Here is a 63,469-nt window from a genome sequence, read left to right on the forward strand (position 1 = left end):
GAGTGAACTGCGAGTGCAATGCTTTGCGCTCGCAGTTCACATTTTTTGAAGCCTATTAGAGCCTATTGCTCTAATCAGGTGCTTCAAAAATATACCCCGCCACTGTAATTCAGGCACCCGGTGTACAAAAAGGGGCCAGGCACCTAAATAGGGGGTGGAGGTAGCGGCCATGGATAGATTGCATAAATCTATCCATTATTCATATAGGGGGTGGCTGGAGAAAGGGGGCGGTGCCCATGTCCCCTTAATGGACCGCGTTATTGCACAGATACACTATAGGTGGCCCTTTATGGACTATTTTTATATGAACTTTCTTTTGTTTTGTTTTTTTACACATGTAAAGTGTCATCACTTGAGTGTACCTTTTGTATTTATATGTATGGATTCATTTTAGGTTCACGTTGCAAATTGTGATAACCATATTACACTTACTTTTATATTTCTGTTTTTTACACAATAATTGTCAATTGTGGTGCTTGCTGCTTTGTTCAAACATCAGCACGGTAATCTTCTCTGAATTTTATTTTAAGTATATGCCTACCCATAGGTCCAAGTTTTAAGTTAGAGTTCACTACCGCTGTCAATGTTTTCATTCTAATAAGATAGGCAAAAGAAAACTGTCATTCCTAATTACATAATTTCAGCTTTTGTTGAGACATATTGTACATAGGATTGTGACACTTACTTGCTAAAAGTAGCAGGGTTAGTCATTGTTTAGCTGTGGATGATGTCAGGGAAACATATAATGAAATGTAATTTGGTATATGCCATGTGGTAGGGTGTGAGAGTATCAGACAGGTATTTCCCTACGTAACAAGTCACTTGATCATGCTAATCTTACCCCACCCCATTGGCAGGTCAGCTGAAGTTGCCTTTCAAGTTTTTCTAGTCAGGAAATAACAGGTGTCTGCCTAGCAGGGCTGCTCTCCGCTCTTCCCTTCCTGAATCCAGAGTTCTGAGAGGAATAATCCGGCTGGATGGTTTATTTCTGACTGGCGACAAGCAGAAAATAACACACAAAACATGAGTAAAATCACCAAACTTTTCAAACCCTCCGGAGGGTCTTCTAAAGGCAAGAAAGGGGGCCCCAGTGCCCAGGAGGCTTTATTCAGACTGCGGGAAACAGAGGACATGTTAACTAAGAAACAGGAATATTTGGAAAAGAAGATCGAACAGGAACTGGCCATGGCGAGGAAACACGGAACCAAAAACAAGAGAGGTGAGGACGTCGCCACCCTGCCAGGATCTTATCTTTACTTTAACCCTTCCTGTTGTTTTTATTAAACAGTGTTCTTCAAAACCTATGAACACTAATAGCTAGATTCAGAAAGACTTAGGCTGGCGTATCAGTAGATACGCCAGCCTAAGTCTGAATCTGCGCCGACGCAAATTTAAGCGCATTCTGGTAACCAGATACGCTTAAATTAGGCTCAGATACGAGCGGCGTAAGTGTCTTACACCGTCGTATCCTAAAGTGTAATTTTTAGGCTGACGCTAGGTGGCGCTTCCATTGCGGTCGGCGTAGAATATGTAAATCACTAGATACGCCTATTCACGAACGTACGCCCGGCCGACGCAGTACAGATACGCCGTTTACGTAACGCATTATCAGGCCTAAAGTTATTCCATCAAATAGCTGGAATAGTAATGTTAAGTATGGCCGTCATTCCCGCGTCGAAATTTGTAAATTTTACTTTAGTTTGCGTAAGTCGTCCGTGAATAGGGATTTACATCATTTACGTCCACGTCAAAACCAATAGGACCGTGCGGCGTACTTAGCCGCAATTAGGGTTGCCACCTCATCCCTTTAAACCCGAACACATATGAATTCCACAGGTTCTGAGGCTAATTTATTGCAGGTAAGGCACCAAGTGAGTTTAATTACCACCTTAATCAGCCACAGAACCTGTGTAATTAGTATGTGTTCGGGTTTAAAGGGATGAGGTGGCAACCCTAGCCGCAATGCACACTGGGATATGTATACGGACGGCGCATGCGCCGTTCCAAAAAAACGTCAATCACGTCAGGTCAACCCAAATTAACATAAAACACGCCCCCTCAGCCTAATTTAAATTAGGCGGCCTTACGCCCGCCGCATTTACGCTACGCCGCTGTAACTTTGCAGGCAAGTACTTTGTGAATACAGTACTTGCCTTGCAAACTTACGGCGGCGTAGTGTAAATGCCATACGCTACGACGCCGCAACTATGCGCCCGCCATCCTGAATCCAGCTATATAACTATTTCTACATCCAAACAAAAAAAAGTAGCACACACTTCTTAAATAAGGAATCGTGTTCTAGTCTTTATAGTACATAATTTATCGGTGCTTTGGGCAAAGGTTTGTCCGGTGTTTGCAAAATGACTGTCTGGGATCTTAGGACATCCGCTTCTGCCCTGCTGTAGTGAGTGTGGCTGACGAAGTATATTATTCCTGTGCTTGGGGGGGGGGGTCTCTGGTGAACAGTGGGACTGTGTAGAATAGGCTTTCTCAACCAGGGTTCCCTGGAACCTTGGGGTTCCTTTAGGGATTCCTTAAGCAATGAACAATTTCTGTCTCTCTGATAAGTAACCTCTGATACCAGTCATCTTTATCGCTATCTGTAAGGGGGTATTCTTTCCACTGACCACCAATGTAAGCTGCATTCTTCCCAGTGGCCACCAGCAGGGCCGGCCCTATGATGGGACCGGGTGGTACCATGGGTACCAGGCAGCACTTTTAGGGGGGCAGCATACTGATGCCCGCCAGCCCGTTCCGCCAGCTCCGCTACCCAAATAAAATTGATGTCCTTTTTTTCCCCACAAATAGAGCTTTCTTGTGGTGATATTTGATCACCTCTGCGGTTTTTATTTTTTGTGCTATAAATATATATATTTTTTAAATTTTTGCTATAATAAATATCCCCAAAATTTTGAAAAATAAATAATTTTCTTCAGTTTAGGCCAATATGTATTCTTCTACATATTTTTGGTACCAAAAAAAAAAAAACACAATTAGCGTACATTGATTAGTTTGCGCAAAAGACATTGTGGCCGCCGGTAATTCACAGGTCCCTTTATACTTCTGGATACATGTATAGAGCCATTAGAGGTCCTTTTATACATCTATAAAGCCATGACAGGCCCTCGTTTAAATCCTTTATACATGTATAGAGCCATGACAGGTCCTCTTTATATCAGATATACAAAAACAAATCTCCTGCGCTCTGATATTTACAGGAAGTACTATGAAGTGGTGCAGTTCAATTAAAAGTTATCATCTAGAGTCTTGCAGCCCTCCTCAGAATTGTGGGAATTCATAAAACTATAAAAGAGAAGAAAAAGAGCGCAGGGTGCACCGACCTCGTGTGATACTGATAAAATATATTTATTCAAATATTAAAATCAATGGTTATACTCACAAAATTGGAGTTAAAATCAGGCTTTAAAAATGAGTACAGCAGATATCCAGCATCATCAGTGGAACACGAATAATCGTTTGAACCAATCAGTCAATGTAATAGCTGACGCGTTTCGGGGGCGTACCCCTTTCTTCAGAGCTAACGTGGTCTGCAGGTCCTCTTTATATTCCTTTACATGTAAAGAGTCTCGACAGGTCCTCTATATACATATATAGAGCCATGACAGGTTCTCTTTATACATCTATAGAGCCATGACAGGCCCTCGTTATACTCCTTTATACATGTATAGAGCCATGTCAAGTACTCTTTATAGTCCTATATACATGTATAGAGCCATGACAGGTCCTCTTTATACTCCTTTATACATGTATAGAGCCATGACGGGTCCTCTTTAGTTATCATGATATAAAATAATGAATGTGGGGGCCTTTTGGTTGGCGTGATTTTTTTTTCTGGGGGGAGGGGGGCAGCATTTCATTCTTGGTCCCAGGCAGCACAATGTCTTGGGCCTGCACTGGCCACCAGTGTAATGAGGCTCTTCTTTCATTGACTATCCATAAGACCATGTAAGGGAGCCTTTCTACACTGGCTACTAATGTAAAGGCACACTTCACTAACCACCAATGGATGGTGGCACTACACTGGCTACTAATGTAAAGGCACACTTCACTAACCACCAATGGATGGTGGCACTACACTGGCTACTAATGTAAAGGCACACTTCACTAACCACCAATGGATGGTGGCACTACACTGGCTACTAATGTAAAGGCACACTTCACTAACCACCAATGGATGGTGGCACTACACTGGCTACTAATGTAAAGGCACACTTCACTAACCACCAATGGATGGTGGCACTACACTGGCTACTAATGTAAAGGCACACTTCACTAACCACCAATGGATGGTGGCACTACACTGGCTACTAATGTAAAGGCACACTTCACTAACCACCAATGGATGGTGGCACTACACTGGCTACTAATGTAAAGGCACACTTCACTAACCACCAATGGATGGTGGCACTACACTGGCTACTAATGTAAAGGCACACTTCACTAACCACCAATGGATGGTGGCACTACACTGGCTACTAATGTAAAGGCACACTTCACTAACCACCAATGGATGGTGGCACTACACTGGCTACAAATGTAAAGGCACACTTCACTAACCACCAATGGATGGTGGCACTACACTGGCTACTAATGTAAAGGCACACTTCACTAACCACCAATGGATGGTGGCACTACACTGGCTACTAATGTAAAGGCACACTTCACTAACCACCAATGGATGGTGGCACTACACTGGCTACAAATGTAAAGGCACACTTCACTAACCACCAATGGATGGTGGCACTACACTGGCTACAAATGTAAAGGCACACTTCACTAACCACCAATGGATGGTGGCACTACACTGGCTACAAATGTAAAGGCACACTTCACTAACCACCAATGGATGGTGGCACTACACTGGCTACAAATGTAAAGGCACACTTCACTAACCACCAATGGATGGTGGCACTACACTGGCTACAAATGTAAAGGCACGCTTCACTGGCCTCAAATGTAATGGTCCCTTTACACCGACCCTCATAATCAAGCATTTCTAAACTGGCCTCCAATATTAGAGAAACGTTTTCATAATTTGCATTTATTTTCTGACCATTATTACAATTTGTTTCATTCCATTATCACTGAAAATAATTTTGTCATATATGTTGTTGTTCAACCTGGGTGTAAAATACACACCTCACATTCCTTATTACGCTTTTTCTAACAACCCACATTCCTTATTCTCTTCTTATTCTGTAAATTTGCAACTAACCGTTCAAGCTGATGCACTATGAGCTACACAGTACATGGAGTAATTATTAGCACTGAAAGTTAATTTAAGGGTTAAAAAGGTAGAGAAAGGCTGATGTAGAGGCCCTTAGCTTATCGTGCTTAGACTCCACATGACAACAGCAAAGCAGGCCATACATTAAGCAACCCATGGCTGCAAGAAAGAAAATTGCTTAGTTCCCCCCATTAACACAGTCAGTGTTCATGGGGGCAATCTCTCCTGCGGCGCTAATGTTTTCTAACTGTGGAAGGTTTCCCAGCCATCAGAATACAATAATTACTGCCAGCAGCGATCAAGTGAAAAAACCTGACAGGCTGGTTGTACTGAAGTCGATTGGATCAACTTCAGTACAACCAGCCTGCCCATACATGGATTGTTCACTGCTGAATTTCGATACGTCTATGGCCAGCTTAAAGGATCACTAAAGGACATTTTTTTTTTTTTAGCTAAATAGCTTCCTTTACCTTACTGTAGTACTGGTTTCATGTCCTCATTGTTCGTTTTTGCTTTGAAGTTGCTGTGATCTCCACACTTCCTGGTTGTCTGGCTCCTTATAACCACAGTACTGGGAGCTTTTCACGGTGGTCTAAGCTGTCATTACTGTGTGTCTAAAACTCCTCAGAACCAATCAGATTCATTTTAAAAACAAAACACTGCCCTGGATTTGTTTGTTTTTGTTCTGTGTGTCTCTCTAGTTCACAGGAACATGAAACCAGTTTAAAACCGAAAGTGAAACTACAGGCACATTATATGATTGAATTTAATCTATTTTTAATCATTTTTAAAAGGAATCGGTTAACTTTTATGTCTCTATACCCTGTAAACAGTCATTTCAGCAAAAAAATTTTTTTCCTTTAGTGACCCTTTAAGCCTTGTTGTCCATTCGTGATACTGCACCTGTGCTTTATATTTATTTATACTGTATATGCAGCGATTGGTGATTGACATTATCTTCCCGTTTCTTCTGCCTCAATGGTCTTCCATCACCCAGAAACATACTGTTACTTTAATTGGATTAATGTATTCAGAGGCGGAGATTGATGTGAATGGTTGAAGATTCTGAGTTGTGTCAGTAATATATAAATACATTGGCCCAGATTCTCGTAGGGTGGCGTAAATGTAAGCGGGCGTAGCGTATCGTAGTTACGCTACGCCGCCGCAACTTAGAGAGGCAAGTGCTGTATTCACAAAGCACTTGCGTCCAAAGTTGCGTCGGCGTATCGTAAATGTGCCGGCGTAAGCACGCCTAAATCAAATGAGGAACAGGGGGGCGTGTTTTATGTAAACTAATCATGACCCCACGTAAATGGCGCTTTTTTCGAACGGCGCATGCGCGCGCATGCTCAGTATCACGTTGAATTTTCAAATTAAATTACGCCCGCTCAATGCCTAGTCGACGTGAACGTAACTTACGTCCAGCCCCATTCACGGACGACTTACGCAAACGACGTAAAATACGACGCTGTTCGTACATTTCCGACGTCCATACCTAACACGACTTCCCCCTGCTTTATGAGGGGTAACTTTACGCCAGCGTATGTCTTACGTAAACGACATATCTTGATACGCCGGGCGCACGTAGGTTCGTGAATCGGCGTATCTAGCTAATTAGCATATTGGACGCGGAAATATACGGAAGCGCCACCTAGCGGCCAGCGGAAATATGCACCCTAAGATACGACGACGTAGGAGACTTACGCCGCTCGTATGCAGGCAACTGTGAGGCGTTATCTGATTCTATGAATCAGGCGCCGAGTTGCGACGGGCCGCACTCAGAGTTACGACGGCGTATCTGGAGATACGCCGGCGTAACTCCTTTGAGAATACGGGCCATTGTGTATCGAGATATACCCCAGTAAAATATAAAACGTGCTATATTCCTGTTATCTCTTCAATGGAAGCATCATAGTTGCTTAATAACTACGAGTTTGTTACATTGTGTGTAGAGTTGTGCTGTTCTGTGGTTTTGTTGGTGATTGTTAGACCCCTTTCACACTGAGGCATTTTTCAGGCTCTAAAGGGCTAAAAATAGCGACTGTAAAGTGCCTGAAAAAATGCCACCCCAATGTGAAAACCTGAGTGCTTTCACACTGGGGCGTGTGCGCTGGCAGCACATTAAAAAAAAGTCCTGCAAGCAGCATCTTTGGAGCGGTGTATACACTGCTCCTCCACCGCCCCTGCCCATTGAAATTAATGGGCACTGCTGCCGAAGCGCCTGCAAAGCATTTCTGCAGTGCCGCTTTTAACCCTTTCTTCGGCCACTAGTGGGCATTAAAAGCGGCGCTAAAACTACGGTAAAGAGCCGCTAAAAGTAGGGTCGCTTTACTGATAACACGGCCGAGATAGTAATGTGAAAGGGCTCTTAATAGTGAGGAAATATTGTGGTGCCTATTGGAGTTTACCTTCTTGCATCACTTTATATATGTCACTAATTACACAAAAATTGTTGGAGAGAACGCGCCACAACACGGCTAATACAACAATCTGAATATTCCATCTTTAAAGGGGTTGTAAAGCCTCGTGTTTTTTCACCTTAATGCATCCTATGCATTAAGGTGAAAAAACACCTTGCACTGTCCAAGCCCCCGTTTTACTTACCTGAGCCCCGAACTTCCATGGGTGCGATCCCGCGTCGTTCTTCCCACGGCTTCTCAGCTCTTCATTCGATAGATTGATAGCAGCGCAGCCATTGGCTCCCGCTGCTGTCAATCAAATCCAATAACGCGGCCGCCGGGGGGCGGGCAGAGTCATACAATCGGCGGCTATGTACGCCGAGTTTATGACACGGGAGCGCGGCCGCAAGGTAACCCCCTCGGGGAGAGAGCTTTCCACAGGGTGTTAGCTAATGCGGAGAGGAGCCGCTGTGGGACCCCAGAAGAGGAGGATCTGGGCCACTTTGTGCAAAACGAGGTAAGTATGACATGTTTGTTATTTAATTTTTTTTTAAACGTGAACCTATAGTATCACTTAAGTGTATCCAAAGCCAAAACCTCTTTTTATATATTTGTTTTAGTTAATTTTGGATAGAGCAAGGGAAGGTAAAATGCCTACCTCTGTCATTTTTTTTTTTTTTGCTATCTGTCCTGTAGACAAAACAGGAAGTAAGAGTAAACAAATCAGAATGAGGTAATCCCTAAGCAAGCTTAGTACACACTACTATTTTTTTTTTTTTTTTTTTCGTTCAACCCAGCAGGGCTGAAGGAAAAAAAAAACGACAGCTCAGGAGGAGCTGCTCTACTAACTAATGCAATGTTAGTACAGCAATCTCCCCTGCTGTTCTATTGTGCTTTGACAGGGAGCCCCCCCCCCTCACCAAAACACTCTGGTCAGCGCTCTCAGCCATTGGCTGAGAGCACTGATGGTAGGCGTTCGGCAGACCTTTTGTGGTCATGCCTCTTCGATGGGAGCTGGCTGAATGGCTGCAGTACACACGGGTTGAATGTTGGCTGGTTTCTATTGAACCGGCCAATGCTGCCCGACATTCAGCCCGTGTGTACTAGGCTTTAGTTGTCACCAGAGCGACCGTCTGCATTAGACAATGTTTCCTCTACTTCTTTTTAAAGCAGATGTTTTTTTTTTTTTTAGAAGTCAGCTGCTGCTGCTAATTTTTAAAAATATGAACACTTACCTGTCCAGGGCGCCCGCGATGTCGGCACCCGAAGCCGATCTGTACCTTGGCTCTTGGGTGCTACGGCTGCCATCTTCGGTAAGGAAACCAGGAAGGCTTCACGCCTTGTGGCTTCACTTCCTGGTTCCCTACTGTGCATGCGCAAATCGCACTGTGCAATCTGAATGGTCTCTGCTGTCTTCTGGGACCTGTGTGTCTCCCAGAAAACAGCGGGAGGTGGGACGGAGGAGGCGCTGGACGTTGCATGGATATCTATGCCCGGAAGTGGGAGCAAATACCTGTATTAGGATTCCGAAAAGTGGAAGTTCCATTTTTGGGTGGAACTCCGCTTTAAGTGGCAACTCAATATCGGGATTGTCTCTCATTTTCATGCCCAGTGACAGTGGTCATCAGTATAAATAGAGACAATGAATCTTCTCCAACCCCTCATTAGTCAGTCCAAAACTAAAAACAGTTTGACTTTAGACACAATTTAAGTTAGTATTAAAGCGGAGTTCCGGCCACAATTTCACTTTTTATATATAAATACCCCTGTAATACACAAGCTTAATGTATTCTAGTTAAGTTAGTCTGTAAACTAAGGTCCGTTTTGTTAGGTTGTTACAGCATTTAGACACTTTATAAAATAGAAATAGACCGTGGCCATCTTAAGTGTGGGCATCATGAAGCCAGACTGTATGACTTCCTGGATTTCAGCCTTGCAGATCTCGCACATGCTCAGTGCTGCACAAGCAGTGTCAGATCAGGTTTCAGCACCTGTGCTGTCCAAGTCACATGATTCTTTGAGACTGGGGAATGCACAGACTCCTGGAAAGTTACACCCACTACATTCCCAGGAGTCTGTGCGGTGTAGGTTAGGAAGCTTAAGCACCTAGGTGCAGGAAGTGGGAAGATTAACTATTCTGCCTAGCAACAACACTTTGAAGGCATCTAAAAAAAAAATGTTTTCGTAAAGGACTAATGACATTTTTTTAAAAACTACTGATGTAATGTTATATTTATGGGTGGAACTCCACTTTAATTCTGTTGCATTAGCTGCCATATTATGCTTTACTTACACTGTATGAACCGGACACTTTAGTCAGCAGTCACCTGAAGTCTATCATTTGTTGGCCTAACACTTGCTCGAGCCAACGCGTTTTCCAGCTCCTAAATCTGCAGTATGGGAACTAAGGTAATTGACAGATAAGGCACCAGATAGTTGAAGTGCTAGGCATCCCATAGATCAGGGGTCTCCAAACTACGGCCCGCGGGCCACATCCGGCCCGCCAGGCCATTTCTTCCGGCCCGCAGCGTGACTCCTTAGTCCACCTGTTAGTTGTGGAATCTGCGCTGCATATTCGCCCCAGGCAATATGCAGCGCAGGTCCCGCAATCCCTCCCGGCATCTCACTGTGTGTGTTGGCTGCTGGGACCACGGCATCCCAGCAGCCAATAAGGTGTTTAGGGCAGACCCGTTGCCGCCTCCCTGCTCCCGCCTCCCGCCTCGCTGTTAACCAGTAACGAGTGTGCAATACCAGCGGGGCGGGAGTCGGGAGATGCAGCAGGTCTGCACAGCCAGTGACGGAGAGTGGAGACGCGCTGGACACATGCAAGGAGGGGGGCTGATACACTTGAGTGGGGGTGGGTTGAATGGCGCTGATGGGGCACAAACATCTGGGGGCTGATGACTCTGATGGGGACACACGTGGAGGGGGTCTTCAGACCGATTTGGACACACATTTTGGGGGGCTGATGACTCTGCTGGGGACACACGTGGAGGGGGGGTTGTAGACTGATAGGGACACACATTTTGGGGCGCTTATGACTCTGATGGGGACATACATGTGGGGGGGGGGGGCTGATGACTGATGGGGACATAAATGTGGGGGGGGGGGCTGATGACTGATGGGACATAAATATATATATATGGGGGGGGGGGTGATGACTCTGATGGGGACACAAATATCTGTGGGGTCTGATGGGGACACAAATGTGGGGGGCTGATGATTTTGATGGGGACACAAATATCTGTGGGGTTTGATGGGGACACAAATGTGGGGGTGCTGGTGGCTCTTATGGGGACACAAACATGTGAGGAGGGGGGCTGATGGCTCTAATGGTGACACAAATATGCAGGCGGGGGTGGGCTGTGATGGGGACACAAATGTGCAGGGAGACTCGGATAAATGATGGGGGGGGCTCTAATGGGGACACCAATTTGTGGGGATAGCCTAATGAGTGATGGGGACACAGAAGAATGGGGACACAGATGAATGGGGAGACTGATGGGGACACAGATGAATGCGGAGACTGATGGGGACACAGATGAATGGGGAGACTGATGGGGACACAGATGAATGGGGAGACTGATGGGGACACAGATGAATGCGGAGACTGATGGGGACACAGATGAATGGGGAGACTGATGGGGACACAGATGAATGGGGAGACTGATGGGGACACAGATGAATGCGGAGACTGATGGGGACACAGATGAATGGGGACACAGATGAATGGGAAGACTGATGGGGACACAGATGGATGGGGACACAGATGAATGGGGACACAGATGAATGGGGACACAGATGGATGGGGACACAGATGGATGGGGACACAGATAAATGGGGACACAGATGATGGGGTCACAGATGAATGGGGACACAGATGAATGGGGACACAGATGATGGGGACACAGATGAATGGGGACGCAGGTGGATGGGGAAACTGATGGGGACACAGATGAATGGGGACACAGATGGATGGGGACACAGATGGATGGGGAGACTGATGGGGACACAGATGAATGGGGAGACTGATGGGGACACAGATGGATGGGGAGACAGATGGGTGGGGAGACTGATGGGGACACAGATGAATGGGGACACAAATGAATGGGAAGACTGATGGGGACACAGATGAATGGGGACACAGATGAATGGGAAGACTGATGGGGACACAGATGAATGGGGACACAGATGAATAGGAAGACTGATGGGGACACAGATGATGGTGACACAGATGGATGGGGAGACTGATAGGGACACAGATGAATGGGGAGACTGATAGGGACACAGATGAATGGGGAGACTGATGGGGACACAGATGATGGTGACACAGATGGATGGGGAGACTGATGGGGACACAGATGATGGGGACACAGATGATGGGGACACAGGTGGATTGGGACACAGGTGGATGGGGACACTGATGGGGACACAGATGAATGGGGACACTGATGGGGACACAGATGAATGGGGAGACTGATGGGGACACAGATGATGGTGACACAGATGGATGGGGAGACTGATGGGGACACAGATGATGGGGACACAGATGATGGGGACACAGGTGGATTGGGACACAGGTGGATGGGGACACTGATGGGGACACAGATGAATGGGGACACTGATGGGGACACAGATGAATGGGGAGACTGATGGGGACACAGATGATGGTGACACAGATGGATGGGGAGACTGATGGGGACACAGATGATGGTGACACAGATGATGGGGACACAGGTGGATGGGGACACAGATGGATGGGGACACAGATGGGGACACAGATGATGGTGACACAGATGGATGGGGAGACTGATGGGGACACAGATGATGGGGACACAGATGATGGGGACACAGGTGGATGGGGACACAGGTGGATGGGGACACAGATGGGGACACAGATGAATGGGGACACAGATGGATGGGGACACTGATGGGGACACAGATGAATGGGGAGACTGATGGGGACACAGGTGGATGGGGACACAGATGGATGGGGACACAGATGGATGGGGAGACTGATGGATGGGGAGACTGATGGATGGGGAGACTGATGGGGACACAGATGATGGGGACACAGATAAATGGGGACACAGATGAATGGGAAGACTGATGGGGACACAGATGATGGTGACACGGATGTAAAGCCTCATGCACGCTGGAAGTTTAGCCCCGCTGCATGATGCTCCAGCGTTTAGGTGCCAGCAAAGAATATAGGAGCACCATCCAATCCTGCTGTCAGCAGTAAGTCAAATTCTATTCTATTCTTCTTCTGTGGATTTATTTATAAATTATGTTTCCGGCCCGCGAATATGTGTAAAATATAGAATGTGGCCCTCGAAGTAAAAAGTTTGGAGACCCCTGCCATAGATTATGCCATTTCCTTTCCTTCCATTATGTGTGGAAGGAAAGAAAATTGCTTGATTCCTTCCCACAGCGCAATTGTGTTCTGCCAGCAGGGAACGCAGTAAACCCTTCCCTGCCCGCAGAACACAATGGTTAATGTTGGCAGCTTTAGCTTCCGGCAGCGACCGCATAAAATAAATCCAACAGGCTGGTTGTACTGAACTCGGTTGATGGATCAACTTCAGTACAACCAGCCTACCCATAGATGGATAGAATCTCGGCCAGAACTTTTGGCCAGTCTATGGCTGGCTTTGGGTTTAGAGGCATAAATATTTAGCCAAGAAGCAAAGTTTTATATATTGAAGCTTGCATGTGGTTGCTGCAATAATGAGGCCAAATACATTCTCCGTCAGTACAGAAAAATGCTTGTTGATTCTGAGGGAAACCATACCTCCCAACATTTTGAGATGGAATGAGGGACACCTACTAACAAACGTATGTAGGCATACGACACACCCCCTGTCACACCCCCTGTCACACCCCCTTAAAGGAGAATTAACAAAAAAAAAAAAAACGGTTAATTCAATTCACATTCTTTTTTTTTTTTTTTTCTACCATTACTGTTCCTTTATATTGGCTTTTAAAATGTATAAATGCAGCACTGGGAAACACTTTTTGATAGATAAAAAGTGCATTTTATATACAACTATATAGATCAGACCAAAATGAGGGGGAAAGAGGGACATTGCTCCAAATCAGGGACAGTTGGGAGCTATGCGGGAACTTATTTTTTTTTTTTTTTTTTGTAACTTCCTGTGTACGAAACTCATCTTAAACAATTTTATCAGCCTTTTCAGTTTTCTTCTGTGAAATACAAAACACCCCCCCCCCCTACAAATTAGGGACGAGGAAAGGGGGAGTTTGTGGTGCAGATCAGGAGAGCAGCCCAGGGTGACAACCCTTCTCCTCCATAGATACAGGACTGTGAGTGATGTCACCCTGGGACAGGAAGTGTGTTACTGGCAAAAAAATAGAGAGGAGAAAAGCCTAAAAAAAATAAAACTAATACAGCCTCCACATCTAAGGACTGGTAAGCTGTAAAATATTCTATTTTTGGTTTAGATATGCTTTATTGGTCTAAACCATTTCATAATAACATCAGTCTTGCTTAATCTAGTCATGATCAGTTCTCTTTGAGCCACGGAGTGTGGCATACATTTTCTAAGCAAACCGCAGCCTTCGGGATTCAGGTCTATTCTTAGGACTCAGGAAAGGCGCGCCTTGTTTTGTTTCTTTGATGGCTTCATGATTACAGGCATCATATTCTAGTTTGCTTTCTTCTGAGTCTCTGCCGGGAGAGATGTTGACCTTAGATGTTTGTGAATTTCTTCTAATGAATAATGGAGTGCCTTAGACAGAGAACTGAATCCTGAGGTGAAATACTATCCTGGAGATATAGAAGAAATGTTTTACCAGGAGATTTGAAACCCAAAGTTGTGGAAAGATAAGAGACCAAGAGGAGCACTGAGATGCTTATCCTATAGAACACTATTGTGAATACGTTTCCGAGGAGAGGATTGACTGCTAGTCACACTACATTTAAATAAGACATCAACACTTATTCAGACCATAACAAATTTTTATCAAATTGTATAAATGGCAGTGTCAAATTTAGAAATTATTTCTTAAAGCGGACCCTAAAGTCAAATATTGGCTGTCCCACTCCCACGACCGCATCGGCCATTGTCCACACTGCCACTTCCAACAACCCAGGCTGCAGCTCTACAACTACCCTTTAGTGGTTAAAAAACTCCATTGCTGGGAAATTATTTTCTTAGACTAGAATGATGTTGCTGTAGACAGTTGGGGCTGGTGCTCCATTTTTTTTTTTTGAGGGGGAGGCGGAAAACAAACACACCACACTGCCCAACCACTGATATAGTGTCAGGGGTCGCAATGGTGACCCCACCCCATGCTCTAGGGGGCCTGTGCAACCTCCCTGTTTGATCTAGTTTTACATTTATACAGGAGGAGCGTCAGCATATACAAGAACTGATACCCTCCATTTTCCTTCTAAAACCGATGAAAGCCAGCTTCTCCGCCTCTCCCTCCCACCAGCATTCGGCGACTGCAGGAGTAAAATGTTCATTGTGCTATTCAAAATAAAAAGTACATCGAAATTCTGAACTATTTCAGTTCATTGTGATCCATGACCAGTTACCAAATTGCTTTTTTTTTCATTTTTTACAGACTGAGCCTCCTCTTTGATTTACCCTGAGGCTCCAAGGCTTGTGTACACCCATTGCACATTTTTGTGTTTCCCTCTTTATGTGTGTGCACATTTTTTTGGCATATCATTGACTTAAAAAAAAAAAAAAATTCTTGTTTCTGTTATAAAATTCGTATTTTTTCTTCATAAATTTTGGCCAAAATGTATACTGCTACATATCTTTGGTAAAAAATAAGTACAAATTTGGTGTATATTATTTGGTCTTTGTGAAAGTTATAGAGTCCACAAGCTATGGTGCCAATATCTGAAAATGTATCACACCTGACGTACTGACGACCAATCTCATTTCTTGAGACCCTAACAAGCCAGAAAAGTATAAATACCCTCCAAATGACCCCTTTTTGGAAAGTAGACATTCTAAGGTATTTAGAAAAAGGCATGGTGAATTTTTTGAAGTTGTTATTTTTTTTCCACAATTCTTTGCAAAATCAAGAAAATATATATATATATATATATATATATATATATATATATATATATATATATATATATTCACAACATTTTCATATTAGCAGGTTATTTCTCACACGCAGCATATGCATACCACAAAATACACCCCAAAACACATTCTGCTATTACTCCCGAGTATGGCGATACCACATGTGTGAGACTTTTACACAGCGTGGCCACATACAGAGGCCCAACAAGCAGGGAGCACCTTCAGGCGTTCTGGAGCACCCAGGCCAATTCTGACATTTCTCTCCTAAATCATCATTTATTTGCTAGAAAATTACATAGAGCCCCAAAACATATATATATATATATATATATATATGTGTGTATGTATGTGTTTTTTTTAGAAAAGACCCTAGAGAATAAAATGGCAGTCATTACAACTTTTTATCTCGCACGGTATTTGCGCAGCAATTTTTCGAACGTGTTTAAAAAAAACGAAAAAAAAAAAAAACAGTTTTGTGCTTAAAAAAAAAAAAAAAAAACAGTAAAGTTAGCCCAATGTTTTTGCATAATGTGAAAGATGAAGTTACGCTGAGTAAATGGATACCGAACATGTCACCTTTCAAAATTGCACACGCTCGTGGAATGGTGCCAAACTTCGCTACTTAAAAATTCCCATAGGCGACACTTTAATTATTTTTATTGGTTACATGTTTTTAGTTACAGAGAAGGTCTAGGGCCTAAATTATTGCTCTCGCTCTATAGTTCGCAGCGATACCTCACATGTGTATTGGATGAAAAGAGGTCCTGGACTGCCGCACTCGAACAAAAGGAAAAGCATGGCTGACATGTTTCACATCTACGAGTAAGCATCACACGATGTGAAACATGTCAGCCATGCTTTTCCAGGATTCTGGGAGGTCCTCTCAGGATAACTCGACCGCGCTGTAGACGTCTTTTGTCTATAGCGCAGTCGGCAAGTGGTTAACAAAAATTGCGAATAGAGGTTTTAATAGAAGTTGATTATTGATTTATTAATTTGCTGTTTCGCGTGTATGCCTCCTGAAACTTTTTGTTTGACTGTAATGGGTTTTTTTTTTTTTTTTTTTTATTCATCCATGATGTTTTTATCATGGCAGAAATGGAAAGCTGGAAAGCTTTTACAAATTACACATTTTGTTCTGGTTTGTTTTTTACACTTGGGATAATCTCTGCTGTCTTTACAAGTATACATCAATACTGCAATTTTCAGTCACTGTAACAGCTCTCACATACCCCCTCCGGCTTAGCATTTGCTGTTATTACACTTTATCAGAGAATGTATCTTCTGCTGCTCGCTGACTCTGGGGGCTTTAAAGTATAAGTTCACCATTAGTAACATGTTATATGTTACACCCTTTTCCTGAACCCACTGTCGCAATTTAAAATATGAGATCCATAACCAGCAGTTTGGATATAACTGTCTTGGAACTATCCAGTCAACATGCTCTGTCCAATGTTCACCTATAAGTTGACGTTGTCAAAAAATATAGTAGACTAGAGAACCTTATTAATCTACTAATTTCTCAGATGTACTCTGCTTCCTCAGGAGGATTATTGAGGCTAAACATTTTGCACCCAGGGCTATTGGTTCTGACTGAGCACAAACTGGATGCAACTATAGTGCAGAGTGCTACCCATCAGAATGAGCCTTCTTCTTCATGGCCTCCATAACTAGGTGCATTACAGGGGTGTGCCCTTTGCCTACATACTTTGTGCTAAAAGATGTTTCATATCATTGTAGCGCCTGGTTACTTTTCAGAACCGGTGCTATTGAAATTTAGAGGGGGTCAGAGAGTTAGGTGACTCTGACCATTGATAATTAGTTCAAATTTGGAGCTTCTGTCCCAGCTTGGCTGTGCTGTGGGCTCATGCTGTTGTTCTTGGGGTGCAGTTCTACCCCAGGTCGGTAGTTGGCAGCAGTGAAGTCAAGGACTGGATACTTTTTCCCAGCAGCCTATCAGGAGGAGGCTTCCTCGCTGTGCATGCTGGGGAGGGGTATTTATGGGGCAGACGCCATTTTCCTGGGTCTTCTCCTCGTGTGGCGCCCACCTTCAGGGTAGCCATTTCACAGCGCCCCGGCAAATGGCCTTCTGGGCCCGGGGTGCACGTGCTACGCAGAGATCCTGGTTTCGGAACCACGTTGGCCCGGAGCATTTGATCTGCTGCTTGGGACTCAGTAATCGACTGAGTTCCACCTAAAGAGGTCCTGGGCTGTCCGTCCTGTTGGAGGAAGCTGTTCGGTGGAGAGTCTGCCTGAGGAGTGCCAAGAGAGGCTGGTGTTCCAATAGGGGCCTGACCATCCATCGAGGACCAGGGGAACCGGACACTGAGAGGCTGGTGTTCCAATAGGGGCCTGACCATCCATCGGGGACCAGGGGAACCGGACACTGAGAGGCTGGATGTTGGCCACCTATCGGTAACCTAATCTAAACTACCTGAAGTAGATCCAGGTGTTGCGTCCAGTCGAGGACTTTGGACCACTGTTTTCTGAAACCATTGGGAGGGTCTGTGGCAGAGACTTGACCCCAAGTTCGAGTGTCATTCTGGCTGCCAGGCTTGTGAGAGAGGCCTGTCCAGGTGCGCTATACCCATTCCGGCTGGAGTGGCAAAGTGAAAGTTTGTCGTTGGAAGCAAAACTGTTTCCTTTCTGCATACACCTGAATCTGTGTTCTCCATTTCTGCTATTCCCCTACTCTTCACCGAGTTCATCTGTTTTACCATGTTGGGTAAATAAAAGCACAAGAAAAAGACATTCCATTACTAGTACTACGGCTCTCATCAACTGCCCTAGACGGCGGAGTCACAGGAGTAACATGCCACCCAAAACAAACCAGCTGCTCTTTCAGGGGTAGTGCTACATCATATAATAATGTAGGAAAATATTATGCATACAGCATATACAATTAATAAATGGTGTGTTTGGCCAATATAGTGAAAGACTGCAGCACTGAAAAAATCCCTGGATTGGTGGGATGTGGTATTAAGTGTAAAGTGCACTGTCAAAACGAAATGTATAATTTTCATAGACCTATATGCAAATACCAAATGTGTAAAAATAAAAGATAAAAAATGACAAAAAAAAACTAAAGCAGTAAAAACAAGAGTCCTGAAATAATATACAATTATGAGTGCAAAAAAAACTCTAATAGGTAGGTTTAAAATTATGGCTACTGTTCATGACATGCTGAATTACCTTGGCGGACACACGCACGCACACGCACACACACATCATGTTGGAATTTCTTCAGCAGCAGGGGGAGTCAGTGTTCAAACTTAATTCCAGAAAGTGATCATTAATAGCTGATTTCCCATTATGGAGACGTGCATATGGATCCTTTTTAAGCCGTGTACATTTTCAGACGGGAATTGTGTGATATCTGGCTGTTGGCGCAAAATCTGACCGTTTGTACGCTCCACCAGACAATTGCTGTCGGATTTTCCGTTGGCAAATGTTGGATGTCAGGCTTTAAAATTTTCCGCGAACAACGAACGGTCTGTTGTCGGATTTCCCGGGCGTGTGTACACAAGTCAGACAAAAGTCCAAAGTATAAACGCGCATGCTCGGAGTCAATGCTCACCAAACACAACATTAGCAGAAGGTGCCAAAGGGTGGCGCTAAAGAGCTGAAAAACTACGTAGTACGTAACTACGTTCGTGTTTGTTGGCTGACAATTGTGAGCCGTCTTTATGCAAGACAAGTTTTTGGCCAACGCCCTTTGGAAAAAAGTCCAAGGCTTTGTCTGCGGAAAATCTGATTGTGTGTACGAGGCTTTAAGATCTTTGAAGCTGGTAAGCTGCCACCTGAGTGCAGTAGTTTTAGTGAATAATCCCCTTAGACTCAGATGCCATTAAAGTTCATGTGGCGGGCTTCCCAATACTTTTGGTAATATAGTGTATCTACACTTGGGTCTGGTTTAACACTTATCTAAACCCGATAATTTTTTTTTATATATTGCAGACTACAGGTCCTTAGATGTGATGGCAGCATTCATTTTCTTTTTTATTAGGATTTATTTTTTCTTTATTTTCACCCAGTGATCTTGCCAGTAACATACAGTGGGGTTGATTTACTAAAGGCAAATAGACTGTGCACTTTCCAAAGTGCAGTTGCTCCAGAGCTTAGTAAATGAGGTAAAGCTTCACTTTGCAAAGAATACCCAATCACATGCAAGGAGAATTAAAAAAAAAATGAATTTTTGCTTGCATATGATTGGATGATGGAATTCAGCAGAGCTTTTTCTCATTTACTAAGCTCTGGAGCAACTGCTCTCGCATAGTGCAACTGCACTTTGCAAAGTGCACAGTCTATTTTTCTTTAGTAAATCAACCCCAGTATGTCTTATGCTAGGAAGACAAAGCTCACACATTATACTGTATCTGTGGTGGAGCAGTGTTTTTTTAACCAAGGCTGCTCTTCTGATTTTACTACAAACCTTTCTTATTTTCCTCATCTCTATTAAAGGAACACTAAAGGCAAGATTTTTTTTTGGTTTAAAATAACAAACATGTCATACTTACCTCCACTGTGCAGCTCGTTTTGCACAGAGTGGCCCCGATCCATGTCTTCTGGAGTCCCTCGGCGGCTGTCTTTGCTCCTCCTCGCAAAAGCTTTCCACCTTCAAGCGAGCTCCCTCGCATGGTGGAAAGTTTTTGCGAGCGCTCTCCTGTGATACAGCGATGGCCATAGCCGCCGACTGTATCACTTGGCCCCACCCCCGGCGCGCCGCGTCATTGGATGTGATTGACAGCAGCGCCAGCCAATGGCTGCGCTTCTATCAATCCGTCCAACCTAGCCAATCAACGGCCAGGCTGGGAACGGAACAGGATGACGAGGACGCGCCCGGGACTTTTGAGGGGTGAGGTAAGTAAAACAGGGGCTCGGGGGGGGGGGGGGGGGCGGTGCTGTCGGATGTTTTTTCACCTTAATGCATAGGATGCATTAAGGTAAAACAACATTTACCTTTACAACCCCTTTAAGTAAAGCTGAGGTGTCCTATAGTATAGCCCACATAGGAGAGGGGAAGACCTAAAACACTGTTTGAGATTTTAGTTCTGTGCACAGGAAGGATACCCAATTTCTATAACAGGATCAGCAGTTTTTTTTTCTTTACTTGCAGTAAAAGTGCTTAGCCTGGAAATAAAAAAGTTATTCACCACATCTAGGATGAGTAAGCTGCAATATACACCGATCACTCAAAGCTTTATGACCCACCTTCTACTGAGTAAGCCAAAACAGCCAAAACAGCCCTGACCTGTTGAGGCATGGATGCCACTAGACCTCTGAAGGTATGCAGTGGTATCTGACACCAAGTAGCAGTAGATCATTTAAAGAGTAAGTAAACCCTCTGTAAAAAAACAAAACAAAAAAAAAACACCAAGCAAGACAAAGGCATACTAGCTCATTATGAATTACTTACCTGAGATTGAAACCCCCAGCAGCGGTCCTCGTTTCCCTCCTCCATCAACGCCATCTCTCCGGGAGTGACTTCCGGGTATCGCGGCTCGGGTGCTGTAACTGGCCGGAGCTGCAATGACGTCACGCCCACGCATGCGAGCGGGAGCCGCCAGTCACGGCATGATCACCTTTAGAAATGGCACGCTTGCCGTTTCTAAAGGTTTCCATGGTGCACCTGCACCGTAGACATCGGTGCCCATATTTTTTGCAAATATCTCCTAAACTGTGTAGGTTTAGGAGATATTTCTTGCACCTCCAGGTAAGCCTTAATCTAGGCTTACCTGTAGGTAAAAGTGGTCTGTGGGGGTTTACAACCACTTTAAGTCCTGTAAGTTACAAGGTGGGGCCTCCATGGATTTATATTTCCAGCACATCCCACAGATGCTCGATTGGATTGAAATCTGGAAAGTTTGGAGTCAACGCCTCAAATTCATTGTTGTGTTCCTCAAACCATTCTTGAACCATTTCACAGTGTAGCAGGGTGCATTATCCTACTGAAGGAGGCCACTGCCATCAGGGAATACTATTTCCATAAAAGGATTTACTTGGTGATCAGACCAGGCCACCTTCTATTGTTTCAGGTTCCAGTTCTGAGGCTCCCAGGGCCATTGGAGGCACTTTGGGCTGCAGGGACAACATGTTTACTTGGCTTGCTGCCTAATAAATTCCACCAACTTATAGAGGCCACTGTAACAAGACGATCAAAGTTATTCATTGAACCTCTCAGTGGTCATAAAGTTATGGCTGATCAGTGTATTACATTTCAAGTCTTGGGTTTAAGGATTATATCATCTGTTCTAGTAGTTGATTGGACAAATTTAATGAATAGATCTGAATGAGTATTTATAATGGGTATTTTTCTTGTTTAGCTGCATTACAGGCTTTAAAGAGAAAGAAGAGACTAGAGAAGCAGTTATTGCAGATTGACGGCACCCTCTCCACCATTGAGTTCCAGCGAGAAGCACTAGAAAACTCCCACACCAACACCGAGGTGCTGAAAAACATGGGCTATGCTGCAAAGGCCATGAAAACAGTTCACCAAAACATGTAAGTAGCTCCGGAATAGTATGTCTATGGCAGCAGAAAATAATTATTTCCACCAAATGTTGGTAACAAGTGTTTTGTTTGATCTAGGATACATCGAGACGCAGCTGCTACTGTTTACACTAGATTACCACATTGAGGGCCAGTTTCAGGGGAAGACTGACAACTCATGGGGCCCCCGGGCAATAGGAGATTGTGGGGCCCCCGGGCAATAGGAGATTGTGGGGCCCCCGGGCAATAGGAGATTGTGGGGCCCCCGGACAATAGATTTAAGGGGCCACACAGTATACACACACAGTATACATACACACAGAATACACATACTGAAAAGGTACTGGAGAGACGTGGCAGCTATAATCTTGAGATTTAAAAAAAAAAAAGATTTCTACATACTGTCCCTGGTTTTACTGAGGCTGGAAACCCTGATGGGACCCCCTAGTGGCATGAGGCCCTTGGGCAGGACCAAGTGCCCAAATGGTCAGTTCGCTCCTGGCCAGTTCACACCAGGAAAGTTGCATTCCATAATGCATCTCCTGCACTGCATTCAAATGCATTGCCCTTGCAATCTGCATGCGGGTGCCAATGTAGTGTTATTACACCCCCCAGATTGCAAACAGTGCATTTGGTGTAACAGGTGTTGAAAGTAGTGCATGCACTACTTTTTCTACGTTCTGGTGCGATTTTCAGCCCATTCAAATGGGTTGCCTGCAAAAATCGCAGAGCAAATTCCTGTGCAATCCCGGTGTGACCCTTGCATGAATTCAACTAAATGATACCAAAACATAACCTGCAGCATTGGGATTTCTGCCAATGTTTGTCAATAATTACTAACTCCTGTAAATACTTCAGAGATAAGTAATCTTAAAGGGGAGGTTCACCCTAAAAACGACTTTCCCTTATTACACTGGCCCCCCACATTACAATACAATTATGCCGATTAGGTTTTTTTTGACGCTGTACATGTCTGATGGGTGAGGAGGGAGCCCTGGAAGTGGTGCTGATCACCTGTATGCTAGAGCCGTGCATTTTCTGCAGCTATTTTTCTTGCTTGAATTATTTTTCCCATTATGGGCATGAGTGGGGCCTCATGTCTAAGTTTTGCCTAAGGCCTCACAGTCTAGAGCCGCCTCTGCTAGGCTGACATGAAAATCAGAGCAGACTGTACTCTTCTAAATTCTTAGTTAAAGTCCTTTAGCAGTTGGTTCATAAGATGTTCTATGAAGTAGGTTATCGGTAACTGAAGAATATAAGTTTCAACAGAAAGTGTTAATGGTTTACTTTTCTGCTTGGTTGTAAAACAGTAACTCACATTGATAAAAAACTGATTACACAAGGCTTTGTGCTGGAGTCATGTGCAGGAGCCTTTCAGCAAAGGTGACCAATGATCCTTTTATCTGGGGCTATACACATACAAGCCATGACATGAATAGGAGCCAATGCATAGCTCAGCATATACCCACAGGAAGTTGTCAGAACCAGATCTTGCTGTCATTGGCAAAGCCGTATTTCAGTCACATGCCCTCTTGGCCACTGCAAAAGTTGTGACCACAGATCTTTAGAATTGTGCATTTCAGTCTCCAGCACCATTTTTAGGAGCTTACAGAGCAGTGTACAGCTGTACAAGGACCCTCTGGATATAGGAGTCAGATGTGAGTCAGACGGGTGCTGGGGCCTCTTCCCCTGTCACATAGACATGGACATTGCTCAGTTCTATGTAGATATCAAGCCTTTTCACTTAGCCAGCAATTCAATGGGGGTCCAAACACTGGTCATGCCCTTTGGTGTCTGCCATCAACCAGTTTTTTGGAGGATTTATTATGGGAATTTGCTTAATCCCTACCGACACTTTTCTGGTACTAAAGCCCTTTAAAATCGCCTGTACCAGATACGAAAATCCCTGTAGGCCATTTTGGTAACTTTACCATCAGCAAATTCAGGTTGTTTTTAAGAGCTTCACTTTTACAAAGTGGAGCTATCATTGCACCAAATTTAAAAATAATTATTTCCAGTTCATAGATAATCAAACTTTAAGTTGGCATACAGAGACAGGCAGAATACCTGTCTCTGTACGCAGTTTAGATGGACACTCAGGTTTTTTTTGTCCTTGGATGTTTTTTTTACCTTTTTAATGCACCTTTTGTACCTTTTTTGTACCTTTACAACCCCTTTAAATGATCTAACAGACACTTTAAGGAATAACAATGTCTTTTGGGGTCTACAACTTCCTGTAATAAAGACCGGTCACTGCTGCTCTCTCTCCTTGTGCAGGGTGACTGGTCTGGTCTCCACCCCCTCCTGTACTTTTCTGCAGGCAGCCTGTAGTGGGTGGGGATGTTGGGTCCCTCCCACAGCTCTGTGGGGCGAGGGAAGGGACACGGCTAATATATTTTTAAAATAGAATTGCATTTCTGATGTCATCAAAATTTAGTAGTACATGAAACTTTGGATTTATTAGTAGCAATCAGAAACCAATGGATTTAAATTGAAACTTTATATAAAAGAGTTTAAGCATAAACAAATATACATTTTCTATCATTTATTATTGTTAATGCAGTTTAATGGAATAAATCTTTAATAATGCATCTTTTTAGTTGTTGATGATAAATATTTATTTTAGACGTGCGCGTCTAGACAGTTTATACCTAACAAAGGATCACATTGCCAGTTAATCCATAGGAGATATAATAGGCGGGACATGCCGCTTGCTTGTTTCCTGACATTAAATTGATGTAAAAGAAGATCTTACAAGAGCACAATACACTTCACCGGAGGAATAACAATGTCTTTTGTGGCTCTGATATTCAATAACTCTGTAGGGTCTACATGGGAGCTTTTAGAGAAGAAAATTCATAGCTTGTATCCGCCGTCAATTCAGACTTGTTCTGCAATTATGATCTGTTTATTGTGCGCTATCTGTAACACTACATATTTATATCCGGGCTCCTGCAATCAAATACCTCCTCATTTCCATGCAGATTTCTTTGATCAGCCTGTATCCTGCAGGTACTGCAGCACAAAGCTCACAGCAAGTACAAACTATCTATTTATCTCTGCTATTAAATATAGATTGTTGTAATAAAAGGAAAATAATGAAGCCATGGAATTATGTAAAGAAAACGTGCTCCTCAAAGGCAATCTTCTGCCTTTATTTCTCTTTCTTTGATCAGCTTAAAGGTAACAATGGGCCATATTCTGAGTAAATATCCGCCTGCTTCGCTTAGGGCACTTACACTCCGCTGTCCCAACTTACTGGAGCAGGTGTTGTATTCCCCAACCACTTGCTCCATAAGTTGGGACAGCGGAGTGTAAGTGTCCCGGCGTAGCCTGGCGGATCTCCAAGGGGGCGGCTTCTATTCAAATGAAGCGCGCCCCCGATACAAAAGAACTGGGCATGCGCTGGGCTGCAAAAAGCCCAGTGCGCATGCTCCAGTTCTCGGCGGAAAACGTCAATGACGCCGACGTGTGCGTCATTGACGTAAAGTCGTATTCAAGAACGACTTACGTAAACGACGTATCCGACGAAAAAACACGACGGGGACCCGACGCCATCCGTAACATGGCCTACGCGAGACTTGCGGAAACTTACCCCTCATATAGCAGGGGTAAGTTTCCGCTTACGCAAACGACGTTAGCGACGGTTACGCGACGCGAACTCGTTCGTGAATCGGCGTAGAAGGATCATTTGCATACGCAAATGACTCCTTCACTTAAATGCCATCTAGCGGCGGCCGGCGTCATTGCATTTAAGATCCGCCAGTGTAAGTGACTTACAGATGGCGGATCTTAAGTGTATCTATGCAAAACTGATTCTGAGAATCAGGAGCATAGATACACGGGTCAAAAAAGGGAGTTACGATGGAGTATCCTGAGTTACTCCATCGTAACTTTACTCAGAATATGGCCCAATGTTTTTAAAAAAAAAAAAAAAATTCTTATTGACATTTTTAGCCTGGGATTGGCGCTGCGGGACAGACTTAGTGTCACTAAACTCTTCAAGCTTTGGTTTATAAAATAACAATTCTATTCAAATGTGTACTGTTAAAGCGGTAGTAAACCGCTGTGTTTTTTTTTTTTCTTTATTTTTTTTTTTTACCTGCAAGTTAAAATCATAATGTGCTAGTATTGCATGTGAAACTTACCTAAAAAAACAAAGCCCTCCAGCGCTGCACTGCCACAGCTGAGAGTACCGTATTTATCGCGGTATAGCGCGCTCCCGCGTATACCGCGCACCCCTAAAGTTGCCCCGAATCCTGGGAAAAAAGTTTTTTTTGTACTTACAGTTTTGGTGTCTTGCGCAGCGTCCATCCGCGGCCTCGTCGGGTCCGGCGTCCGTCTGCGGCTTCGGGTGTCCTCTTCGTCGGGTCTGGCATCCTTCTGCGGCGTCCTCGCGTCCTTCCTGCTCGTTTCCCGCGCCGAGTTTGAATACTGCGCCGACATATACAGAGCGCAGTACACTCGTGTATTGTCGGCAATGCTCGGCTACTCCCGTGCTGATGTCCTGTACGTCCAGGACGTCAGCGCGGGAGGAGCCGAGACTGCCCGACAATACACGAGTGTACTGCGCTCGGTTTATGTCGGCACAGTATTCAAACTCGGCGCGGGAAAACGGGTATCGGCGTATACCGCGCACCAACGATTTTGCCATGATTTTCAGGGCAAAAAAGTGCGCGGTATACGCCGATAAATACGGTACTTTTATCTTCGCCCAGGCTTCTGGTTCACGGACTCCGGATGTGTGAGTGGCCAAAGCTGCGATGATGTCACTCCCACGCATGCGCGCAGGAGCCTCCACTTACGGCACAGGACAGCATGTACAGTAAATATCTTCTAAACAGTGCGCATTTAAGAGATATTTACAGTACCTATAGGTAAGCCTTATAGGATTACCTATAGGTATAAGTCAGAGATGGCAGTTTACTCCCACCTTAAAGTGATTTGTAAAGCTTTGTGTTTTAAAAAAATAGATAGAAAAATAATGAACACGTCATACTTGCCTACTCTGTGCAAGGGTTTTGCACAGAGCAGCCCAGATCCTCCTTTACTAGGGTTCCCCCGTGGCGCTCCTCCTCTTCTCGAGTTCCCCCACGGCCCTTGTGCGGGCGCACTCCCGAGTCCTGCTGCTGCGTCTATTGACAGAGACAGCAGGACTTGGCTCTGCCCCCGGCTTTCGTGTCACTGGATTTGATTGACAGCAGTGGGAGCCAATGAGGACCCTGACAGCGTCTGGAGCTGCTGTGCTCGTCACTATCGCTGGAACGGTTGGGTTCAGGTAAAAAAAGGACAACTCTGGGGGGCAGCTGTAGCACAAAAGGTTTTTCACCTTAATGCATAGAATGCATTAAGGTGAAAACCCGTGTGGGTTTACAACCCCTTTAACTCAAAAAGTACCTTCCATTACTCTCAGCCTTTGCAAAATGGCAGAGGGTGGCTACGTTCATTCTCCATGGTCCCACTGAATGTAGGACGGTAACCGCCCTTTCTTGCTTGCCCCCATAGGTGTGCGCAGCCTACTGCATTAGGGTGAGCACCCCAAAGCTCAAACACACGTGTGTGTGTGTGTGTATATAAGACACAAACACTCTTATAAATAAATGTAGACAAACATTTTAAAATGTATTAAAACATGGATTGTGTCAGTAGAGCACTGAACAGTGTCAGGATCTTTCACGGGGTGTCTCTGCATAACGTTTCACTGATCCCTGCTGAGCAGGCGAATGACGGGTCTGTGTCAGCTTCACTGTGCAGAGCAGACATGGACACAGTCCAGCTCTCCTCTATGGGGAAATCGGGCAGCCTGTCCATTTCCATCTGAGCTGAACCGATCTGCAGCAGATGGGGAAAAAAGGAGCATCATCCGTAAATTTTTTGGTGGACAGGATCAGATGGCAGCAGGTGTCAGCGGACATGTGTCTGCTGAGTTTCGCTGCTCCATAGAGCATACTACAGGGTCCGATCAGGTGAACTGACAGGCAAAGGGCCAGATTATTGTCCTTCAGACCTTGGTGGGGCCGGACTGTGGTCAAGTAGAGCAGAAAATGCCCCACCATCAGTGGAAATAGAATTGCTGGTCTGTAAGAGATAGAATAGTGCCCTATCATTGGAATCATTTGTAGGAATAGTGTCCTATCATTGGTGTCAGTTGAAGGAATGGTGTCCCATCATTGGTGTCAGTTGAAGGAATGGTATCCCATCATTGGTGTCAGTTGACGGAATGGTGTCCCATCATTGGTATCAGTGGAGAGCATAGTGTGCTATTGTTGGTGTCAGTGGAAGAAATGGTGCCTCATTGTTGGTGTCTGTTGAAGGAATAGTGCCTGATATCAGTGGGAGTAACAGAACCTTGAATTAGTGGTAGGAGCAGTGCCCCAAGGACCGGATAAAGGTGAGCAAAGGGTTTGGAAATCACTTCCTAGTGCCTAGGCACAGTCACGGGCCTGGAGGTGCACTTCTTTTTTTTTTTTTTTTTTTTTAAGGGTAGCATTTCATGGCAACTGTTTTTAACCCTTTTACACTCTAATTGAAGAATGTATATACAGTTTTCCTTACCCCATAGTGCCACCTCCCAGCGGCCTTTCATGTACAACTAAAGTTTCACTGGCTTTATATTTTTCCTGTTGAACATTATCAATGTAAGTGAACGTAACAGAAGCTCCCAAATTTTAGATTCTCCTCAGAAAAGTAATGGAGGGGAAATCTTCCAATGGGAACACTAATTATGGTGACCCGGAGGTCCCCATGGGATTCCCTTCATTTTTAGGATTTCCTCTCACTTCCTGTTTTGGCGATGGGACAGGAAGTGAAGGGAAATCTTCCCAATGGGACAGAGATGGCAAAAAAAACTACCCTATCCAAAAATAAGTAAAGTTTTTGCCTATGGTTCCACTTTAAGATGCTTTATGACTGGGGTAGGGCACAGCTTCTCTGTCATGTGATTGCTTTAATTGTCTCTCACAGTGGTCATATGATTGGGAGCCTATCGTGCTGGCTCGTGATCAGAGGTTTTGACTAAGAGCTGTCAGTGTGCTGAGAGCTCATAGTGAGCGGGTCTCCGCACACAACCTTAGGCTGTCATGGACACATACGAGCTGCAGCTGGACAGTAAAGCCCACTTTTCTTGTTGCTGCATGCATGCGGTATGTGGTTGTCAAGAGGTTAAAGCGGAGTTCCGGACACAATTTCACTTTTTAAATATAAATACCCCTGTAATACACAAGCTTAATGTATTCTAGTAAAGTTAGTCTGTAAACTAAGGTCTGTTTTGTTAGGTTGTTACAGCATTTAGACACTTTATAAAATAGAAATTGACTGGGGCCATCTTAGATGTGGGCATCTTGAAGCCAGACTGTATGACTTCCTGGATTTCAGCCTTGCAGATCTCACACATGCTCAGTGCTGCACAAGCAGTGTAATAGGTTTCAGATCAGGTTTCAGCACCTGTACTGTCCAAGTCACATGATTCTTCGAGACTGGGGAGTGCACAGACTCCTGGAAAGTTACACCCACTACATTCCTAGGAGTCTGTGCGGTGTAGGTTAAGCACCTAGGTGCAGGAAGAGGGAAGATTAACTATTCTGCCTAGCAACAACACTTTGAAGGCATCTAAAAAAAAATGTTTTTTCTTAAAGGACTAATGATTTTTTTTTAAAACTACTGATGTAATGTTATATTTATGGGTGGAACTCCACTTTAAGAGCATCACTAAACACGACCTCTCTGATCTAAAACACAGTGTGATCTCCTGTAATTAATGTTTTCCTAGTGGTCCATATCAGCTGACAGTATGCTTTTTTTTATTTGTAGGGATCTGGATAAGATCGATGAGCTTATGCAGGATATTCATGAGCAGCAAGATGTTGCACAAGAAATTTCCGATGCCATTTCTCGACCAGTTGGTATTGGTGAAGAGTTTGATGAGGTAAATGGCAAACATCATAATTGGATTACAGCTTACAGTATAGTGTTCTATTGTTTGTTGTACAAGCATTTTATCTTATATTTTGGCCGTTGTAGAGAATTTCACTGTATGTCTATTAATCTTTCAGGATGAGTTAATGGCAGAATTGGAAGAGCTGGAACAGGAGGATCTCAACAGACACATGGCCAGCGTCACGTTGCCTAGTGTGCCATCTCATAAACTTCCTACCCGGCCAGGTATACATCTTTCTGGATGTCTTAGATTAGTCATGTAATTATACCCTGGTTATCACCAGGCATTGCTCCCTGAGCCCAATATGACTTCATACATTATAATACAGCTTTGAACAATCTTTCCAATGAACTCTAAACTCAAAAAAAAAAAAAGAAGATCTAGGAGCACTTGCTGCATTATACATTTATGCTAAACCCGAAGCCAATCAAGAGCTCTCCAACCACATACAGTTCAACTTCTTCTTATTTATACATTTTGGAGCAACGCTCTAGTGTGGCTTACCATAATTTGATATATTTACAGACAAGATAAAGAGCAGACAGATGGAAAAACAATTGTCTCTGCAGCCTAGATGGTCATCCCACCTACTAAAGTTTAAAAACATACCTCCCAACTTTTTGTGATGGGAATGAGTGACACCTATCAGCAAAAGTATGTAGGCATAGGGCACACCCCTTGCCATGCCCCCTTGACTACAAACACTATCTTCCACTCTGGCAGATGGCTTGTAGTTCTCAGTGAACTGGGAGAACGCTAGTGAGCACCCTCATAGTTCATTAACACTTGTTCCTCGTTTGTAACGGTCTGCCCCTATGGAGGTATGGGCAGGAAAGATGGAGGCAGTGTCTGCAGGAGCCTGACTTTGCAGGTGTGATCTACTTATCGCTGGTGCAATGCTCTGCAGTCTCAACAGAAAAGAATAATAAATGCACGTTTTTTTCCTGCAAAAATATGTGCATTTATAATTTATTTTTTCTTAAAGGTGAACTTAGCCTTTAAGTCAACTCATTTTATTTGAAAGCCCTTACAAATTTAATACAGACCTACTTCTTGAACGTATTCCCAGACATTTTAAACAGGGTTCTTTTATTGCTTATAAAAAATGTATTTCTTTCTTTTTGGAAGTATATTTACATTATATGTTCAGCAGCCAATGGGGTATACGTGTGTGTGTATGTATATGTATGTATGTATATATATATATATATATAATATTTTTTTTTTATTATTATTATTTTTTTATTTGTGTGTGTATATATATATATATATAATTATACAATTATTCTTTCTTTCAAGCAGATCGCAAGAGATGTATTTTATTAACACTGAAGTTGCCCAAGAGGCTCTAAATCAGGGGTCTCAAACTGGCGGCCCTCCAGCTGTAGTGAAACTACAAGTCCCATGAGGCATTGCAAGGCTGACAGTTACAAGCATGACTTCCACAGGCAGAGGCATGATGGGACTTGTAGTTTTGCAACAGCTGGAGGGCTGCCAGTTTGAGACCCCTGCTCTAAATGAATATTTCAAGTACACAGCTCAGGTTCATTAACTAACCTTATTTTTCTTTTCTGCAGCCTCATCACGGAAGAAGGTGGAGGATGAGGATGACATGAAGATGTTGGCTGCTTGGGCTACTTAATTTGGAACTTTTTCTACTCTCTGTAGAGATTTGTAAATTATGATGATCATTATATGTACAGACCAAGGATCATGAATGTGTGCTTCGTTAACTGCTGTGCTACAATTACTGGAACTCGACAAGCTGAACACTATTTTAAAACAGCACAAAAGAGTGGGAATCGATACATTAAAGTGACATTCTATCTTGTGTACCTTTGCTGCACCCCCCAGGTCTCCAATGTGGTCACACTAATCGGCTTCGCTCGCCCAACTGAGAATCAATTGACCAATAATTGTCAAATTGTATAAGCTGTGGGGACACTACTGAATGTGATTTTTAAAGCTGAACTCTGGGGTAAGCAGATATTGTCTAATTACAAGAGGCGTGTGTACTCTTGCTTGACTTTTGGGGTGATGTGAGTATTTCTTGCAGAGCTTTGCAGTAATCCAGTGTGCAATGTCCCTTCTGTGCAGGAACGTCCTATAATAAAGACCAGTCACTTCTGTTTTCTTTCCTTGTGTAGGGTGACTGGTCTGGTCTCCGCCCCCTCCTGTAGTTCTCTTCAGGCAGTCTGTAGTGGGTGGGGGTTTTGGGTCCCTCCCACAGCTGCTCTCTGCACAGGCTATGGGTGACATAGTGATGATGTCACCACGCTGTTTACAAGACAATAACTGGGTATGCAAAATCATTTGGTGCACATTAAAAGGATTTATAACTTTTGTGGTTAATGAGTAGTTTTATTTAAATAATTTTTTTACCCAAAGTTCAGTTTAAAAACATTACCTGAGACCAGCGCTAAGAAGAATACTGCTGAATAACAATGCAAGAAGCATTGCCTTTGATGTAAAATGTTTTTTTAAAACAATTTGAGTAAAATAAAACAAAAAAATTCTGTACATTTCTTTTCTTTTTCTTTTTGCACCATAATAAGACACAAGAGAAAGATGCAAAGTGCAGTAACCCATAACTACCAATAAACAATCAGCATTTTTTTTTATCTAACTGCTCTAAATTGATGTAGGCTGATATTTGATTGGTTATAATAGGTTACAGCACGTCACTATTTGCACCACCTTACTTTATAGCCCATTCAGCTATTTACATATATTGTAGTATTTGTATATAATTATTATAACCAGTACAGTTTTCCGTGTGCTAGGTAACATGATATGGTGCAAGCAGCTTCTCCATATGACCCTTCTAGTATGATGGAGGTCACTACACATTCCAGTTTTGTGCTGATCTTTTTTCATCATTGAGAATTCCAGTGTAGAAACTTTTGGCTGTCCTAACAGCTTTTCTCCAGACTAAAAGCTTGTGCACTAAAATACCACAACACAGAAGAAAAACATATTACTGGGGTGTGCTGACGTGACCACTGTGTACACCCTATTTTATTTTTATTTTTTTTATAAATTTATATATTTATATTTTTTGACGGCAAAGCATCCCTAGCAAAGTAACCTTTTTTAACAACAAATCTAAATGATATACTATAATATAAAGTTCTGTGCTAACCCCAAACAACTATAAAAAAAAAAAAAGAAAAGAAAGAAAGAAACCTGAGTTGCTGTATTAATATAACCTATAAACAACTATAATATAGTGTGTGTGTGTGTGTGTGTGTATATGTATGTGTGTGTGAGCGTATGTGTGTGTGTGTGTGTGTGTGTGTGTGTATATATATATATATATATATATATATATATATATATATATATATATTAGGGCTGTGCGTTAAACGCGATATTAACGGCGTTAACGCAAACCCATGTTAACGCCGTCAATATTTTTGTCGCGCGATTAACGCAGGAGCCCTCGGGTGGACATGCAGAGTGTGCAGCGGCGCGGCGCGGCTTACCTTTTCGCTGGATTCACAGACAAGTTACTCACCTTAAACAAGAAAAAATGTGATACTGCGCTAATAACTAAAAAACAAATCTGAATATATGAGCTGCAACAAAAATTGTGATATACACACAATAAAATCAAATACAAAACAGATAAGTTGCGCTAACTAAGAGTGAATGAGGAATATCAATATAGTTGATATAATTAGATAGTGTCCATATACAAAAAATCATAAATGATACAATATATAATAAAAAGTTCATAAGTGAATAAATTGTGAATAGATTATTGAATGAAGTTGTGCCCGTGACTGAACGCACAAAAAATCCTCCACCGGTGCAATAAATGGGTAAATGTCTATGAGCTTACCAGAAGGGCAAGCAAAGAAAGCTTGCAGCTGAACTCCCCAGCTAGGGTCTTTAATGGAAGTCCGGATGGTATTCCTCCAATGTAGGTGGATAGATCCGGAATCCGAAGAACATGAAAATAAATATGCAGGCAACAAATAGTGATGTACCGTAGGTATCACGAATATAGGCACACCAAGGGAAAGCCTCCACCAAAAGGAATCACCGAATAAGGGGGACTCTTACCAGACAAATGAAAATATGGAGCTTGTGGCCAAACCCAGCCAGGGCCTTTAGGGGTTAACTTCAGAAAGTATCAACCAAAAGCAAACGACTCCCTCGTACAGTATGGCCAAGTAAGTCACCATAAAAAAGAGGAATTCCACATAGTGATGTACCGTAGGGAAACAATTTAATATGGTAGATATCACTTACATAAAAACAGGTAAAAACAGCATGTAATTTCGAGCCGGCCGGCTACTACGAACGCCCGTCCTCTGGACCTAGACGCAGCACGTCAAAGCGTCTCCTCCTCCCGACGTACGTTTCGTCAGTATGTGACGTCGTCTGGGGACGTCACATACTGACGAAACGTACGTCGGGAGGAGGAGACGCTTTGACGTGCTGCGTCTAGGTCCAGAGGACGGGCGTTCGTAGTAGCCGGCCGGCTCGAAATTACATGCTGTTTTTACCTGTTTTTTTGTAAGTGATATCTACCATATTAAATTGTTTCCCTACGGTACATCACTATGTGGAATTCCTCTTTTTTATGGTGACTTACTTGGCCATACTGTACGAGGGAGTCGTTTGCTTTTGGTTGATACTTTCTGAAGTTAACCCCTAAAGGCCCTGGCTGGGTTTGGCCACAAGCTCCATATTTTCATTTGTCTGGTAAGAGTCCCCCTTATTCGGTGATTCCTTTTGGTGGAGGCTTTCCCTTGGTGTGCCTATATTCGTGATACCTACGGTACATCACTATTTGTTGCCTGCATATTTATTTTCATGTTCTTCGGATTCCGGATCTATCCACCTACATTGGAGGAATACCATCCGGACTTCCATTAAAGACCCTAGCTGGGGAGTTCAGCTGCAAGCTTTCTTTGCTTGCCCTTCTGGTAAGCTCATAGACATTTACCCATTTATTGCACCGGTGGAGGATTTTTTGTGCGTTCAGTCACGGGCACAACTTCATTCAATAATCTATTCACAATTTATTCACTTATGAACTTTTTATTATATATTGTATCATTTATGATTTTTTGTATATGGACACTATCTAATTATATCAACTATATTGATATTCCTCATTCACTCTTAGTTAGCGCAACTTATCTGTTTTGTATAAGTTACTCACCTTGTCCCTGGATCCAGCGATGCCACCCCGCTGTGTGATCGAGCGGGTCCTCCTTGCTTGGCGGGTCCTCCTCGCTTGGCGGGTCCTCCTTGCTTGGCGGGTCCTCCTTGCTTGGCGGGTCCTCGCTCGATTCACAGTGCCTGTGTGACGCCGAGCTCCGTTCCCTGCGACGTTACGACGCACGGGAGCGGAGAACGGCGCCAAATTTAAAAAAGTAAACAAACACAATGCATACAGTATACTGTAATCTTATAGATTACAGTACTGTATGTAAAAAATACACACCCCCCTTGTCCCTAGTGGTCTGCCCAGTGCCCTACATGTTCTTTTATAAAATAAAAACTATTCTTTCTGCCTGGAAACTGTAGATTGTCCAAAAGTGTCCCTTTATGTCAAAAATGGTTTTAGATCAGCTAGAAAACAGCGATAATAAATTATAATCACTTGCAGAATTGTGCGATATTTGTGGGGAAATTCGTCATAAATTAGAGCGATTAATCGTGAGTTAACTATGACATTAATGCGATTAATCGCGATTAAAAATTTTAATCGTTTGACAGCACTAATATATATATATATATATATATATATATATATATATATATATATATATATATATATATATGTGTAATAATTATATGACTACTATCTAGCACTTCCAGGATTGGTGGATTTATTTATAACATACAATAAGTTAATGAGTTGATATTCTGGATTTATGATTAATGTGTATACTAATGTATTACACCTAATATTTATTAGTGAAAAAAATATATATATATATATATTTACACACAGGGCTTTTTTTTTTAGGGGGAACTCAGTTCCACCACCTCTGGCTCAGACCCTTTGGTGCCTGCTCACCGCAATCACTTGTAAACACAGAAGTCTGGTTTCTGTGTTTACAAGGGACAGCTCTGCACTCTGTGTGTAATGCATTCCTGGTATTTAATGCCCCTTTAAGATCCTATTACTGTTTTCGTGAAATTTGACTGAACACACCCACTATTTGATGTGAAATGGGGGGTCTATATATTTATTTATTGTTGTTTAATAGGTATCAACTTATTTACTTTTGATTTTTATGCCTAATGATTATTTGTGTACTGGTGCTGCAGATATAAATCTAAGGCTTGGTTTACACCTATGCAGGTTGCAGTTTGCATATTCCAGGTGCATTTTGTGTTTTTCAATACACGTTTTTGATCCATGGAAGTCTATGGAACCCAAAAACAGAAAAAAGCCCCTTACCATACCTCCTGACTTTTTGAGATGGTAATGAGGGACACCTATCAGTAAAAGTATGCATGGGGCACACCTCTTGCCATGCCCCCTTAAAGGAGAATTGTACAAAAAACAAGATTGGTTAATTTTTAAGTTTTTTAATACTACTATTCCTTTTATACTGGCTTTTAAAATTTACAAATTAAGCATTTTAGAAATCAGATGGCAGGTTTAGAACTGGGAAACGCTTTTTGATAGATACAAACTGTATTTTATATACAACTCTATAGATCAGACCAAAATGAGGGGCAGAGGGACATTTCTCCAAACCAGGGATAGTCCCTCGAAATCAGGGACAGTTGGGAGCTATGCCTGGCCCTTTTCATAAAATGCACAGATGTGAACATGACCCATAGGAAACCATGTTAAATGGACTGTGGTGATGCTCTGCAAAACTGAAAACGCAAAAAAAATGCATAGGTGTGAACCAGGCCTAAATGAACTCATGCTGCGCAAGGGAGTGAGTGGCGCCTCAAACAGATAATGCAGGTGTTTCAAACTACAGTGAATGTTTGGGAAATATCAGTGCTTTATAAATCTGCTCCATAGTTTACTGTAACCATGCATGCACAGTTCTGCTACATGGCTAAGTAGATTTTATTTATTTAACCCAATATACTGCTGTAGGGTGACCGGCCTGTGCTAAATCACGTATCCTGGCTGTGCTGTGATTTGTTACAGTACAAGTCGATCAGCGGGTCCCGGGTAATGATTGATTGCTGATTGGCTCCGTGATTCAGGGAAGGGAGCTCTGTGTTGTAAACAATACAAAGCTCCAGACACTGACAGGTGATCTTGCTGTTGCAAACATTGTTGGGCACACATTAACCCCATGATCACCCCTAGATGTTAACTCCTTCCAAGACAGTGTCATTAGTACAGGGACAGTGTATAGCAGGGGTGCCCAACCAGTGGCCTGGGGTCACATGTGGCCCGTGGAGCCCTCTGATGTGGCCCGCGACCTCCTGCTCTGGGATGGAATACAATAGAATACTGTTATTAATAAAGGCCAGTTTATTACTAAAATCACAATGTATATATTTTCTGCAGTGGTTACTGGGCTGCTTTCAAACTGATTCGCAGGTGCAGAGCAGTTTACCTGCACTGAGCCATAGACTTCTAGTAGCTGTGAGTTTGGTGAGCTTTCTGAAAGCGCACCAAACCTGCAGAATATAATAGAAGTCTATTGCAAAGTGGAAAGCCAAAGGTACACTGTGTGTAAACCGCAGAGCATCAGTGTGAAAGCAGCCTTGGGTCCGACAGTCCAACCAATTGGACCCTCCATTCACCTCTAAATAGTGGCAGACATAAACCGACTTGTGTTCTACCTCCAATAAAATCTGTTAAAAAGTATCGTGGGCTGCGTCCGTGTCCGCTTTGCATATGCAGAGCAGACACGGACATGCGCTCTGCTTATTGTGGCCCGCGACCGGTTATCAAGTCGCTTAAGTGGCCCTCGCTCTTCAAAAGGTTGGGCATCCCTGGTGTATAGCATTAGCACTTATCACTGTATTAGTGTCACTATTGATATCAGTGTCAGTCAGTTAGTGTACCCCCCTGCCAATGTCAGCTAGTGTCAGTTTGTTCGCCACACTATCATAGTACCACTATAAGTCGCTGGTCACCACCATTACTAGTATAGTTTTTCCCCCAGATATTTGGCTCCTCTGTACCTGACTTAAATCGCTCTCCTGAAGTCTGTTAGTGGCAGGATCACTAGGTGAAAATTAAGGGTAAAAAAATCCTGAAAAAATAAAACAAATGCAGACACCACATATAAGGAGTAGTAAGCTGCAATATAATCCATTTTTGTTTTTGGGTTTGCAATGCATAAACAATGCATTGCAGAGCAGGAAGCAAAGCCTGCTTATGTAATGAACACATTTGGCTGCTCCATTAGCATATCTCTTTATAAATGACATTGGAATGAGGCATTTAAAACTTTTAACTCGCATTGATAAGAACATTTAAATTTGTATATACTGAAAAGATTGTATATTTACTTTGAATAAATATGGACAAAGGGTTAGTAATGAGGAACACCTACAGCCATAGCTGGTATGTAAAATTCTATTTGGCCGCATGTATAAATAATGCAAATGACTCCAGTTCAGAAAATACAAACCTGTACACACCGTACAATATATCATACACTGCACATGTATTGTGTAATACCTTCGCTCTTTATTGCTTAGGGTGTAAAATAAAATATGTTGGTGTTTCTGATTTACAGAAACTGCTTGGAAAGTAGTCATTTGGGTTTTCTGAATTCAGTAATGATGTGGTATGTCAATCTGACCCATTCGTCAGTGCGGTGTGGAAATGTTCAAAGTTCCGGTATCTGGAGTGATTTATGGACCCCGGGGCAAAGGCTAATAGTGCCATTGTGTGATGGTGACTTATCAAGTCTTTGATGGGAATATAAAATATGAATCGGATTTTGTGCTCTGGGCAATACTCCATTTTCTTTGCTCGGGCTTTAACCACTTGAACGCCTTTTCTTACACTTTTTACTTACATGTGAAAATCAGTATTTTCTGCTAGAAAATTACTTAAAACCCCCCAAACATTATATATGTTTTAAAGCAAAGGCCCTAGAGAATAAAATGTTGGGTGTTGCAATCTGTTATGTCACACGGCATTTGCGCAGCAATTTTTCAAACACATTTTTTTGTGGGAAAAAATACACTAACGCAATATAATAGCCTATTGTTTGATAAAATATAAAAGATGACGTTACACTGAGTAAACAGATACCAAGTATGTCACACTTTAAAGTTGTACCTGTGATACAGCGACAAAATATGTACATTTTATTGTCCATATGTTTAAAAGCCTTTATTGGTTACCACTTTAGATTTACACAGGAGGCCTGTTGTTTGAATGATTGCTCTTGATCGGACGTTTGCAGTGATACCTCACATGTATGGTGCAATCACTTTTTACGTATGCATGCAGGACCAACGTATTCATTCTCCTTTGCGTGGGGGATGGGGGCATGTTATAATTTTTTTTTTTTTACGCAGTCCCTTTAACTTTTTTTTTGGATAACTTTTATTGTTATTACAGGGAATATAAATATCCCCCGTGATAGCAATAGGCAGTGACAGGTACTCTTTACTAAGAGATCTGGGGTCTATTAGACCGCAGATCTCTCCTCTGCCCTTTAAAAGCTTCGGATCATACCAAGATGCTTTTTTCAAACCACTAATGGTTTGTATACAACCAGTGAAACAGGAGTTGACTAAATGCTCATCGCTTCCGGTTTCTCAGACCTTAGAGAGGATCGGGGCCGTTTCGGTCCCCGGTCAACTCTAAGGTCAGCTGGCAGAACCGCCAGTTGCACACTTGGATCTCCCGGTGGGAGGGGGAGAGAAAAGACCCTCCCGCCACTTGTAAAAGCAATCCAGTGGCTAATTAGCTGCTAGGATTGCTTTTACAGGAAAGATGACCGCCAGCTAAAAAACAAAAAAACAGTCAGTCCAAAAAAAAGCATATGGGTATGTCGCTCATTGTCAAGTGGTTAATATATCAACACACGACCGGACTTTTCGTCGGAAAAACCTTGGATGGTTTTTCCAACGGAATTCTGCTTAAGCTTGGCTTGCATACACACGGTCACACAAAAGTTCTCTGAACTTTTGTCAGTCAAGAACGCGGTGACAAACGACAGTACGACGAGCCGAGAAAATTAAATTTTGCGCGTCGGAATTGCTACAGACGATCGGATTTTCCGATAGGATTTTTTTCTGTCGGAAAAATAGAGAATCTGCTCTCAAACTTTTGCAGGCAGAAATTCTGCCAGAAAAAGTCTGATGGAGCATACACACGGTCGGAGTTTCCGATAAAAAAAGCTAACATCGGACTTTTGCTGGCAGAAATTCCCACCATGTGTATGGGGCATAAGGCTGCATTCACACCTGAGCGTAGCGTCTTTGAGCGCTTTTCCAGCATTTTTCTGCGATTTTTGTGCATGTTTTGTATGCAGCGTTTTTGGGCTTTGCCGTTTTTTTTATTAGACAATAGAGAAAACGGTTATCTGTTTCATCATTTGTTGCTAGGTATTTCAGCTTTTTTAGCTTTACATTAGCTTTTATTTCTTCTTTTATTATTATTAATTTATTATAATGTTTTTTCATTAGATTAAGGGGTTCAAGTTTAGGTTAGGATTAGAAGTTGAGGTTAGGGTTATTTATTTTTTATTTTATTTATTATACAAATAATATTAAATTAATAAATAAATGTAAAATAAATACACAAAAATCATAAATAATAAAATAAATTCAATAAATACTAAGTAACAATAAATAAATAAATAACCCCCTTATTTACCCCGTAAACAAATAAAATAAAAATAAATAACTATACCTAACCCAACACAAAATAAATTATTATTAATAATGTTTTTTTTTTGTTGTTGTTTAAGTCTGGGTGTGTGGTGTTGTTCTATTATTATTAATAATGTATTTAATATTTTAAAAGGTTAATTATTATTAATGTATTATATAATATTCATTTATTTTACTTTTACTTATTTATGATGATTTTTAGTTATTGTGTATTTATTTCACATTTATTTATTCATATATTATTACAATATTTTTTAAACGCGTGCGAATACGCACAAAAATGCACGGATGGTGTGTTTGCATTCATTTTTAGGGGAATACAAACGCGCCACTCTGTGGTACCTGATTTGCTGATCTTTGGTGACCCCTGGTCTATATGAATATCCTTTGAATCTATTTGTCACATTTCTGTATGTTATTATTATTATTAGCACATTACAGGTGCTCATCACAGTAGGAAATACTCATGTTTTAGCGCTCCCGCTTTTAAGGGTTTCTGAGACCAACCTTCTCCAAATGGATCATTGAAATTAGCTGGATGATATTGGTTCAAAGAGAAGATGCTCTATGGTCATTTTTAGGATAGGGGGCTATGTGCATTTTCCTCTTTACAGTTGGAAGTTGGTCCAGAAATATTTAGACAGAATAAAGGTGGATAAAGCACCTGGACCTGATAGGATCCGTGGGTGGATGCCAAAAGAATTGAGCTCTGTCATTTCAAAGCCACTGTATCTAATATTTAGGGACTCATTAATGACAGGAATAGTACCACTGGATTGGCGCAGGGCCAATGTGGTGCCCATATTTAAAAAGGGAACAAAGTCTTTACCAAGTAACTATAGACCTGTTAGTTTACCTTCTATAGTTGGGAAGATACTGGAACGTTTAATAAAAGACCACATGGATGAGTTCTTGCTGGAAACAAACTATTTAAGCAGCAGACAACATGGATTCATGAAAGACAGAAGTTGTCAGACAAACCTGATTTCCTTTTATGAAGAGGTAAGTAAAACCCTGGACAGAGGCGTGGCTGTGGACGTGATATATTTGGATTTTGCAAAAGCGTTCGATACAGTTCCGCACACACGGCTCATGTGTAAGGTAAGGTCTACAGGATTGGATATATCAGTTTGTAAATGGATAGAAAACTGGCTGAAAGACAGAATTCAGAGAGTCGTGGTTAATGATTCTTACTCTGAATGGTCCAAGGTTATCAGTGGTGTACCCCAAGGTTCAGTGCTGGGACCCTTACTTTTTAATATATTTATAAATGATATTGGGTCTGAGATCAAAAGTAACATTTCAGTCTTTGCAGATGACACCAAGCTATGCAGTGGAATAACGTCCTTGCAGGATGTCTCCAATTTACAAGCCGACCTCAATGCTCTGTCTGATTGGGCGACTAAGTGGCAGATGAGGTTTAATGTTGATAAATGTAAAGTTATGCACTTGGGGGCTAAGAATATGCATGCATCATACATACTAGGGGGAGTACAACTGGAGGATCCTTAGTGGAGACTAATGCATGCCATTAGATGATCATAAGCTCAATAATGGCATGCAATGCCAAGCTGCAGTTTCCAAAGTGAGCAAAGTCCTTTCTTGTATAAGAGAGGTATGGACTCCAGAGACAGAGATATAATTTTGCCCCTGTACAAATCATTAGTAAGACCTCATCTGGAATATGCAGTTCAGTTTTGGGCTCCAGTTCTCAAAAAGGATATCGGAGAACTGGAGAAAGTGCAGAGAAGGGCAACCAAACTGATAAGAGGCATGGAGGAGCTCAGCTATGAGGAAAGATTAGAGGAACTGAATTTATTCACTCTTGAGAAGAGGAGAATTAGGGGGGATAAGATCAACATGTACAAATATATAAGGGGTCCATTAAGTGAACTTGGTGTTGAGTTATTCACTTTACGGTCAACACTGAGGACAAGGGGGCACTCTTTACATCTAGAGGAAAAGAGATTTCACCTCCAAATATGGAAAGGTTTCTTCACAGTAAGAGCTGTGAAAATGTGGAACAGACTCCCTCCAGAGGTGGTTCTGGCCAGCTCAGTAGATTGCTTTAAGAAAGGTCTGGATTCTTTCCTAAATGTACAGAATATAACTGAGTACTAAGATTTGTAGGTAAAGTTGATCCAGGGAAAATCCGATTGCCTCTCAGGGGATCAGGAAGGAATTTTTTCCCCTGCTGTAGCAAATTGGATCATGCTCTGCTGGGGTTTTTTGCCTTCCTCTGGATCAACTGTGGGTATGGAGTTGGGTGTATGGGATTGTATTGTGTTTTTTATTTTGTTTGTTTATTTTTTTGTGGTTAAACTGGATGGACTTGTGTCTTTTTTCAACCTGACTAGCTATGTACATTGATTACATTAGACTTGGAAAGTCAGATCAGCAGGTGAAAAAAGTCAGGGACGGCTTATACTGAGAGTTTCTAGCTACAGTAAAACCTTGGTTTGCGAGCATAATTCGTTCCAGAAACATGCTTGTAATCCAAAGCACTTGTATATCAAAGCATTTTTTTACAGGGTATAAAAGAGAAGAGAGGCTCTTCTAAGTGTAGCAATAAGTTGCTAAATGTTGAACCTTCATTAAATGTAACCATATTGCTACACTTAGAGGCTCCTCTCTTCTTTTTTTATACTCAGTTGTGACATGACGCTACTCTTATATCAAGACATCACTTATATATTATGGCAAAAATGTATTAAAACATTTTGCTTGTCTTGCCAAACGCTCTCAAACCAAGGTTTTACTGTATGCTGTTCAGGGTGATGGTAAATGTGGTAGTGTGTACTACATTTGCCATGACAGTATTGTCTTTAAATTATAAAAAAAAGTTAAACAATATAAAAAAAAATCACAGCAAAAATCATGTGCTCTATGGCAATATTGGATCATGTATGGTAATTTCACCAAGCAAACTCTTCTGGACTCAGGTAGCTATGTCACCCCAATGTGCCACAACAACCATGTACTACCCAAAATGACCAGTAGATGGTAGCATAGCTATGTTATGCTTCTACAAAAGCAAGGGAGAGATTAGACAGCTAGAAAACAGAATAGCATAATAGTTTACTAAAACCAGAGTGCTCAGAATCTGGTGCAGCTGTGTATGATAGCCAATCAGCGTCTAACTTCAGCTTGTATAATTACAGGTGAAACTCAAACAATTTGAATATCGTGCAAAAGTTAATTTATTTCACTAATGCAACTTAAAAGGTGAAACTAATATATGAAATAGACTCATTTTTCAAGACGCGATTTGTCATAATTGTGAGGATTATGGCTTACAGCGCATGAAACCCCCAAATACACACTCTCAGAAAATTGAATGTTGTGAAAAAGTGCAATATTCTAGGCTCAAAGGGCCAGATCCACAAAAAGGATACGCAGGCGTATCTGCTGATACGCCGTTGTATCCCTGTTTCTATCTATGCGGTTGATTCATAGAATCAGTTACGCATAGATATCCCTAAGATCCGACATGTGTAATGGACTTACACTGTCGGATCTTAGGATGCAGTACCGCGGTCGCCGCTGGGGGCATTTCTCGTCGAAATCCAGCGTCGGGTATGCAAATTAGCACTTACAGAGATCCCCAAAGCTTTTTACCTTCGTTAAGTCTCCGTAAGTGTTGGTTTGCCGTCGCAAAGATAGGGCTGCTTTTACAAAGTGTAAAGTTAGTACACCATGTAAAAGTATACCTGTCTTTCCCGCGTCACTGTCAAATTTCTTTTTAAAAATTTTTTTTCCCGCCGCAATTTCTTTTTTACCCATCGAAATTCACAAAACTCGGCGCAACGTAACGTAACGCAAAGCACGTCGGAAAAATAGCATCGGGAGCATGCGCAGTACGTCCGGTGCGGGAGCGCGCCTAATTTAAATGGGACTCGCCCCATTTGAATTGGCCCGCCTTGCACCGGACAGATTTAAGTTACACCGCTGCAAATTTCCAGGTAAGTGCTTTGTGGATCGGGCACTAACTTGTGTAATTTGCGGCGGTGTAACTTAAATCACAAAAGTTACGTTGCGCCCACTGGTTGTGGATCTGGCCCATAGTGTCCCACTCTAATCAGCTATTTAAGCCATAACACCTGCAAAGGGTTCCTGAGCCTTTAAATCATGGGTCTTCAAACTACAGCCCTCCAGTTGTTCAGGAACTACAATTCCCATCATGCCTAGTCATGTCTGTGAATGTCAGAGTTTTACAATACCTCATGGGATGTGTAGTTCCGCAACAGCTGGAGGGCTGTAGTTTGAGGATCCCTGCTTTAAATGGTCTTTCAGTCTTGTTCAGTATGTAGCATTACCCCCATTGGAGCTGCTGGATTTTTGGGCGGAGTGTTGCCTTGTGGCTCCTCGGAATTCTCTAGGGGCGATTAATGCGTATGTGCATAAACAGAAGTAAAGGAATGTCGACAACAGGTACTCTTTTGCTGTGCTCTTTATTACCCAGCCGGGTAAAAACAATAAAACTTGTGGTGAGGAAAGTAAAGTTGAAAGGAGGAAGGCTAGGAGATTCAGGCGTAAGGATAGAAAACAGTCCTGCTCCCAAACGTGACACTTCTCTTCACCCCTCCCGCCAGAGTGGGTTTAGTGTATGCGCGGACAGGCCTCTCTCACTGATCTGGCAGCCGGAGTATCACTCGGACAATTATAGGAATAAGTCTCTGCCACAGACCCCTCTCAATGAGCCCCAGAAGATACCTCTGCCACAGGTCCCCTCTGGGTAGAATTCTTGAAGATTTGCCTCCTTGGTTGAGTTACGTCTGGATATCCTTCAACTTGTCGCCCAGGTACCGACTGACAGGTGATCAGTCCCGCAGTGTCCAGCTACCTGTGATCCCCGGTGGTTTCATCCAAGCCCTATTGGACCGGCAGCCTCTCAATTGCGCTCCTCAGACCGACTCCCCACCAAAGAGCACACAGCTTGGGATCTTCAAAAAAGGGAACCCAGTCGCTCACTGAAACCCAATCGCTGGTTCAGATGCTCCGGACCAACATGGTCCCGGAACCAGGAACACCGCGTGGCACGCACGCCCCGGCCAGGTAGGCCATAGTGCCGGGGCACCGTGATGTGGCCACCACACTGGACGATGGCGTCTGTCCCATAAATACCCCTCCCCAGCATGCACAGCGAGGACAAACCCTTGTGATTGGCTGCTGGGAAGAGGACCCAAACCTTGACTCCACTGCTGCCACTTGCAGTACTGGGGTTGGAAGAACACCCCAGCACAACAGAATGGGCTCACAGCACAGCCAAGCTGAGACAGAGACCGCAATTTGCCACTAACAATCAGGATCAGAGTCTAACTATACTCTGATCTATACTTAAATTTGACTAGCGCCAGTACTACAAAGTACATGGGCGCTACAAGTAGGAATCACAATCATGGGAAAGACTGCTGACCTGACAGATGTGCAGAAAACCATTGACAAAAGGTAATTTCAAAAGACGTTGGATGTTCCCAAAGTGCTGTATCAAAGCACATTAATAGAAAGTTATGTGGAAGGGAAAAGTGTGGAAGAAAAAGGCGCACAAGCAGCAGGGATGACCGCAGCCTGGAGAGGATTGTCAGTAAAAGGCAATTCAAAAGTGTTGGGGACTTTCACAAGGAGTGGACTGAGGCTGGAGTCAGTGCATCAAGAGCCACCACACACAGACAGATCCTGGACATGGGCTTCAAATGTTGTATTCCTCTTGTCAAACCTCCTGAACAACAAACATCAGAAGCGTCTTACCTGGGATAAAGAAAAACAGACCTGGTCTGGTGCTCAGGGGTCCAAAGTCCTCTTTTCTAAAGAGAGAACATTTTGCATCTCATTTGGAAACCAAGGACCCAGAGTATGGAGGAAGAATGGGGAGGCACACACTGCAAGATGCTTGAAGTCCAGTGTGAAGTTCCCACAGCCTGTGTTGATTTGGGGAGCCATGTCATCTGCTGGTGTTGGTCCACTGTGCTTCATTAAGTCCGGGGTCAATGCAGCCCTCTACCAGGAGATTTTGTAGCACTTCATGCTTCCTTCCACAGACGAGCTCTATGGGGATGCTGACTTAATTTTCCAGCAGGACTTGGCACCTGCCCACACTGCCAAAAGCACCAAAACCTGGTTTAATGACCGAGGGATTACTGTGACCTGAACCCCATAGAGAATCTATGGGGCATTGCCAAGAGAAAGATGAGAGACATGAGACCGAACAATGCAGAAGAGCTGAAAGCCGCTATTGAAGCATCCTGGTCTTCCATAACACCTCAGCAGTGCCACAGGCTGATAACTTCCATGCCACGCCGTATTGAGGCAGTAATTGCTGCAAAAGGGGCCCAAACCAAGTACTGAGTACATATGCATGCTTATAATTTTCTAATTTTCTGAGATTGTAGATTTGGGGTTGTCATGAGCTGTAAGCCATAATCATCACAATTGTGACAAATCACGGCTTGAACTATCGTGCTTTGCATGTAATGAGTCTATCTCATATATTAGTGTAGCACCCTGCTCCCAAAGAGTGGGTGCTATATGTTAAAATCATAGTTGTCTGAGCAATAGTTTGGCTCAGAAAGATTGTATTCAAATTTTGGTTCTGTTTCAGTTTGGCTGGGTTGCACGTTTTACCACTTGAACGTAGGTGTCACTGTCACCACTGATCAAGGTTGGAAATGCAACAGGTTGAATGTATTGGGTACTCCTTTTTCAGAAGAGGCTCAGGGGGTGTGGTCAACCCGCTGTGCATTCTGGAAGAGGGTACTTAAGAGACAGACCCCATTTTGTGGGGTCGGTTTTGCCTGATCCAGACCTGAGGGCCCTCCTGGCCTCAGGGATGTATTGGCGGTTCCTGCCTCGGGGCCACGTTGGCCTGAGGCTCCGTTACTGAGATGTAGGCCCAGGAGCTTCTGGGGCCTACTGATCCAGGGATGGTTCTGTGGCGCCTTGCCTGCTGGAAGGGACTGAGCAATTGAGGACTCAATTGGAGGATGCATCCGGATCGAAATCTACCTCACAGTGCTGCCGGAACGGCTGAGAGATCCTGGCACTGTGAGCTGTGCACTTTTCTTCAGAAGTTAACCCAGTTCGTGGTTACACAAGTCTGTGGCAGAGACTATCTTTTGATCGAGCTTCGCACCGGCTGCTAGGCCAGTGAGAGTGAGCCTATCCGGTGGTCGCTGAGTCCAGCGTGGAGACACTTGTTCCTCTGGACCTAGGAGAATATCCGTGATTCGCAAGTAAGATTCCGGAATCTCCCCTAACCCTCCATCCCTCTTTTCTGAAGTTTGCTTTAATAAAAACCCTCTTGTCAGGAGGGAGAAAAAGAGACTGGGTGTTTGGCGCAGACATTTCTTTCTTTAACCACCTCTTCAAGGAGAACCCCTGAGACGAGTGCAAGGAACAGTAAGGTAACGGCAGGCCCAAATCTAAACCAGCAGCTCCTTCGGGGGTAGTGCTACATTAGTTTCACCTTTTAAAGGGGCACTTTTAACGCCTTCCTGCCCAGGACAATTTTCAGCACTCTCGCACTTTAAATGACAATTGTGTGGTCATGCAACACTGTACCCAAACACAATTTTTATCGTTTTGTTGTCATTTTGTTCACACAACTAGGTCATTATTTTGGTAATATTTACCGTATTTATCGGCGTATACCACGCACTTTTTTGCCCTGAAAATCAGGGCAAAATCGTGGGTGTGCGATATACGCCGATCCCTGCTTTCCCGCGCCGAGTTTGAACACTGCGCCGGCATATACCGAGCGCAGTACACTCGTGTATAGTCGGGCAGGCTCGGCTCCTCTCGCACTCACTGGACTGGATGTCCAGGACGTGAGCGCGAGAGTAGCCGAGCCTGCCCGGTATATGCCGGCGCAGTGTTCAAACTTGGCGCAGGGATCGAGCAGGGAGGACACCGCAGACGGACGCCCGGACCCGACGAAGAGGACACCCGAGGCCGCAGACGGACGCCGGACCCGACGAAGAGGACACCCGAAGCCGCAGACGGATGCCGGACCCGACAAAGAGGACACCCAAAGCCGCAGACGGATACCAAAGCTGTAAGTACTAAAATGTTTTTTTTTACAGGAATTGCGGGTCCACTTTAGGGGTGCGCGCTATACGCCGGAGCGCGCAATACCCCGATAAATACGGTAATCACCACTGTTTTTTTTGCTAAATAAACAAAAAAAAATACTCAAAGAATAAAAGTGTTTTTCTTTGTTTCTGTAATAAAATCTTGCAAATAATTGTTCTTCATATATTTAGCCTTGATGGTTGTTTTACCAGATGAAAAAAGAAAGAAACCCTAAAAAACAGGAAACAAATGCAGCCAGCACATCTAAAGGCCGTACACACAATGGGATATTGTGTGTGATGGAGGGGTTTTGTCGGATAATCCGACCCGTCTGTATGCTCCATCGGACATTTGTTGTTGGAATTTCCCGACAACAAATGTTGGCTGTTCATGCTCTCAAATTGTCCCACAACAAATGTGTTCCGTTGGATTATCCGATCCTGTGTACACAAGTCCGTCGGACTAAAATACAAATACGCATGCTCTGAGCCAATGCTAAACATAAGACAACATAAGCAGAAGTTGCCACTAAAGAGCTGAAAAGCCACGTAGTTTTGTGTATGTTGGCTGAAAAAGTTCTGCCAACATCTGCCAGGGGGCGTTCAAGGGGCATGTCCTATGCCCACATACTTTTGCTAATAGGCATCCCTTGTTGCCATCTCAAAAAGTTGGGAGGTATGCAATACATGGGCAATAAAAAGTAGGTTTAATTAATGCAGCCCATTGTGCCCTACCGCTACTACAGATCTGCTAGGTCTAGGGCAGTAGATTCCCTCTACCTTTGACCATAAGTGTTTTCAATGGTCAGACAAAGGTGCTGCATGTAGAGAACACAGTCTATGCCAGTGGCGGCTGGTGCTCAAAATTTTTAGGGGGGCGCAAACAAATAATAATAAAAAAAGACAATTGCAGCCTCACTGTGCCCATCAAAGGCAGCCACTGTGCCCATCAATTGTCGCCACTGTGCCATCAATTGTCAGCACAGTGCCATCAATTGTCACCACTGTGCCCATAAATTTTCACCACTGTGCCATGCCAAACGCAGCCACTGTGCCATGCCATCAATTTTCCCCACTGTGCCCACATCAATTGTCCCCACTGTGCCCACATCAATTGTCCCCACTGTGCCCACATCAATTGTCCCACTGTGCCCACATCAATTGTCCCCACGTCAATTGTCGCCACTGTGCCCACGTCAATTGTCCCCACTGTGCCCACGTCAATTGTTCCCACTGTGCCCACATCAATTGTCCCCACTGTGCCCACATCAATTGTCCCCACTGTGCCCACATCAATTGTCCCCACTGTGCCCACATCAATTGTCCCCACTGTGCCCACATCAATTGTGCCCACATCAATTGTCGCCACTGTGCCCACATCAATTGTCGCCACTGTGCCCACATCAATTGTCGCCACTGTGCCCACATCAATTGTCCCCACTGTGCCCACATCAATTGTCCCCACGTCAATTGTCCCCACATCAATTGTCCCCACTGTGCCCTGTAAAATGCTGCCAGTCAGATTGCCCCCCCACACCCGGCACTTACCTTTCTGGGGTTCGCCATCCTCCTTCCACGGTCCCTCGATGTCTTTTGCCGCCCTCGATGACACTTCAGCCAATCAGGTTACTGATAACCAGAATCAGTGAACCTGATTGGCTGAGACGGCCGTCAGTCTTATCCAAGGGACGTAGCCCACTACGTTCCGAGGATAAGACATCCAGGAGCTGAAGGGCTGTACTGGGAAAGCCGCTGGCACTTCCGCACAGCCAACCAACTGTCCTTATTCAGATAATCGGCGCCCAATGTCCGGTTATCTGAATAGGCTGGCCACAATAACATACACTCATGCAATGCATGAGTGTATGTTATTTGCGCGGCGCTGCAAAACAAATTTTTAAAAGCCTTAAAGGGCCCGTTTTTTTTTCCTTTTTTATGACTACAGGGAGCGGCGCCCGGGCGCCCCCTATGGACAGGCCGCCACTGTATGCCTTCTTCCATCTCTCCTCCTTTCTAGGCTCAATTCTTTGCCATGACCCTCTATGTTACTAGGAGAGGTGACAATGACATCAACAGCCATGCCAATCAACTAATTGACAGGCATGCAGTTTAATATTAGAGGACAAACTGAAATTACATTGGGCAAATACCATTATAATTAAACCATATTTTTATAAGAGCATAATACTTTATTTTAACAATCATTAAAATGAAACAATATACAACATCATGGCTGACAAGATATGGGTCACTTTATAGCACCATCTATACAAACATAAGTCCTCACCTACTTGTCCCACCATAAGTAATAAAATAATGGAACTGCCCCATTGCGTTTTAAGAAGACTCTCTTCATCAGGAGCTGGAGTAGGATTATAGTGTTGTTACCCTTAAAGCGGGGGTTCACCCTATTAATAAAAAAAAAAAAAATTTCTTCTAGCATAAAATGAGGCATAGTAGCGCGAGCTACAGTATGCCTGTCTTTATTTTTTTAGTCCGGTACTCACTGTGTAATCGTAGAGACAAGATTCCGACTCCCCGCGGGGAATGGGCGTTCCTATGGAAAGGGAGCATGATTGACGGCCGGCTATGGCACGTCACGCTTCTCTGCAAATACCCGAAATAGGACTTGGCGCTTCACCGCGCCTGTGCATAGTCTGTGCGCAGGCGCCGTATAGCGCCGTGAAGAGCCGAGACCTGTTCCGGCTGTCTTCGGGGAGCGTGACGTGCCAGAGCCGGCCGTCAATCACCTTCCCTTTCCATAGGAACGCCCATTCCCCGCGGGGAGTCGGAATCTTGTCTCTACGATTACACAGTGAGTACGGGACTAAAAAAATAAAGACAGGCATACTGTAGCTCGCGCTACTATGCCTCATTTTATGCTAAAAAGATGTTAATAAGGGTGAACCACCGCTTTAAGGCCCCTTTCACATGAGTGGACCGTATGTCCGCTTTTTCATCCATCCGTGTACGGATGAAAAAGGGACATACATTGGTCCCTATGAGATCATCCGCTGACACCCGATCTTGTCCAGTTCCGCATTCCTCCGATTCTGCACACGGAGCAAAACCCTATTTTTCCTTCCGTCTGCGGATCGGATCGGGTGAACATGGACAGACGGTCCGTGTTCATCCGATCCCCCCATGGGGGAGAGCGGAGAAAGGACAGGGCGGTCTCTGCACAGTGTGCGGAGACCGCCCTGTCATCCGCCGGCTCAGCGGGGATCAACGAAGCAATCCCTGCTGATCCGCCCCTTGTGAAAGGGCCCTATTACTTATCAGCCAGAAATATCATGTTAAGAACAATCCCAGCTGGAGCGTGCACTGGTCCATCAAGCCCGCAAGGACCCACTGAACAAGAATATCTGGGTGGACCTTTCCAAAATATGTGTATATCCTTGTCCTTCCAACAGGCATGAGCTCTCTAAATATACAAAAGGAGGTAGGCATTTTAACCCTGCTGAACCGAGTACTTAGAGATTACCAAAAACTCAATGATAAAGTCGGAGGGATCCCATTTACAACCGTAGCTTTGTAGAAGATAGCTGGTATAATCTTGAGTTTGAAAGCTGAGGATTTGCATAGTAGAACAGCCCAGGTTTTAAAGGTTACTGCGGGACTCCAGCAAACATCTACAGGTGTGTCGGAGGGCCTGCTTTAAAGCAATATATGATGTTTCAGCAGGTTTACCTTTAAGTGGTTCAGGGAACATAGACTACCTATCCCCCTCTATCCCTGTTAGTTTTACTCACTTACTGTTTGCTTGTCCATTGCACTCTACAGCAGGGGTGTCAAACTCAATACAATGCAGAGTGAAGTTCCAGGGGTGCCCATGCTCAGAATGCAGAGTATAGGAGTGTGCTATGTGTAGACTGCAGGGTTCAGAAGTATTCTACATACAGAATGCAGATTTCCGGGGTGCACTGTCTACAGAGTGCAGGGTTTAGGAGTGCGTTATGCACAGGATGCAACCCCAACCCATTCCCCAAAACATTCTTGCATCTCTCTTTCTTACCTGGCCAGACTTTAGCACCTCCCTGTGTAGATGGCTCTGCCTCACCTTGCAGGGAGATTGTTCTGTCTTTCAAATTCTGGAGATCTGTACCCGCTGTGACTGTGTGCAGGGATCTATTACATCCAGGAGCCGCTGAGAACAAAGCTGTCCCTTGTAAACACAGAGGTCTTCTGTGTTTGCAAGTGACAGTGGGGACTGGGAGCAAAAGGTGAGAACTGGAGGAGACGGAATGGAATTCTGCAATGTTTCAAGTGCAAAACTGGGTGTGAGGGCCACATGACAAGGCCTGATGGGCCGGATTCAGCCTGCGGGCCTTGTGCTTGGCATATGTACCTTACAGTGTAAAGAAATACTTTGGGTATGGGCAAGCTTGTGACTCCCATTATTTTGATGAAGCTGTGATGTGTGTTTGAGCGTCCAATCACCAGGCCTTACATTGTGACAGAGTGGAGAGGGAGCCCTAGTGACATATCTCACATAGGATTGATCTCTTCATTGGCTGAACCGGGCATTAGAGGAATAACAGAAGAGGAGTATACCCAGCAGGGTGGCATCCAATTTAGCAAACCTGTTTGCTGTGTTCTACATGGGTGAAGCACAGGATCACTTTAAATGCGTTAGCTGTTTTGGAGCCGAATTCTAATAGTGTGAACAGACCTTTACATCCCATTATTAAAGCGGGGTTCCAACCACAACTAGCATTTTTTAAATGTATGTCCTTTCATCCTGCGTTTTTATAATATAAATCCGGTCACTTACTATTTTACAATACGCCGCCGCTCCGCATAGTTATTCAAAAAAGATGGTTTATAAAACTATTTCCACACCGTTGTCATTTTTCTTGTGGGCATTGTGAAGCCCACAAGCACTTACTTCCTGGAAGTCTTGGATGGGGAGTGATAATTGGGTAGCGCACTGCATCCTGGGAAATGATGACACACATTTCCCAGGAGCATTAGAGGAAGATGATGTCAGAATCCTAGGTGATTCCAAAGGCAGATTTCTTGGGACCGCATAGCAACAGGCATTTCCAGATGAGTAAAAAATTTTTTTTTCTTTTTCTTTTTTAGGTCTAATGAGCACAATAATGAAAAAAAAAATTGGGATGAAAACTCCACTTTAACCACTTGACCACCAGGCACGTAAGCCCACTTAATAACCAGACCAATTTTCAGCTTTCGGTGCTCACAATTTGAATGACAATTACTTAGTCATACAACATTGTACCCAAATGAAATTTTCGTCCTTTTTTTCACACAAATAGAGCTTTCTTTTGGTGGTATTTAATCACCGTTGGGTTTTTTATTTTTTGCGCTATAAGAGAAAAAAGACTGAAAATTCTGTAAAAAAAAAAAATGAATTTTTCTTTGTTTCTGTTATAAAATTTAGCAAATTTAGTATTTTTTCTTCATTCTTTTGCATAATGTGAAAGATGAAGTTACGCCGAGTAAATAGATACCCAACATGTCACCCTTTAAAATTGCACACGCTCGTGGAATGGCGCCAAACTTCGCTACTTAAAAATCCCCATAGGCGACGTTGCAGGGTATTGCAGAGTATGGGGGGTATTGCAGAGTAGTGTGGTGTATTGCAGAGTAGTGTGGTGTATTGCAGAGTAGTGTGGGGTATTGCAGAGTATTGTGGGGTATTGCACAGTAGAGTCGTCTTAGTATGGGGCAGGGATGGCTGGCTGGATCTGTGACTGCATTTGTGAGAGGGGAGGGAGGAACCGGCGTCATCACATGACGTGGTAAATCAGCGGCGATTTACCATGATCCATGATGCGGTAAATTCCTGTGTGCACGCCCCATGGGGCGCGGGGGAGTGCTATTCTGGGAGGACGTCCATGGACGTCCTCCCAGAGTTAAGGAACCACCTTGTAGACGTATATCGTCTATAGGGCGGTGATTAAGCGGTTAATATGTCACTCAGAATTAACAGGAAAGTTCAGAACAGTTTGTAGGTTTGACATCAAAACTTTTTAATGAGTTTGTATGCTCTTTGCTGCCTTTTTTAATCAACATCTCTCCAGAGAACATTACTCTAACCAGGGAATTCCAAATGTATTCCGTATTTTTTTTCACGCAAAGGAACCTATGATGCCCTTGGCTAACAGCATAAAACAGTTTCACAGATGGTAATAAAATCAAGTCATTTTGATGTGAGCTGTTAAGCAGCTTCTTTGTGAGATGTTCCTCCCAAATGATGAACTACCTTTTATTCTGCCACGAGGGATTAGGCTGTCTAGATTCCCAACGGCTTGATGGAAAAGCGTTATTAGAATTAGTGATGTAAATACAGAAAATATATAGATGGAGGAAGGAAGGAAGTAGGACAAATTGTCCTGTGTGATTGTACCAGCAGTCCAGAGTTGGAGCTTCCCAATGTTTAAACTCTGAAAGATTTCGATATTTTATTATCGTTTTGTTTTGAAAAATGTATAAAATCAAATTAAAACAAACTCTAAAATAAATTATTATTATTATAAGAAATGTTAAAATATGTGCCTAAATATGCTCACATTGGCTCAAGACTTAAAGCGGGGGTTCACCCTTAGAGGGCACTTTTCCCCCTTAGATTCCTGCTCGTTTTTACTAGGGGAATCGGCTATTTATTTTAAAATATGTGCAATACTTACCCGTTTACGAGATGCATCCTCTCCGTCGCTTCCGGGTATGGGCTTCGGGAATGGGCGTTCCTTCTTGATTGACAGGCTTCCGAGAGGCTTCCGACGGTCGCATTCATCGCGTCACGATTTTCCGAAAGAAGCCGAACGTCGGTGCGCAGGCGCAGTATAGAGCCGCACCGACGTTCGGCTTCTTTCGGCTACGAGTGACGCGATGGATGCGACCGTCGGAAGCCTCTCGGAAGACTGTCAATCAAGAAGGAACGCCTGCTCCCGAAGACCCATACCCGGAAGCGACGGAAGAAGATGCAGCTCGAAAACGGGTAAGTACAGCTCATATTTTAATACAAATAGCCGATTCCCCTAGACCGAACGAGCAGGAAGCTAAGGGGAGAAATTTTTTTTTTTTACAAATGGGTGAACTCCTGCTTTAAGTATCGTATATACTCGAGTATAAGCTGACCCGAATATAAGCCGAGGCCCTAATTATACCACAAAGAAAAACGTATTGACTCGAGTATAAGCCTAGGGTGTCCATCTGCATGCCTCACTGTGCCCATCTGCATGCCTTACTGTGCCCATGCCTCACTATGCCCATGACTAGACTGACATTTAACATGGGAGTCTATTGAAGGGGTGCCCGGCTTCGAAAAATCGGTGCTCCCAGCCGTAGGTTCCCCAGACAACAACCTTTTCACACTTCCTCATTGTTCGTTTTTGTTTAGAAGTTGCTCTATTTCTTCTCTGTTCTGTTCACTTCCTGCTTGTCTGATTGTTACTGACCACCGTGAAGGGAGGCTTTACTGCGGTGGTCAGTAACGTGCTCACCCCCTCCTGGGAACTACATCTGTGTGGCAGGACGCTCTCTACATGTTAGAGACTTCAAAGAGGTGTGAATTGCTGGGCGTGCCGCAATGCATACTGGGAAATGTAGTTCTTGCATGAACGAGCGCCACAAACCAGGAAGTGAATGAGAGAACAGAAACTAGAACGCCGGAGGTGATATAGATGAAGGAATTTCATAGGTATTTACTCGTTCTTTAACAGAATCATTACAATATTCTGTCTGTCTACCTTGCAGACATTCATTTTAGGCAACATTTTTTTTTCTTTTGCATACAAATTGAAACTCTTAAAGGAGTTGTAATCAGGCAGGTTCTTGTACTACATGGTTTTGGTAAATCTGAAGACAAAAATCTGCAGAAAAGGAATAGTGTGTATGGGGGTCTGTATTTGTCTCAAAAACCATTGTCACAGCGTTTAAATACATATACACTAATTTTACCACAATGCACCCACTATGTGCAGTACGCTGTGATGCCATTCATTGCAAATGGCACCCCAATATACTGTAATGCAGAGCACAATCCTTGTTGTGGTGTGCTGCATTGACAAATAGGGTTATGTGTGTATTTTGATGGATTGTGTTTCATTGGCAGTCCATTAACCACTTCAGGTCCCACCCATAGTAATATGACGTCCACAGATAGGATCTCCCATCCTGGGTGGACGTCATATGACGTCCTGGGCTTCCCGGCCGCCTAGGGGGCGCATGTGCATGTGGCAATGCTCAGCACCTGGTGGCCGCGATGTCCCGCAATCACGGCAAGACCGTGGATCTGTGTATGTAAACACACAGATCCATGTCAGAGGTGAGGAGACCGATGTGAGTTCCCAGTACAGAGGAACACAGATCGGTCTCCTCCCCTTTGTGAGTCCCCTCCCCCTACAGTTAGAATCACTCACTAGCGAACATATTTAACCCCTACAGTGCCCCCTAGTGTTAACCCCTTCCCTGCCAGTCACATTTATACAGTAATCATTGTAGTTTTATAGCACTAATCGCTGTATAAATGTGAATGGTCCCAAAACCGTGTCAAAAGTGTTCGATATGTCCGTCGCAATGTCACAGTCACTATAAAAAAAAAATCGCAGATCGCCACCATTACTAGTAAAATAAAAAAAAAATGCAATAAATCTATCCCCTATTTTGTAGACGCTATAACTTGCGCAAACCAATCAATATATGCTTATTGCAATTTTTTTGACCAGTAATAAGTAGAAAAATACGTATTGGCCTAAACTGTAGAAAGATTTTGTTTTTTATAGATATTTTGGGGGATATTTATTATAGCAAAAAGTAAAAATTATAGAAATGTTTTCAAAATTGTCGCTCTATTTTTGTTTATAGCGCAAAAAATAAAAACTGCAGAGGTGATCAAATACCACCAAAAGAAAGCTCTATTTATGGGAAACAAAGGATGTCAATTTTGTTTGGGAGCCACGTCGCGCAATTGTCAGTTAAAGCAACGCAGTGCTGAATCGCAAAAAGCGATCTGTTAAAGGGGTTGTAAAGGAAAATACCACCAATAGAAAGCTCTATTTGTGGGGAAAAAATTATTAAAATTTCATTTGGGTACAGTGTTGCATGACCATGCAATTGTCATTCAAAATGTGACAGCGCTGAAAAATGGCTTGGGCAGGAAGGGGGTGAATGTGCCCAGTATTGAGGTGGTTAATAATGGCCTAGCTGCAGATCCAAGAACTCAAGTGGAGTCAGCTTTATCATCATTTGTTGTTACAGTTCTACCCCCCATGGGCCAAAGTAGTACATGATGTTCTAATGGCTTTCTAAGCTTAATTGTTAATGAACAAAACCTTGCAATGGCAGAGTTGCTAAACATATGCTAATGGTCTTTTACCCCTTCAAGACACTAATCAGACCTTCACCCAGGAGACACATTTCCTGTCCCTTATGGGGTTGATTTAGGCAACTAGTCTGTGCACTTTGCAAGTACAGATGCTCCAGAGCTTAGTAAATGAGGGAAAGCTCTGCTGACTTCCATCATCCAATCATGTGCAAACAAAATTCATTTTCCCCCCCTTGCATGTGATTGGGTATTCTTTGTGAAGCCTGGTACACACAATCAGAGTTTCTGCGGACAAAGCGTAGGACTTTTGTCTGAAGGGCGTTGGCCAGGAACTTGTCTTGCATACGGCAAAGAATTGTCGGCCAAACAAACATGAAACTACGTGTTTTTTTTTCTGCTCTTTAGCGCCACCCTTTGGGCAACTTCTGCTAATGTTGTGTTATGGTGAGCATTGCTTCAGAGCATACGTGTTTGTACTTTGGAGTTTTGCCCGACGAAATTCTGTACACACGATCGGAAAATCCGACAACGCAATTGTTGGCGGACAATTTTAAAGCATGCTATCCCACATTTGTCCGTGGAAAATCCGACAACAGCCTGTCATCACACAATTCCCGTCGGATAATCCGAAAGGAAGTGTGTACGAGGCTTAAGTGTCTGAACCCGATGGTCCAAATGTTGAGACACATTTTAAAATAGCTCCCAGGATACCTTTAGAGCAGGAATCTCAAACTGGTGGCCCTCCAGCTGTTGCGGAACTACACGTCCCATCATTCCTCTGCCTGAGGTAGTCATGCTTGTAACGGTCAGCCTTGCAATGCCTCATGGGACTTGTAGTTTCACAACAGCTCACAGGCCACCAGTTTAAGACCCCTCTCTTTAGAACCTCTGGAAGTAGATGAAAAAATGACAATTTCAGCATTTCCATTTCTTAGAATACGGAGTGCACAAGTAAGGCAATAAAAGAGTCTCCCTTTGACTAATAGCAGTAACGTTTTTACACCCTAAGGCCTCATTCACATGAGGCGGATCCGTTGCCACTAGTCCGCCAGCTCAGCGGAAAATCTCTCCGTTGATCTCCGCTGAGCCATCGGATGACAGGTCCCCTCTCTGCTCAATGAGTGGGGAGGGGCTTATCACACGCTGCTGCTGGTCGATGGAGAGATGGGACGAAAATGGACAGCATGTCTGTTTTCATTAGATCTCACCTAATCTGATCCACCAGGACGGAGGGCGATGTACGTCTGATTTTAGCGGATCGGAATTCAGCGGACATGGTCACCGCTGACATCCGATGCTCCATAGACTTGCATGGCGCGCTCATTTAGGTCTTCCTAAAAAACTGACAGGTGGACTTGACCGGTCTGCCCGTGTGAAAGGGGCCTCATAGAACAGCGCTATAATCTTTATGAATGATGACAGGCCAGCTTCTTAAAGCGGAGGTTCACCCAAAAGTGAACCTCCGCTTTTCGAACCCTCCCCCCCTCCGGTGTCACATTTGGCAGGTATTTGCACCACTTCCGGGTATAGACTCCCGCCCCTTCGTGTCACCCATCACCCCCCCATTGTGTTCTGGGAAACACACGGCTCCCAGAACACAGCGGGGACCAGCGAGGACGGCACAGCGCGACTCGCACATGCACAGTAGGGAACCGGGCAGTGAAGCTGCAGAGCTTCACTTCCCGATTCCCTCACGAGGATGGTTGCTCACTCTCGGCTGCTGACGTCGCGGGCGACCTGGACAGGTAAGTGTCCTTTTTTCAAAAAGACAGCAGCTGCAGACTTTAAAAAAAAATAATTCAGGTGAACCTCTGCTTTAATATATGAATAAAAACGTAAAACACACATATGGATATACTGTTATATTGTGCACAAATGCATTTATGATTTACAGAAACTTGAAGAAACATGTATGTGATGTTCAGTAACCACTCGGAATGAACTGGTGCTCTCTGCAACACATTACTATACACATTTCCATGAATATACAGAATAATAAAAGGCTGCATTTCAAACAATGCATTACTTTACCATTAAAACATTATAACCAATTAAATTTAGACATATATTGCTATAAATATCCTAAAAAGGCACTCTCCCCTAAAAAGAAGATTCAAAAACTCAAAACTAGGATTTCCATACAAATGACTTTCCTGAAATTCCAAGACCTCAACTATACATTGGATTGTGAACAGCCAATAGCAGGAGAGCACTGCCGTTGTCAGAAGTCTCACCTGCAAACAATTTAAATCATGTTGCAAACCAGGCAACTATTAGCGTGCTTTCACACTGATCCGCCCCGTGCCTCGGCGGTAAAACGCCGCTATTTTTAGCAGCGCTTTACCGTTGTTTTTGTGGCGCTTTTTCGGCTGCTAGTGGGATGCTTTTAACCCCCGCTAACAGCCAAAAAAGGGTTAAAAGCGCCCGATACAGCGGCGCTGCCCATTAATTTCACTGGGCAGGGGCGCTTTAGGAGCGGTGTATTCACTGCTCCTAATGCGCTGCAAGGAAGCTGCTGGCAGAACTTTTTCTGATGCCCTGCCAGCGCACCGCTCCAGTCTTGGGCTTTCACACTGGAGTGAACGGAGCGGCTCTTTGCAGGCACCATTTGAAGCGCTATTTTGCAAAACGCCTCCGTGTGAATGGGGTTTTCAAAACGAGATTCATCCCAATCTACTTGGATCCTGAAGAAAGTTAATGTGCAGCTGAGCCCTTAAAGCCAAAGTCAAGGCAAACTAGTGTATTTTGTTTGGCAAAGAATTGGGAAGGGTTAGGGCCTCTGTCAGTGTTTATAGGGGAGACATCTCCCTTCATCCTATCGAGGCAAGAAGTAATGATGGGAAATCTCACCAAACAGGCAAAGAAACCCCAAAAATAAATGTTTTTTGTAGGAGGAAAGGGAGCTTCTATTCTTGTTTGCACCCCTGATCATGCTGTACAGTTGTCCCGGTGAGAACGCCAACTTCTTAGAAAACAGAACATTTCCCTTCTTGGGTCAGAGACAGGAATCAAAATCTGACATAAATGTTAATTCTTTTTTTATAAAATGGCAAAGACTGCAGGTGGGCATACAAAGTATACCAGTACTGACACAATGTAATGCCAACAACAGTAATGCCAATGGTTAGTTTTTTTTTTTTTGCTTTTTATAAATAACAAACATGTCATACTTACCTGCTCTGCACAATGGTTTTTCACAGAGCCGACTAAATCCTCCTCTTCTCAGGTCTCCTGACTGCGCTCCTGGTCCCTGACCCCTTATCCAGCCGCCTGTTAGGGGGCCCCTTATACGTGCTCACTCCCAAGCTGGCTCTTTGTGTCACAAAATCGGCTTGGCCCCGCCCCCTCTCTCCTCACTGGCTGCGATAGACAGCAGTGTGGGCCATTACCTCTCTGTCCAATGAGGAGGGAGAGAGCGAAGTGAGTTACCGCTCTTGTACACATGGCTGGATTGAAATTGGGCTCAGGTAAGTATTGGGTGTGGGGGAACTGGTCACAGAAGTTTTTTTTACACCTATGCATGAAGGTTTAAAAAAAAAAAAAAAAACAAACACACTTCTGCCTTTAGAACCACTTTAAGATTTATTTGTCGCAGATCAGGTTATAAGGTCTTATTCATGCGGGTATCAAATACACTGCATACAGATGTGTATAGAATTTTGTATGCAGCAGTAAATAAGGCCCATTCACACAGCTGCCCTAGGGTATATAAAATAGAAAAATCTCTTTACACACGGTACATATTTGGGCTGCATTTTACACTGTATGCATGTAAGCCCTAGTGCTAGTATTTACATGTGTACAGTGTACCTGGACACTACTCACTGCCACTCACTGGAGCCGAGACAGATGCCGGGGGAACTCAGAACACAGCGATTGGGGCCACACCGTGCAAAACGAGCTGCACAGAGTGGAGGCAAGTATGACATGTTTGTTATTGGAAACAAACAAAAAAAAAACCTATAGTATCACTTTAAGCATCTTCTGTCTGGTTCTATTGTTGTCACTAAGAGGTCCTAGTTGTACACCATATTGCTTACAAACAACACAAATGTGCAAAAAAGACCCAATTTGTAAAAAATATAGGAAATAAGTGGTAAGAGATATAAAAATGAATTGCACACTAGAAACTCATGTGTTATCTGTAAGCTTTACACTGACCTTCAACGCACAGGGGGAGAGCTACTAAAACTGGAGCACTCAGAATCTGCTGTAGCTGTGCACGGCAGCCAATCGGCTTCTAACTTCTGCTTGTTCAGTGAAGTTTTGACAATAAAACCTGGAAGCTGATTGGTTTCTTTGCAGAGCTGCACCAGTCTTTGCACTCTCCAGTTTTAGTAAATCCCCCCACAATGTTGTAGAGCTGGAAATGTCACTCAGAGAACAGCGATACTCATTTATTGCATGTGAAAAATATCATCATGACCAAAAGAGGTTTTTCTTTAGAAGTGGCCTAAAAATAGAGAGACATTGCTCTGTTTAAAGCTGAACTCCAGGAATTCAGCCGGTTTGATAAATATCCTGGCATTCTAAGAGTTAAGTCCAACAAGGTACAGGTCACCTTCTGGACTAATCTCTTTAATGAACGTCAGTTTTGCAGAGCCCTAGAGTGCAGCTATCACTCCTGGGGCTCCGAGGTATGCTGTGTTCTCACACACAGTATCTCTGCCCGTCACTCTCCTCCGCTGTTCATCCACAGAAGCCTTTGTATTCTGTGGATTCACAGAATACAAAGGCTTCTGCGATTGGGCAGGAGGAGGGGTGGTGGCGGGCACAATGGCTGCATGCAACTCTGAAGCATCAGGAGCCAAGACTAGAGAGTCAAACATCAGAGTGGCAGAAGCAAACATGGCACACATGTAGCCCCACTCTTCCTCTACAAGCGTGCAAAGTTTGTTGTTCAGGAGACCTACGGCCGGTGAGCACCGATTTTTCAAAGCCGGGCACCCCTTCCATAGACTCACATGTTAAACAGTCATTTCTCCAGTGATTTTGGGGACACGGTACCGGTCGGTCGTAGGTCTCTTGGACCCGGAACTTGGCACAGATGTAGCCCCATATCTCCTCTACAAGTGTGCAAAGTTTGTTGTCTGGGGGACCTAAGGCTAGGGAGCACCGATTTTTCAAAGCTGGGCACCCCTTCCATAGACTCCCATGT

At 43.6% G+C, this 63,469-nt stretch overlaps 1 protein-coding gene across 1 annotated transcript; it reads left to right on the forward strand.

The window, feature by feature from the left end:
- The first annotated feature begins 948 nt into the window (after positions 1 to 948).
- Positions 949 to 32,660, forward strand: CHMP4C (charged multivesicular body protein 4C). The gene is made up of 5 exons (XM_040354512.1): positions 949 to 1,219; positions 22,043 to 22,220; positions 30,018 to 30,132; positions 30,260 to 30,368; positions 31,722 to 32,660. The coding sequence occupies exons 1-5, from the start codon at positions 1,024 to 1,026 to the stop codon at positions 31,784 to 31,786; spliced, it is 663 nt and encodes a 220-aa protein (XP_040210446.1). The 5' UTR covers positions 949 to 1,023; the 3' UTR covers positions 31,787 to 32,660.
- Positions 32,661 to 63,469: the final 30,809 nt, after the last annotated feature.

Source organism: Rana temporaria, chromosome 5 (assembly GCF_905171775.1).
Source record: "Rana temporaria chromosome 5, aRanTem1.1, whole genome shotgun sequence".
Lineage (NCBI taxonomy): Eukaryota > Metazoa > Chordata > Amphibia > Anura > Ranidae > Rana > Rana temporaria.

Coding starts and splice junctions, on each gene's coding strand:
- CHMP4C (XM_040354512.1), top strand. CDS start 1,024: ATGAGTAAAATCACCAAACTTTTCAAACCCTCCGGAGGGTCTTCTAAA. Junction 22,221..30,017: donor AAAACAGTTCACCAAAACAT/GTAAGTAGCTCC, acceptor TTTTATTTGTAG/GGATCTGGATAAGATCGATG. Junction 30,369..31,721: donor TAAACTTCCTACCCGGCCAG/GTATACATCTTT, acceptor TCTTTTCTGCAG/CCTCATCACGGAAGAAGGTG.